This window comes from Equus asinus, chromosome 24 (genome assembly GCF_041296235.1).
Source record: "Equus asinus isolate D_3611 breed Donkey chromosome 24, EquAss-T2T_v2, whole genome shotgun sequence".
NCBI lineage: Eukaryota > Metazoa > Chordata > Mammalia > Perissodactyla > Equidae > Equus > Equus asinus.
The window spans coordinates 36,867,976-36,940,064 of record NC_091813.1 but is presented as its reverse complement, the minus strand read 5'-3'; the positions used below and the strand labels follow the sequence as shown (position 1 = coordinate 36,940,064).

The 72,089-nt window shown below is 38.6% G+C and overlaps 1 protein-coding gene across 1 annotated transcript; it reads left to right on the top strand.

Annotated features, from left to right (window-relative positions):
- The first annotated feature begins 36,588 nt into the window (after positions 1–36,588).
- Positions 36,589–55,358, top strand: MCHR2 (melanin concentrating hormone receptor 2). The gene is made up of 5 exons (XM_014841103.3): positions 36,589–36,790; positions 45,119–45,328; positions 49,569–49,763; positions 51,942–52,061; positions 54,396–55,358. Exons 1-5 carry the CDS (start codon positions 36,609–36,611, stop codon positions 54,709–54,711), a joined length of 1,023 nt encoding a protein of 340 aa, XP_014696589.3. The 5' UTR covers positions 36,589–36,608; the 3' UTR covers positions 54,712–55,358.
- Positions 55,359–72,089: the final 16,731 nt, after the last annotated feature.

Genomic DNA, 72,089 nt, shown 5'->3' with positions numbered 1-72,089 from the left:
TTCTCTTTGAGAATAATTTTAGATTTACAGAAAATTGCAAAGGTAGTACAGAAGGTTCCTATATACCTTTCATTCAGTTTCCTCTGTTGTTAACATCAGGCATAGCCACGGTATATTTGTCACAACTAAGAAGCTGACATTGGTACATTACTGTCTTAGTCACTTTGGGCTATTATAACAAATGACCATAGACTGGGTAACTTAAACATCAAAACCATTTACTTTTCACAGTTCTGGAGGCTGGAAGTCCAAGATCAGAGTGTCAGCATGGTTGAGTGCTGGTGAGATCCCTCTTCTGGGTTGCAAAGGGCCGACTTCTTATATCCTCACATGACAGAAAGAGAGCTAGCTAGCTCTCTGTCCTCTTCTAATAAGAGCACTAATCCCAGTCATGAGGGCTCTACTCTCATGACCTAATTACCTCCCAAAGCCTCCAATTCCAAATACCATATCATTGGCATTAGGGTTTCAACATACTAATTTGGAGGGGACACAAACATTTAGTCCATAACAATTGCTATAAACTCTATCCTTTATTCAGATTTCATTGGTTTTTTCCCTAATGTCCTTTTTCTGTTCCAGGGTCTCATCTAGATTAGCACATTGCATTTTGTTATCGGGTCTCCTTAGTTGTCTCCAGTCTATGAGTTTCTCAGTCTGTCATTGTTTTTGATGACCTTGACAGTTTTGAGGAGTACTAGTAAGATGTCTTATAAAATGTCCCTCAATTTGGGTTCTCCTGATGTTTCTCTTATGATTACACTGGGGTTATGGGTTTCAGGGAAGAATATCACAGATGTGAAGTGCCTTTCTCATCACATAGTACAGAGAGCATGTGATAGTAACACAACATCACTAGTGATGTTAATACTGATCACTTGCTTAAGGTAGTGTTTGCCAGATTGCTGTACTGGTTACTAGTTTTTTTTCCTTTCCATACTTTATTCTTTGGAAGAGAGTCACTAAGTCCAGCCCACACTCAAGGAGGAGGGAATTAAGCTCCAATTCCTATGGAAGGGGCCTGGTATTTACGCACATGATTTGGAATTCCTCTGTAAGGAAGATTTTGTCTCTTCTCCTCCATTTGTTTATTTTCAACATATATATTGATAAATTGACACAATTTATATATCTGTGTGTCTTTGTGTATAAAATCAGCTGTAAACCTACCATCAAACTATTTTTTAATGTAGTGCCAAAAAAGTCAGCTTTGGAAGCACTTATTGAGTTGCAATTATTCAAAAGAAAGCCTTCACCCAGCTCCCAGATTTGGCTTTCTAAATAATATTCTCCAAAAAATCAGTATATATAGAAAATATACACAGCCAGTGTAGACAAGACTTTTCAGGAGTGTGGCTATGAAAGGAAGAAGATAGGGCATTGATTTGATGGGACCAAAGCAAAGTTTTGTTTTCGGATAGGAGATGGGAAATAGGTATACTTAAATTTTTATTGGAAAGAGTCAACATGGAGGGAGTATTTGATGGTGCAGGAAAGCCAGAGGAAAACTGATGGAGTCAAGTCCCCATGGGGGTAGAAGAGAAGAGGCCCAGGATACGTAGAAGGATGAGGTTAGGGAAGGGAAGAGAGGCAACTCCATTAGGATAAGAGGTTAAAATGTTAGGACAGCAGCAAGGAATTACATTGATTGGGGCAGGAAGTTGAAGGAGTTACTTCCTGATCTTTCCTATTTTCTTTGTAAAATAGGAGATGGTTTTAGGAAAGAGTTGAGAAATCTACCAGCGAGAATAGGAGAGTCAACTAAGGATGTGAGAAAAGGCCACCAGGCAGTGTGAGGGCCCACCTGGATGGGAAAGCCAGTGTTTGTATGTAACGGAAAGAATCAGTGTATGCTGCTTCTCTCAGGAAGCGCTCAAACTGTAAATATGGAGGAGAAGGTAGAGAGCTGGGTTGGTCTAGGCATGGGGTTTCTCCAGGTGAGCCCTGTATGGTTAGGGTAAAATCTAAGCAGCTGTGACAAAAAGACCCCAACTCACAGTGGCTTCCATAAACTAGAAGTTTATTTCTCTCTCATATACAAGATAAAAAGTCCAGGTTGGCCAGGAGATGTGGACTCATGAGTTTAGTCAGAGACCTAGGTTCCTTCCATCCTGTCCTCATTTGTGCAAAGTTGGTTAGCTGGTTCATCTGTGTTCTAGCCAATGGGGAAGAGAGAAGAGGAAGTCTAGAGCAAGGAATTTTCTTTTAAAAAAGAAAAGTAGAATTTGAAGACATCCCTTCCACTCATATTTGTTGGTAAGAACTTAGTCCTAGAGCCACCTCTAGCTCAGGGATGCTAGGAAACATAGAAGAGGATCTTACAGGTGCATCTAAGAAGGACAAAGAGGTTAACAGAGGCAGGGGTTACAGGATGGAGTCTGGACTGAATCAAAGCGTAAAGAGAACTCAACAGACGGGTCTTTGAGAGAACACAACCTTTGCAGTTACAGTGAAATTGGGACAGTAGGTGTTTACAGTCAGAGAGCAGAGTTGCAGATTTCAGAGATGGAGAAGTTCAAGGTGATAACTAGCTCTGGGATATAGTCCAGAAAGTGTGTGACTGATGTGGAACGGAGTTAAAGATTATTAAAAGACATTGCAGAAATTTTCATTATTCACCTTGCCAGGTGTCAGCTAACTATGGGCCTGTCCTAATGTCATAAACTAGAGTAAGAAATTTACTAAAAACTTTACTATAGCCTCTTTTTTAACTAGAAAAGTTGATCCTAACCCCTGGGATTGACCAAACACCTCTTGTAGGTCCTAAAATTTGAATGGATAAGGAGAAATTAGGGATCACACATCTGTGTGGACCCTGACCTCTTGAGTTGGGACTTAGTTGGTAATGCCACCAAGTGGCCAGTGCTGAGAACTGCATTTGGTGCTAGACTCAAATTTTCAATGAGCCACTTGCCTTTCTTTTCAAGACCCAACTTTCAAGCTGTGCAGGTCTACCAACTCTTTAGCATAATATTTGTGTGACAGCTTCCCAGTGAAATGTGCAATATGTCAATCCATTAAGTGAGAAATTACATGAAAGGTGTAGCCTGATAGGTGATCTACTCTAATACACTCATAATTTTCTCTTTGGCAACTTGGGAAAAGGTTGTTTTCAGAAGAACTGTACACTCATGAAAAAGAGAAACTCCAAAACATTGAAAAACAGAAAAAGGAAGAATTTTTGGTGATGCCATCTTTATAGTCAGACTCGAGTCTTCAGATCCTCACAAACTTCTCGACGTGGATGGACATTGCAACATAGTGGATGGTATGGATATACACAAGGGCAGTGTCATGAACATAGCCTGCTCATATACCTTTCACATTTTTCCTGTATAAAGGAAACATTTTTACTCAATACATAAGGACACAGTGTACCTTTAGAAGTATGCATTTGGAAGACAAAGAGATGAAACTGGTTAGAATTGAGAAGCATGTAGTAACCCAGTGGGGCCTCTCTAGTCTTTCCTTGACATTATTGTGACTTTTCCACTAAAATTAGGGGGAAAGTAAAGATTGGAAGCTGAATAGCCACCTTCATTTATTCAAAAACTTCAGCAATTATTTATCGAGCACTTACTAGGGGCCAAGTAAATGCTTACCATGTTCTGAGTGATGGAGATACAGTAACGAACAAGAGGCCAAAATCCATGTCCTCAGAGAGCTCACATTCCAGTGGACTGAGGCAGGTATTATTACCCCTGTGTGATAGATAAAGACGCTGAAGTTCAGAAATACAGAAAATAATTGACACAATGAGATTTTAGGCACAGGTCTTACAACAAAACCTGTGCTTGTTGTTTGTATACTACAAGCAGGGAAGTATTTATTTGTATATGTCATTTGTATATTTTACAAATGTATATTTGTACATATAGATTTACAAATGTAACCTCTGTCCCATTTGTAAATCCTGAAAATTCTGCCATAATCATCTTTGTGACACACACAATATCCTTAGCACCTAAAATATCCCTTAAAACTTACCTGATGAGAGTCAGACTTAGCTAAGTGCCTCCACATTCCTCTATGACTGTTTCTTTTTTATTATGCTATTTACTGCATTATATTGAAACTAATCTATGTATGTGTCTGTCCACTTTAGTGGATTGTGAGCTCCTCAGGGAAGGAACTGTCTTACTTATCTTTATGCCCAACAAGATGCTCAGGTATGGCAAGTGCAGGGGCCAGTGGTGTAGAATCTACAAAGACTGCTATCTTTGAAGTGCCCATTGACTAGCACCCTCTGCCCCCTTATCCCGACTGCGATATCCTGACAGATTCTCCATATGTTCTTGTTCACCTGAACTTGTTTGACTTTAGTCTGCAAAGAGAGACTGGAGTCAGCAAAAGAAAGAGACAGAAAAAGAAACCCAGCGTTGCAGGTGGATATATGTTATTTCTTCCGTGAGTATACCTCAAAACAGGCTGAAGGTCCAAGCCCCCTACCACCACTTGATAACATACGTTCCTGTATTTAATCACACTCGTTTACCTTGTAAAGTGAGCAGGGCAACTTTCACTTCCTCATTTTGTCCATGATGAAGTTGAGACTCAGAAACATTAACTGACTTTCCACAAAGCATGCAACTTATAAAAGGGGTCCTTGGACTTGATTCTAATTCGTACCTAGACTCATACCTAGATCTATCTTCTTAACATGCTGCTCCCCTAAATTTTTTAAAGACTATATCTATTAAGACTGATTTTAGATGAGCCTCTAAATTTTAATCTCAGTTCTGCTATAAACATGTTTTGAAATTTGGAATATGTCAAATACCGTATGCCTTTTTTACTGTATAGTAATTTTTGCTCAATACACAAGGGACATGTGCACCTTTAAAATAAAAAGAGATGAAATTCACCAGGATTGAGAGGCAAATAGCAAAGCAGTGAGATCTCTTCAATCTCCCTCTTGGCTTTATGGTGACTCTTTACTAAAACTTGGATAAATTAAATCATTTTCTGAGTATCTGTGTCAATAAAATGAATGGCTTTTAAAAATTACTAAAACAATACTATGAAAATATAAATGCTGTAAATATAAAAACGTGAGCTTTTAACCATTTCATAATTTCTCTTAAAAATGAGTCATATAGGTCACTACAATTGATAATTGGACCTTTCTAAGAGTAGAATCGTGAAAAACCTAAGACTGGAGAGGTATTACTCAATGGAGCACATTCATTCTCCTGTTGTCTACCCAAAGCCTGGACAGAGTGAGGTTGGTCTTGCTGATGACGGACTTACGGGGGTGGATCCCTTTGCAGAAGATCCTTTTGGGGATCCACGCTGCTAACTTTACCATCAGATGCATATCGGCTAGCATTTCCACATAACCAGCTATAAGTTCGCATGTTTATGATTCATAAGCAGTAACATATATGCGAAGACCTGTGTGCTAAGGAGATAAACCAAATGGTCGCCTTGCATACATTCATACCATGGGATGACATGTTTTTTTCTACCCTCTTCTCTGCTTATCCTCCAAAACCCAGCTCAAACCACCACTGTGAAGTCTTATCAGCACCCTCCCACACAGTCATGCCTTCTATGCTCTCAGAAAATGTGCATGTGTGTGTATGTTCATGAAGCTCATTTAATGTGGAAATGAAATGGTAAGACCTTAGAATTCTGAGCTAGTAGCCACAAAGAAGATTTAATGGTATCCCACAGGAAGTATCATGGTACCTACATTTCTGCTCTGTTTCCAGGTCATACCTAATCTTGAAGGCAAAAAGAGTAGACTAACACTCCTATCCCTTCCCCATCGGGTGAGTAGGACACATAGGTGGCAGCTCCAGGGGCTCACGTCACTGGCATTAGGCATTATTAATAATCATACTGGGACAAAAGCATGAACTGGAATTGTCCCAGGCAAACTGAGATATATGGTAACCTGAGTAGTAAGTAGCATGCTCTGCTCAGGGCACTTTGGAAGACAATTATCCATACAAACTCTGAACTCATTGTGAAACTTGTGCAAGTGTATTAGCTGAGGCTGAAAACAAGGTCCTGGCATTTCTATCTTAGCCCAGGAAGCAATGGAGACACAGCAGAGGGTTACTGAACCTGATGCAACAGGAGAAATAGCAACTGGATTAAACAAGAATTAGTTCACTTGAATTTACTTGGTCAAAGTTTTTCAAAAACCTTGATGATGGATTTGGATATTAAATTCTATCTTCTCTTTCCAAATTACATATGGTTTATTATGTGCAATTACGCTTAGGGTAACTGGTTAGGACACAGTGTGTAATTCTCATTCCAAAGATTAAAGGCAGTAGTTCACAGTGAGTTTTTGTGGTTGTCTTTCTTAAAACTCAAATTAAAGCACCTCTCTTGTATTTTCAAAGAATGAAAGCTAGGCTGAGTGTTCTCCATCTCACTAACCAGTCAAAATTCTGGTCCCTAAAATGAACAAACCCATTAAAGTAGACCTCCGTCAAGAATACTGAATTAACGTGTTTCATTTCTATCTGGAAATGCATATTATACCTCTGTTTCATGCTTTACTGTAATTATTTACGTGTTTATTTTTCCCCACAAGATTGCAAACATCCCTTCTCATTGGCAGGGATGATACCTTGTTGATCTTTATACCCCGCAGTGCTTAGAATAATTACTAGTGTGCAGTAGATGGGTTGGCTCCTTGGTTGGCTGGCTGATTGGCTAATCGGTTTGTTTTCTAGTTAGTTGGTTGGCTGGTTGTTTGATTGGTTTCCAATTAGTCGGCTGATTACTTGGTTGGCTGATTGGCTGATTAGTTGGTTAGTTGATTGCTTGGTTGGCTGACTGATTGGTGGGTAGGTTGGTTGGCTGAGTGGCTAAATGGTAGGTTGATTGATGTCTACCTGGCTGACTGGTTGTTTGATCAAATGAATGAGTGAATTTGTTCTGACAGTTAAACAAAGTCTTCAAGGTAAATTGAAAGCATTCAATCCATTAGTCTCTGGATGAATTATTCTAGGGAATGATTTTTATGTTATGGACAGAATTTCAAATTAAAACAAAAATCTTCTTTAATAAGATTTGTTAAATTCATAAATAGTTGAAACTAACTTTTGCAAATGCCCATTCTAAAAATTTCTAAAACTTTATATTGGCACAACTTTATTATACCACAAAATCGCAAGCAAATTAGACTTAAGTAGCTATTTCTAACCCGTTAAGCAGGAAATTATAACACCTTTAAGGTGTGAAATCCCAACTTTAGCACAGGCCTATCCCCAAGAGTATTTGCCAGGGCTTGCCAACTGCACACAAGATATGATTGAGAGATTATTGAGCAGAATATTGTCAATATTGTCAAGTTCATCACTTGTCTTTCTACCCTTATAGACTACTTTCTTCAAGTCTCTGAGCATTTTCTCATTGGAAATGGATGTCTTTAAGTGTGCCCTTAAAAAGTACCACTTAATTACCACTTACAAAGAATAATGAAGCTTTACTAACTCTTCAGTTAACACGTAACACTTTCCCGTAGACCAACCAGCTATGGGCAAATAGATGTAAAGAAAGAAGTTTGCCTAAGAAAAGAAAAAGGCATAAAAAGGTCGACTAATTTTTCACTTGATTTTAAGACATTTTAGGTTTTATAGATTTATGGTTGCTAAGACAGCATACATGAGAATTTATGAGAATTCTTCAAAAAGCTAGGAAAAAAGTATAAATTGTTGCACAGACTTCATTGCCAATGGTGAATTTTGAACATAAGCATATGTGAGTTTCTGAAACGAATGAAATGCTGAGGCCCCTTAAAGAATATATAAACAGATATCAACAATGACTCATAGTTACCCAAAATAAATAAAAAGGGACTTATTTCCTGAAACCCCTGTGTTTTCTTTGGTGCTTGGCATTGCAACTAAGCTTGAAAAAGGAGTTCTCCTATATGTGCTCCATATTTCTCAAAAATGAGGAGAAAATGGATTAACCAGTATTTCAGCCTATTCATTCTCATTTTTGACACCAACGTGGTTTCCGAATAACTTTAATAGTAAATATTAGATATGTGATTTTTGGAAAAAACCAATGAAAGTAATTAAAATTGATCAATTTAATTCATTGGTCATTTATTTAAAATAAATGTTCTTATACTGATTACAAAATCACTCTGAAATATGGCTGGCATCAGCAGTGGAAAATAAACTTTAGTCATTTAGAAATTAGGTGCCATACAAGTCATTGATGTGAAATTCAGCAGCCATGAGAAGATAAATGGGGACTGACTAATAAGCAGGTTTTAGGGAGTCTGACTGGCAAGGCTTGAAAATCATTGTCCATTGTTCTAAGAGTTCATCTCAGGTTTCTTAATGTATATACATGTGTGGAGCACAATGAAACTCATTTGCATCAGCATGTGTGGTCAGTTCTCTCATTCATTCCTTTTGCTACATTTATAAGGCCAAATCAATCAACCCCACTAAAAATTCTTGAACCAGATGAAAGTTTATCAGATAAGCACAGTCAGAAGCCTGTGTCCAGAGTGGGACAAAACCAGGTCAGCAGCAGCTTCCCCCACACACCCCGCCACTAACACTGAAGGGGTTTGTCTCAATCCCCCAGCACAGTGTCTAGACAAGAAAAAAAGGCACCGATATTTCAAAGGAGGGTTTTAACTCTGAATTCTGGCTCCCCTAGCACTCTCTGAAGCAGGTGACATCGTCAAAAGAACTCACGGTTCAGGGTAAGAACTGGATGGGATCCTCTTCCTGGTTCATCCTCTCCTTCACTGCCTATCGTTCACTTTAACTTTTACCTGTTTCTCTATTAGTAAAATGAGATAACACCCATCCTGTGTACTTTCCAAAGTTGTTATAAAAATAAATAATATATGAAATGACACTTTTTAAAGTATATGTGCCACCACAATAAAAGATAAGGTCACATATCCTCCATCAACATCTATGAAAATTGTCAAACATAAGCAAGGATGCAATTAAATTTCATGTGATGATATTTTCCTGAATAGTGGCCCCTAGCACAGGCCTTTTATCTATCGGTACCTAGTAACACACAATGCAACATACTGGGCGAGAAAAAAACCGGTTTCTTCACTTTTCCAATATGACAACAACAACAAAGAGAGATTTATTTATCCCTTACTCAGTGTAAATAATTAGATAGAATTTGATTGTCATCATCATTATCAGTCACTGAAACAAAGGATTGAAGTGGCAAAAAATTATTATCGCAGAGACACTGCCTTTTTAAGATAGATGCCTCCCGGGGGAATGCAAGACAAGCCACCCTTGAATTTACTTGGGAAAGACTCAAAATCTAGTCAGGGACAAAAAATTTGAGCAGGGAAATAAACTTCAAGAATTTAACTTGGAGAAAATGTAAGGTGTAGGAACTCACAGTGGACTGCGCTTCTATATTATCAGAGAAATAGAAAATGCTTTTCAACAAGGGTATTGCAGTGGAAGTTTCAATAACAGGTAAGAATCAGCCTAAGAGATGGATCCGGTGGTTGTTTTTTCTTTCCTCAAAGGCACTGTGATGCAATTTACTTGTCCAACTTACCAACAATCCCCACATCTTTCTAGGATCTTGGCCACTAAGTCTCCCACTTTGAATTCTCTTTAAATTCAATTTTCTATACTCATTCCCTTGGTTTTTCTTTAGAGATTGTAGAGCACATACTCATTTAGAGGCAATATCTTTTTGCATAAAACACTAACTCTAAAGTAACTTTCAGTTCTAAAATGTATGATCAATGGCACTACACTTGCTTTTGAAAATTCTGATCTGTTGAATTTTGGAGGCAGTTTCTTCAACCTTGCAAGTTCTTCTGGTTTTTCTAATGTAATGTGTAAACACATGACATTTCACCATGCCACTCTGACGACTCAGATTATAGAAGGAGGAAGGATTCTGAGAGATGCTATAATCACCATTAACTATCAAAAGGACCATTTACTGAGCCCTTTCTACGCGCCAGGCCTGGTTTAAGTTCTTTTGCATATGTCATCCCAGTGAAACTTCCCAGCATCCCTAGGAGGGAAATATCACACTCCTCATTTTACAGAAGGAACAACGGAGAATCAGAGACATTAAAGAATCCGCCTAAGGTCATATGCCTGATAGTAAATGACGACACTGAGATGGAACCAGGAACCCTATGTGTCTCCCTTGGGGAAGAAGAAACGATCCAGCTCCAGCTTTACAAATGCCACCTTATTTGCTAAGCAGCAACTGAGGCCAGCAGGTTTGATCAAGGGGAAAACATGAAGCTCAAAGTCATTATCAAGAAATTTTGCTGGGTTAATAGTTTGGGGGATACCTAAGAGATTTAATCAGGGTAAGCCAAAGTGCCTAAAAACAAACTAGTTCCTTGGTGGTAGTATAAGTTTCTTCCTCCCTCCCTCCCTCCCTTTGGAACATCAATAAACAATTGTTGAAATAAAAAGAAGGTCGGATGTGGAACCTATGTGACTATCAGAGTCATTTTAAAAAAAGCACTGTTGCCAGAGCAGAGATGTTTTAACATGTTATTCACTACCGCCTCCCAAGCTCCTAGAAGAGCGCCAGGCACACAGCAGGCGCTCAATAAAGATGTGCTGATTGGATGCAGAGCGCTTCAAGTGGAAAAAGGGTAAGCTCGCTGTTTGGGGCTGCGGCCATTTCTTTCTGCTGCCCCTCCCTTTGGAAATGGAGATAGGGTTAGCTCCGGACCTGTCTTAGATCGCGGTCCCAGCCCAGACCTCCCACCCCTCCCCACCTTCCCGCAGCTGGAATCAGCTGCGCGAGGTTTTGCAAGGAGGGCTCGGTTGCTAGGTCTGCAGTCCCAAGAGAAGAAGGGCGTTCGGGCCGCTTGCCGCCGTGTCACTCTACGGGGGGAGGACAGTGAGCACTCAGGTGACGTTTCCGCGGGCCTGGGGGCACCAAGAGTGGGCGCGCCCGGGGGGTGGCGGAGCTCCGTGGCGGACCGCCTGGCGCGGGCTCCATCCGCCGCTCCTCCCAAGGGGCGGGCTCACCTGCAGGTGTGGGATCTCTGGGAGCATCTTCTCCCCAGCCCGGCCAGGTAGAGAGTGTGCTTCTGTAGAGGCTCGGAGTGGGGCGGGGGGCCGGCTGCTTTCATGTTCAGTAGAGAAAATGGAAACACAGATGGGAGGAGAAAGGCAGAATGGCTTTCAGGAAAGCAGCAGCCTCGGCTCAGACAGCTGGAGCGCACCGAGCTCGTGCATCCCACGTCTCTCCGGGAGTAAGCAGACTGAAGTAAGTGGCAAATGCAAGGCATTGATCACTGCCTTGTGTTTTCCTAACCAAGAGTTCAGGATGCCTTCTCTGAACTAGAAAAGCCACATACAGTTCTTCTCCCCAGTAAATCCCTGTGTCCCATGTTCGCTCCTTTGGGCGGCCTTCTGTGAAGCCCCCTCCCCACTTGGTTAACTTCACATTACTCCTATGCCACATGAAGCTTGCAAGGTCATCTGAACTCCTCCGGTGCCCTTAGGCGGTCAGCGGCTGTCAGGGGACTGGAGGGAGTGGGAAGGAGGAAGTGTGGGCTTTAGCACATCAGTCTCGGGCTTCTAGCCTTTGAGAAATTTCTAAAAGTTCTTTCTTTAGCAACAAGACAGAAATGTACTTTCTTATGCTTCTTAATCAGGTTTTGCCCCAAAGTCTGATCTCTTTACTTGTAGTGGAATCTTATTAAAATGCCCCTGAAGCCACTACTAAATAAATAGGCATAAATGTGAAATTGTGTCCATTTGAGGCTGCACAGAAATTTCGCTGAACTTAGCTCAGTGCAAATTTGGGGGTTTTCAGTGAATGTTTGATAACTTTTTAATATTGCATTTTCAACTTAAATCACCTGTTAGTATAACTTAGTGGGTAGAGATGTGGAGAGAGGGTGCTGATTGGTTGGATATGCATGGGTTGGGTTGGGTTGTTAGCTCATTCTTTGTATTTCCTTTGGATCATGACATCTGTTTACTGTCACAATTGAATTGGCCTTTTGCAGAGCAGCCATGCCCTCATCTATTGTCTCGTGGCTATGACAAGATAATTACGAGGACAATACTGTTTGACTCTTAGCCTAGCACAGGTTGTTAAACTGCACAAAGCAATCCAATTCCCAGAAAAGAGCTTTTCTAGCCTGGGGAATAAAATACTGTCAATGCACAGGCCACCTCAGTTTCTGAAATATTAATGTAGATGGTTAAAGAGAGATTGAGCAGGGAAGGAAAACCACTGGGCACTTTAAAGAGGAGCCAGGAATAGTCCTGTAGGTCCAAGTTGAGACCACCAATTTCATTTGTTCATACTCTGTAAGAGAACCAATTTCATTTTTAGTATCAGCCTGGCTTTCCTTAAACACAGAAATGGATTTGGGGGGAGGTGTACTGCAGCATAGTGATACGTCCAAGATCTATTTTGAGAAGTGAGCCTGTAGCACTTAACACAGTGATGGGCTAAAGGGATAAGGTGCAGCAATTGTCCTATCAGATGCCCCAAAGTCCCCAGGTTGCTAGGTTAGTCCCAGAGTGGGGTGTGGGGCTTTAGCTCCAGAGGACATTTAGAAGCCCATTAGACCTGATGGCTGAGGCAGTGTCTGGTCAGAGGCCCTAGGTGCCCTGGGAGCGACAGTCACAGCTCCCACTCCACAGAGGACAAAGGATGGGAAATGCTCCTGTGCCCTGAAGACACTGGGATGCCTCTGCCTTTAACCGTGACATTCCCTCCTGCAAACCACCTGGAAGGAATCAAAAGCTGTCACTTAACCTTCTGTCTCAAACTTACTTACCCCCAATCCCTTGTGCATTTATTTTTAACATTCTGACCCTCAGAAGTGCAATGAAATAAGTATAGGTGGGGGATAGAGGGAAGCTGGAGATGGGGAAAGCAAAGGGAAAGCCCTCTTCGTGCCTCAAGGATGAAGGAAAGAAAGAATTTTCTCAGGAGTCTACTCTGTTTTAAGCAATGTTTGGGTGCTCCATTTCATTAAATTTATATCCTCACAAGAACTATGTAAGGTGGAGAGTATCATTCCCACTTCACCAATGGGGAAACCATCAGTGGGAAACATGAGGCTTGGAGAGGTTGGGGACTACTTGAAGTCACACAGCTCAAAGGACAGGGCTAAAATTAGGCCTGTCCTGACTGAATCTGATTCCTCCAGGAAGGTGAGCAGGCTGTGCCTTGTGAGGGCTGGCGAGACAAGCCTGAGTGGCTCGTTCTCCCTCTCTGTCTATCTCCTAGCTTTCCTGAGGAGGAGGAGCTTGGGCTAACACTGCCAAGAGCTATGCCCCAGGGGTGTATATAGACACCCAGGATCTCTAACAGAAGTGTCTACCCCCACAGGATGCTCTGCTCCACTCCTTTCCCCACCGTTTACCTCCAGACCTGCACACTCTCATCCCTCTGACCCCAAACGGTTAAATGCTAGGGTTCCAGATCCACTGGCACGTGTCCTTTCTCTCCCTGGGGTACCAGGCTTTTACCTCATGCCTGGTTTCTTCTTTCTATCCCATACCAATAATTGGGGATGTTATAATGACCCCTCCCAATAAAGCAGGAGACATACATCCAAGGGCCCAAAGTAGGCATGGCTTCAAGGTCTGCAGAATCCAGGGCCTGGTGCTCCCAAGCAGCTGGATCTCCTGTTGAGAGTGGGAAGGGGGAGAGGATGTATGAGTGGAAATGCTTGGCAGAACTGAAGATCCCTCTTTCTCAGGAAATGGCAGGAGGGAAAGGAAAAGGAGGAGAGAGAGAGAGAGAAGACAGAATGGTTCTTATCCAGGTAAAACTTTGTGATTCTACAAAAGCTTTTAAAAGTTAGATTTGACTGTGTAAAATTAATGCTGACAAAATTATAGTCTTTTGTAAATTTCTTATGGCACAGCTAATTACCATGCAGCACAGTAACAATTTGTGTATTTCATTAAACACAAGTCAGAATAACTTTGTGGTACATTTTAGTTAATTAAAATAATAAAATTCTTAATTTTTTCTATATACTCAAGCCTAGTAGAGTTGTTCATGGATCCCAGTGCTTGGCATCATTAGCAGATCACCCATTGCAATAAACACACACACACACACACACGTAAATGGTGTGTTTATCCTGTGACCATAATATTCTGAAAGACCCAGATGGAAACCATGCTTCATGAGAAGGAGTTTTATATTAAGTATGTAAAACATTAGCAAAGCTTTTGCCACACTGAACTCAAGTCTCATACACTTAGCAGTTCATTACCCCGATTTTTCAGAAGTAAGCTAAGTACCACTGGATTGTTGAGCATTGAATATGTTGAGGTCTCATCAGCTGGGTCCCACAATGCCCTAAACATACCTGACATCTCAAAATTTCTAAACGACTGGGCTACTCATTTAACATTGCTAAGATCAAATTCATTAAGACGGAACTTACCTTTTGTTTTGAAACCCTATGAACTTGCAAATATAGGTACATGAAAGATGCCTTTTAATCTTGAAAATGGGAAAAAATCATGTATTGCCACTCTTTTTAATAGTCTAGGTGAATTCTTCCTCTGACTAAAATTCTTCAGAAATTTGAAAGAGAAGTTGCTCTCTTTGGGAGAGATTCACAGAATACATGTAAAAACATCTTTTCAAATAGAATTGGTATAAACTTGTATACCATTAAACATTTCATTGCATAAATTCTACCTGAAATTATATTTTATATTTTCAAAATGTAGATGGGGAATTTATACAATTTGTTCTTTATGTAGAGCTTCTATATCTGAGATGTGGTTTTCTCAAAATATTTCTTGACTCTTTTCACACAGCAATGATAATCTATTAATACAACATCCAAGCAGCTTTTAGGAGCAGTTTGGACCCCTAAAGTGAGAGGAAACATTTAGGGAGGGACTATGTGTGATTGTTTCCACTATCTTTTCAGGGTAGAGGTCAAAGATCAATCACACAGCCTTGGAGGAAGGAAGAACTGGATTCAATTTTTGGCGCTACCACTCACTAACAGGGTGACCTGAGCAATGTCCTTGTCCTCTTAGCTTCAGTATCCCCATTTGCAAAATGAAGATAATAGTAACTCTGCCTGTGAACGTCACTGTGAGAATTAAATGAGATAATGTACACAAGTAGCTGAGAACACAATCTGGCTCATTACAAGCATTCTATAAATTCGCTTATTATTCTAATCGACACTTGTCTGTGTTTATGTCCTCCCTTTCTTCCTGAAAATCTGGTCAGTAATTTTAAATTCGAGGCGTATTTCTGTACGTATGATCTCAGACTCTCTTTGACCATTGGAAATACTTGTTTTTAACGTGTGCTTTATATTTATTTTCCTCAGTAGAATCAAAGGTGTGTTTGTGAGTGTGATTGTGTATGCGTAAATATCCACCTAGCTCGTGGAGACATTAAGCCTGGTCTCTTCATTGATTCATAAATACTTTAAGAATTTAACATTAGTCATGGGTAAATATTCCATTATGGCCATTCTTGAAGAGAAATCTGGTGTGTCATTCATTATATAAAAAAAGTTATATACCTAATGGTAGCAACCTGTGCCCAATAACAATCAGCTGTTACAAGATATACACAAAAAAGATGGAGTTGTGTGTCTTACCCAGCCCACCCTGACCCTCACTAGTGTGTGAGTCAGAAGAAAGAGGCAGACTGGTCGAGTGTAAAGGGTGAAGTCTTTCTGTTCTGTCTCCATCTATGACAAATGCTGTGGGTTGATTATTCCCTCCTCTTTGATTTGGGTTTGGATGGCTGTGTGCTTTAGGCAAGTCTGTGTCCATCCCTAGCCCTGGGGTAGACGGGAGAGAATCTAGATTATGTTAGACCAGTCACTGTAATTGCACTCCTTCTACTGTTAATTAGTTTAGAAGTGTGCCTGTGGCACAATTCCAGTCATTGATGCTTTGGGGAAATCTGCAGGAGCGGCTGCTTGGAGAGGATTGCACATTCTTTAAAGTGTCTACAAAGAAGGGATCATTTCTTTTCTGGCCTTTATTGTGGTTATGTGAGGATGTGTTATTTGGACCTGCTGCACCCATCTTGTATCTCTGAGGGGACCAGCCTTGGAAAAAAGCTAACCTGATGAGGGTGGCTGCAGTAGAGAAAAATGGAAAGGACCTGGAACTTGATGTCCATATTAGGCCACTGAAATAAGCAACCTTGGATCTACCACTCTATCTCTGGACTTTCTTGTTATGTTTAAGCTACTTAGGGTTGGATCTTCTGAAACTGACAGTTGAAGTCGTCTCAAATGATTTACATACCAGCCAAAGAAAACCAAACCAGAAATCTCTTGCAAGAAATCTATCCCTTGGGACATCAAATGGGTTAAATATTCTGCTAGAGTCTATAGCTGCTTGTGTTCAAGGAATGCAGATTATCTCTAATGATTTTTAATCTAACCTGCAGTCTATTTTAATGCCTTTTTGGGAAAAAAAGACTAATGCTCTATAGGCTTGTTAATGTCTTGCCTTTATTTTACTTTATTATTGGCTTGCAAATGTCTTATCAAGAAATATGCAATCTTATGCACCCACAGAAAATTTTTTAAATCATACTTATTTTTGAATGTTTTATGCTGAAGTGACTTTGTCTCTTTCATACATTTATCCATTTATTTCTATTTTATTGTTTCCTTTCTACCTCCTTTTTTATTTTGTTTACTTTTTCCGTATACTTTGATCTCTTTTGTTTTCAGTATAGTTTAACTTTTAAATGTGTGTATATGTGTATTTCTACTTTTAAAAGAGGCACGATGTAGTGGAAAACACATGAAGTTTTGTGTGAAACTTTAAATACTAGCTCTGCCACCTACTTTCTGTGTAGCTTTTGGCAAATTACTTAACCTAAGCAAAAGGAATGGGTAGTGAGCATGGGGTATATTTAACTGTAGAAACAATCCTGAAGCAAGTATAGGGATTAAATGGCATTCCATATGCCCTGAAATTTTTTAATTACATACCTATGAAAAACTGGAAGAGGAAGTGGGAAAGAAGGTGGGAGGTAGAGTAAATTCACTTATGGTCTCAAGTGTAATAAATGTGAGTCAAAGGATATATTATTCAAGCTGACAGAACTAGTGTTTAAATATAAGAACATTAAAATGTACAAAGCTAAAAACTAAAAGTGTAATATGTTGACCAAAATTGAGTGGGGAGGGCCAGAAGGAAAGGAGCAAAGAAGAGGAAATATGCTAATGTTATCATTGCCCATATTAAAGAACTGAGATAATGTCTAAAGAATTAAAATCTAAAAGTGGTGTATAAAATTAAACAAAGGCAACATATAGAACAAAAATACACATCTTCCTAAATGCAGGGAAAAAACCAAAACAAATAAGAAGATAAAAAAGTAAAAAACTTAGATAAGTAGATGTTTCATGTAGATATATATATACACACACATACACACGTGCATGTGCATTTCTAACAGAAAACAAAATATGAAAGACTTCTAGACTTTTTTGTTATGTAAGATAATAAATCCCCTTCATATTTAAGCCATTCTTTTTTTTTTTTTTTGAGGAAGATTAGCCCTGAGCTAACTACTGCCAATCCTCCTCTTTTTGCTGAGGAAGACTGGCCCTGAGCTAACATCCATGCCCATCTTCCTCTACTTTATATGTGGGATGCCTACCACAGCATGGCTTTTGCCAAATGGTGCCATGTCCACACCCGGCATCCAAACCAGCGAACCCCGGGCCGCCAAGAAGCAGAACATGCAAACTTAACCGCTGTGCCAAGGGGCCAGCCCCTAAGCCGTTCTAATGGATCTTTTGAAACTAGCTGTCAAAGGCATCCCAACTGATTCATCTGCCAACTAAAGGATACCTAACTAAAGCCCCTTGCAAGAAACCCAAATCTTTATCCCAGAGCAAAAACCCAACATATCTGCCACATCGATAAATGTAAAAGAATTAAACTCCACATCTATTACAAGAGAAGCATTTCAGAGTGGCTTATAAAACAATATCAAATTCTATGCTGTAGACAAGAGACATATCTTGAAGTAGTTCAAGAAAGTGGTTCATAAAGGTTGGAAAATAAAAGTATGGACAGAAGTATATCAGATAAATGTAAACAAGAATAAAACACTATAAATAGAGATCTTAGGTGAAATTCAGGCCAAAATTGTTAAACAAAAAATACTTTATAATGCTAAAAAGTGTAATATATAATAGAGTTATAACAGTTATGAATATCTATGCACCAAATAATGTAGCATCAACACTAAAAATAAAAATTTCAGGAGAGTCAGGGAGAAATAGAAACATACATATCATTGAAGACTAACTTATCTCTTTCATTTCATAGTATATCAAGGGGACAAAACATAAAATGGAGTACAGAAGACCTCAATAACATAATTATGAAGTAGATATAGTTGATATCTATGTAACTCTGAACTTAAATATAGTAAATATATCTTCTTTGCATGAAATATTTTTTAAATAATAAAGAAAATGACTATAAATGGGCCATAAAGAAAACTTCAGTAAATTCCAAGAAATAGAAATAACACAGACAACATGCAACAAAACTAGAAATAAGTGACAAAATTAGAAAATAAAAAGGGGCCAGCCCCATGGCCAAATGGTTAAGTTAGCGCGCTCTGCTTCAGCGTCCTGGGGTTTCACTGGTTCAGATCTCAGGCACCGGCATGGAACCACTCGACAGGCCATGTTGAGGTGACGTCCCACATAGCACAACCAGAGGCACTCACAACTAGAATGTACAACTATGTACTGGGGGTCTTTGGGGACAAGAAAAAGGAAAAAAAAGAAGATTGGCAACAGTTGTTAGCTCAGGTGCCAATCTTTAAGAAAAAAAAATCACAATAAAAAAGAAAATAAAAAGACCTGCCACCTAGAAATTTTTTTAATAAAGGGAAAAAAACTTACACAACTCTTGATTCATAAACAAGCTATAAAATGACCTTTCACTGCACACTTTTTAAATAATTGATTGTTGAATCATTCAAAAATAAATTTTTTAAATAAAAAGAATGAGGAATATCTACTCACTCATTTTCTTAATTTGTTATATTGTATATTTATATACAATTATACAATTATAAATTATAATTTGTTATATTGATATATATTAATATATCATTTTCTTAATGTTATATATTTGTAAGATATGCATTCCTATAGTGAATTCAACAAATATTAACTGAGTACTTTCTAGGTGCCAGCCAATGGGCTGCTTGGTGAGAATACAAGAAAGGACAAACAGACATATCATTTAGACCAGCAGTTCTCAACGAGGGGTGGTTTTGCCCCCATCTCCCACTCTAGGTCCTATGGCAATGTCTGAAGGTGTTTTGGGTTGTCACCACTGGAGAGGTGTTACTGGTGTCTACTGGGTAGAAGACAGGGATACTGCTGAAGATCCTACAATGCACAGGACATGCCCCCAAATGAAGAAGTATCTGGCTCGAAATGTTGGTAGTGTCAAGACCGAGAAGCCCTGATTTAGACACAAAACAGGAGGTGCAATATGGAAGGATAAATGTTGTGATGGGCAGTTCAGGGTGCCATCGGGTGCACAGTAGAACCATCTAATCTCAGGGAATCAGGGAAGGCTTGTAGAATGAAATGATAGCTAAACTGAGATCAGAGTTATTCAGTTAAAGAAGAGAGGCCAGTAAAGGCAAAGAGAACAGCAAATGTGAAGATTCAAAGCAGAAGAAGTTTGTGGCAAGTTCCAGAAACTGAAAGAAAACTAGAGCTCTGGGGCATAGTGTATGAGGAGCACCTATGCAAGTTGAGACAGAAGGGAGAAGCAGAAGTCTGGTCATCTAGCCACACTGAGGGAGTTAGGCTTTAGCCTAGGGACAATAGGGAGGCATTAATGGGTGTTTAAGCAGAGAAATGATGTCGTCTGTTTAGTATTGACTGCAGAGGGGAGGAAGACACGAAGACACGAAGCAGGGAACCCGGTTATGTAGTTATTACAGTAACAGAGACTGAAGGGTACTTACAGTGTCCAAAATCAGGGCAGTAGCAGTGAGGTTAGAGAAAGTGGTTGGATCTGGCAGAAAGGAGACAATGGACAGGATCTAGTACCTAATTAAATAAAGAATGAGAATGAAGGCAAAGACAATGCCAAGTGTGCAGTTTGTCCCACTGGGTGGGAGTTGTGCCATCCTTGAGATAGGGAACACAGCAGAAAGGGCAGTATATGGAGAGGGTAAGTTTAGTTCTTAATATATTATTTGAGGTGGCTGTGGGAAATCCAAGGGTAACATTCGGGAATGAGGATAGAATTGTAATTTGAAAGAGGCAGTGCAGGGTCAGATCCAGGGCTAGACTGGTGATGTCCTTGCTCTGCACTTATCTATAAAATAGGATTAATAATAGTTCTACCTTATAGGCTTACTGTGAAGATTAAATGAGTCAACACAAATGACATTCTTAAAGCTCTTGGCATATAATAAGAGTTCAGTGCGTATCATCTTCATCAACATCATGATTATCATTTTATCAGCAATACATACTCACATGCACACTCGCTGAAATCAGGCATGGATGAGACCTTGCAGAGGATGGGGAGTGGGTAAGAAATAGTGGCTTAGGACCAAACATTAAGGAGTGTCAACACTTTAAGGACCGGCAAGGGAAGAGAGAGCAGCAAAGGAGTCTGAGCAGACATCCAGATATTAAGAAGAAAATTAGGAGAAAATGGTGAGGAAGTCAAGCGAAAAGAGTGTTTTAAGGAGAAAATACACATTGATGTTAGATGTTGCCAGGAAACCAACTAAAATAAGGACAGAGAAGAATTCACTAGGTTTAGCCAACCAGAAGATTGTGTAAGCTTGACAAGAAAGGTTTCATTGAAGTGGTGAGGCAAAAGCTAGACTGTGATGCTCTCAAGTTCTTTTTTTGGAACAATTAGGAGAAGGCCTGCTTCTTAAAGTTCAGAGTAGGGGACAGAGCTATAATAAAATGAGATAGGGCTCTAGACACAGGAAGGCTGGCTGCCATACATATCCTGATAGCTCAGTTGGCACTTTGAGACCTAGTTCTACTCATGACATCCTCTATGAGCAAACATCTAAGCATGAGGACTCAGGTACAAGAAAAGTCCTTTTCCAGGAGGGGTCACTAACAGCAGGGCTGGCACCAACCACATACACTTTGAGGAAGACCACTCTCACCACAAGAGTGCCCTGCCTTAAGTCCAGAAGGGGGACAATGGGGTGATGAGAGCATCAAGTACCACTTTCTTCTTGTCTCAGCATGCTGGTCTTCCTTCCCTAGCATCTACTGTTTGGGTGCTCAATTTGATCAGCCTGCATTGGGAATTTAGGGAGGAGTGTAAAAAGTCACTTCCCCATCAAGAGTTCATCCATCGATTCAGATGGTACCCATAATGGTGCCCCAATTAAGATTGTTTTTATGCCATAGGTGTCACATTTATGAACAATCATCCTGAGTGGAGTTGAGAAAGATGAGTTGAGTGAGTCATTAACTGAGGCTTAATTTAGGAGGCAGCTTTGAAATGGACTATGAAAGACTGAGGAGGAATTTTGTTGCGGTGGGAGAGGAGGCTGCCATAACTGAAGGAAGCAGTGGAGCTATGAGGAGGAAAGCCCAAAGAGGCTCATCGGGATAGAACATAAAGATGGGTGAGGAGCAAAGGGACTCTGGGGCCATGAAATCAGAGTCTAGAATACGGACTTAGATGCAAGATATATGGGGAGTTGTCAGGAGGGATAAGGATTGGAGAGAGAAGCTATTTGTTAATTCAGTCAACAAGCATGAGCTGAACTTGTGCCACGTGTTGACAGTAGCTTACAGTTTGGAGAAAGGGGAATGTGAACACAGAACTAAAAATCATGAGATAAGTACAAAACCTGAGAACACAGAGGCAGGTGGGACTCACAGTGCTGGAAAAACCAGGGGATATTTCTCCAAGAATGTGAGCCATTCCTAAAAATGAGCAGAGTTCTCCACATCAACAAGGAGGGAAAGAAACTTTCATGCAGAGAGAACATGAGCAAAGACACAGATATGAAGTTAATAGTGACAAGAGCAATAACCAACACTTATTTAATGGTTACTCTCTGCCAGGGGCTCTCCCTACACCATCTCATTTCCTTACAATGACCTTATGAGATGAGTTGTATTATTCTCATTCAATGGGTAGGACACTGAAGTTAAAGGAGGTTAAGTATTTTGCCCACACTCACTCCTGGTAGTGTAGAACCTGGATTCAGTCCCAGCATCCCCAGGCTCAACCACACACACCATTTCCTGGATCCTCAGAGAGGACATGGATTTTCCCAGAGGCTAGGCCTCAGTTTTGAGGAAAACAGCTCCAGTCACAAGCCAATGCCCAGCAGTAGAACTTTTTTCTTTATGGCTACTCTCTTCTTTGTTCTTGAAACTCTTACCCCTGCAGGGAAGTGTTCAACAGAAAAGTACCAACCAATTTTATCTCAACTCTGTTAAAGAAAACAGCCATCAAACCTCTTAGAGGTGGTCACCTTTCTGTTCCACAGCAATCTTGTAGATACACAAGAGAAGAAGGAATTGTGGCACACTGTGGTGGGGCAAGGCAAGTGCCCCTTCCATCTGCGAACACTTCTTTAATTGACTACTTTCTTCTGACCCTCTGAAATCTTAAAGCAACACAGGGTACTTGTGTAAGGGCAAGTCTGACTGAGTGGGCGAGGAGGCAGAGATGGTGCCAACAAGTGGGTATTGGAAAAGGAAGGTAGAACCATGAAGTCTGGGGGAAAGAGCTAGGCCCTTGCAACAACAGATATTCTCGTATTATTGGAAACTCAATAGGCTCAGAGAATGTTAAGGAAATGTATTGAAGAAACTAATAGTTGTCCATTTCATTTGCTCCACAAATACTTTTAAGACTTTGGGCATAGAACTGTGAGGCACTGTAGGAGAATTAAGTAAGAGCTAATATTCATGAGCACTTACTCTATGTCTGGCATGGTGCTTACAGGTATTATTTCATTCAATCTTCAAGACAACCCTTATGAGGTGGGTACTGTTATTATAGCCCATTTTACAGATGAAGATTCTAAGGCATAGAAGAGTGAGGTGACCTGTCTGAGGTCACAGCTACTGTGAGGCTCAGGTGCCTGTGACTTTTTATTAAAGAAAATCTTTGTTTTTTGTCTTCAATATAGAATGGTAAGGGATAGATATATGAATTGCTAAATTTTTTATTTGGACCATAGCTTAGAACAATCTGTACTTTTAAAATTAAAAATAATAATGGGGGGGTGGCCCAGTGGAGTAGTGATTAAGTTCGAGAGTGGTCTGCTTCGGCGGCCTGGGGTTTGCAGTTTCCAATCCCGGGTGCAGACTGCTCATCATGCCATACTGTGGTAGCATCTCACATACAAAATAGAGGAAGATTGGCACAGATGTTAGCTCAGGGATAATCTTACTCATAAAAAAATTAATAATAATAATGATGATGATAATAATAAACAAGTAAATCTATTATTACATTTAATGACCAACTTAAAGATTAGCAGCTAGGAAGGCCCTTGTTTTTACTGTAGTAGATTTCTGATTGTCAAACTAAAATGTCCCTTATTTTACAACATTTGACTTATTTGAAAGAAGTGCAAATTATCTAAGGGTTTCCTTTGTTAAATTCACAACCCCATCTTGACATCCACTCAAATACGTAATAACTTTTTATCATAAAACCTGCAGCAGAAATGAATACTAAATATTTCATGCATTCCTTCTGGGCCTGTACCATCTGAGGAATATACGTTTTCTTTGGTGTTTTGGAAATTAGTTTTATGGAATCAATACCTGTCTATGGGACACTGAATATTGACAGAATAAAGAATCCTTCCACATTCTCATTGCTATTGTATTCCTCACTCCCAATTTTTAAAACAGCTAGAGTTTGATTCAACAGTGAAAATCCCAAAATAGATGGTATTTTATTGGCAGTAGTGTCTAGCCTTTGGAAAGGTTATGTTAGAAAATTCTCTTTCTCTCTCTGCCTCTCTCTCACACACACACACACACAGACACACACTTCCATACGAAAGCAGCTTCGGTCTCAGCCTGCCTTGACATAACCTGGCAACCAGATGCTCCCAGGGAGGTGAGCCCCACTGAGCGTGAGAACAGTCCAGATTCAGGGGAGGACACTGACTTTCCTTTGGTCCATCTCACTCATCCCCATAGGAGAGTCTGTGATGCTGAGGAAAGTCATATACTTGGAAATTAGTACTTAACAAAGGTCTATATTTGGTTGAGTAAAGCCTGCTAGTGTGCTCTTAGAATGCTTACTTTCTCATTAATTTATAGATAAACTACGAAACAGAATAGTCAGCATATAAATTGAAACGATCAGATTCAACAAAAATCTGTACCAAGCATGAGTAGCTATGTTCATATGAGACTACTTAAATAACGCTAGCAGATTTTCAGCAACAAACAACTCTCTTCTCCAAATAAAAGCATACGGATCTGCTGGGCAAAGTACCAAGCCAATAAAAAAATATATTTTTTCTTTTTAACTTAACTGTCTTTGCCAAGAAGGAACATAAATTTTTCAGAAATTTTCTTCTCCCTTATTTGTGATTATATCTCATGTAATTCTTAAAAAGGATATGAAGTGAATCAGAATTATATTAATTAAAGGGTATTAAGTTAGCAATGTCAATAGTTATTATATAAATTGTTATCAAGGATATTTTCTCTAATCAGCCTTCTAAGGCAGCTCTAACAGAAATATGAGCTACCAATCCAAGCCGCATATTAATTTTAAGTATTCTAGTAGCCACATTTAAAAAGTAAGAAGGAACATGTGAAATTAATTTTTTCTTTTACTGAGGAAGATTCACCCTGAGCTAGCATCTGTGCCAATCCTCTATTTTGTATGTGGGTCATGGCTGACAAGTGGTGTATGTAGGTCCATACCTGAAATCCAAACCCGTGAACTGGGCTGCCAAAGTGGAGCTCACCAAACTTAACCACTATGCCATGGGGCCAGCCCCTGAAATTAACTTTAATAATACATTTTAATCCATTATATAAAAAATTATCATTTCTATATATAATCAATATAAGCCAGTTATTAAGGAGCTATTTTATACTTAGTCTTCAAAATCTGATACGTATTTTATACCTACAGCATCTCAATTCAGACAAGCCATATTTCAAGTGCTCAGTAGCCACATTGGCTAGTGACTACCATGGTTCTGGGGAAAGTTCAATTTCACATGCATGCTGTGCCACTACATTAGGAGACAGCAAAAGATGATGACTAAAACATGGTTCCTGCCCTCGATGAGGGCAAAGTGCAGGAATTCTTTTGATCTGGAGACAGGACTACTAGCCTAAATGTACATTTTTGCAAACTAGAGACTCTCTTCCCCAAATCACTTGACTCCCATCTGTCAGAAAATGGACATAATATACCAGTTATATTAAAGCAAGACACCCTACTACCATCAGCCAGAAAAGTTTTAATAAGTATATAAACCTATGATATCTACAAAGTAAATGATCCACCCTCCCTTAGATGTGGCAACTTTGAGCAGTACACAACCTGCACAACTGTATCAAATGCCCTGCTGGTTCCCTTGGCCTGATCCCGGCCATGGCACCTTCTCCTCTCCCCAGTTCCCTCCCTGCCCACACCCCAACCAACATCAGAACAAGACTCTCTAATACAGTTTCAGAAATTCCACTGCCCCCTCACCCTGAATTATAGCACAAAGTGTGAAGAGGGGTATATTTTCAGTATCCCAGCCTCCTTTATCTGTATCCTGCCTCACCCAATATGCTATCTTCCTCCTTCAAGGAAGGTCAATGGATAACCTATACTTCTAAAGAACTGTCTTGACCTCCCATAGCCTCTTCAAGACTCTAAAAGCTAGGAAAAACCAGAACCTGCCCCCTTAACACAACCTGCGTTCAGAGGTTCAGAGGTTCAGATGGCAGTCCTTAATTCCGCATCATGCATTTAGTACAATACTTCATTTTCTCAGGGGTTTTTACATCGTAAGCACCATTGCACTATGAGGATGAAAGTACCTTCTCAGTTAAATTAATTTCAAGCATCATCGAGCAAGTAAGAGGAGGGGCATCTTCCTGGAGCTGCTGAAATGTTGCTAATTAAGTGGAATCCTACTTTGCCTTTGGTTGTGGCTCTGCCCAGACAGGCCCATCAGTTGTACTTTGTTCCTTCACAGTCACCCGTCCCTTTGCCACATAATTTGGAATCTCTGATAAGTTGATGCTTAAAGTGTTTTTTTCCTGCCTACTCAATTTGTGGGTATAATTACTGAGTTTACCACATATTAGAAATATTTACATGCGGTTCATATTTATTTCCAGAAAAGTCATGATATGGCCCAAGACTGAATGTTCGCATTATAAATTATTCTTACCCAGTAAACTGAACTGTGGTTGGATGAGCTGCTAATAGCCTTGTTGTTAAGTCACAGCTGAGGGAATACTATGATATTTTGGGTTTCTAATTCAATACTTTGCTGTATTTTTTTTTTAATGTAAGGATAAGTGAAATGACTTATTTGATAGGCACAAAAGCCACAGTGCCCAGGGCCCACGATACTTTTAGGGGCCAACGAAAACGTTTTAATTTCTTTTAAATTCAAAGGGAAAAAATAAATAGAATCTAACCTAGATTATATTTGTCTTCATATCAATGCAATTATAAAATATAAGTCTTAGTATTTTTTTATGGAGGAAGGGGCTCGTTACAGCTAAAGTATCGTCTAGGGCCCATGAAAGTAATAACAGCCCTGTCTGACTGAGACCAAAACTCCCATCAACAGTCTCGTAGACACTCTGTTCTTCCTAAGCAAAGAGTCTATTTCCTCCAAAATGTATTTCCAACTATTGTAAAAAAACAAAAAGACAAAAACTCTCTAGCAAAATGATAAGCTTCAGTTTTCCTAAGAATCTGAAGAGTTGAAAGAAATGAGGCCTAGAATGTGCGAGTCTGGATCCTCTAACCTATTTTCAAACCTTCAAAGAACATTCCCTTCCAGCTAATACAGTTCAAGGTCAGACGAGATCTTGAACATGCTAACAAAAATGTTAGATATTGCTTGAGCAGAAGAAAACTAATATTTATTCACACGTTTTGAGAGTGATTCATGAGTGAGTGGGATAACATACCAGACTCTATCCCAGATCTGAATCACTTATCCAAAGTTAAGCGTTTACTTACCTCAAACCAAATTCACACAATATAAGTTTATAAGAAAAGTGAACTTAAAAGAAAATCAGTAAGTCAGGTAAGTATTAGCATTACAGCCTCTCTAAGCCTAAGATGGCTTTTGATGTTGTGGAATGTGTGAGTTGCTGACAAAGAAAGCATGTGGCAAGGGGCCAGCAAGTGTGAGAGGCGAGAGCAAAAGATGAAAATCCCTTAAATTAAAGGCAAAACGAATTGCAGCAGCAGGCCCTGGGTCCTAGCCAGCACCCCTTACCTTAGCAAGGCTTGAGCAGTCTGTGTACAGAGAGTGGAAACTGCTGGTACAAATGAAGCTGCCAGAACGTGAGCTGAAGTAGGACACAGGGGCTTGAAGACACCTGGAGGTCAGGTGGGTGGATCCGCAAACCTGAGGTAGCTGGGGTGCGCTGTCAAAAAGCCACAGGTGATGCTTCAGGAAAGTTGAAAGACTTGACTAGCTTGCAGCAGCCACACCTGGGGTAGGCGCTGGTTTGAAAAATGGAGCTGCAGAGCAGCTGTGGCTGCACAAGCAGAGCCTACAGCAGCCCTGCTCCTCCATACCATCAATCACCATCAAGTGGCTTCTTCTCTGAGGGAGCTAAGACCAGCCTGGGATGCCCCAAATCTGCACAAAGTTGTCCGGCAGATTATAACTGGTTTCTATACAGGCTGAAAAATCTCGGTCATAAAAAGTTTGAGACTTGTACAAAATCACACAGTTTCCTAAGGCTGTAGATTCTGAACAATGAGACAGATGATATTTTATAATCATTGTCATTTGACGAGATAAAGATTATGCAACCAAAACATATACGAGAAAAGTATTATAGAGGTTTGTTAGGCAATTTGTAAAAATATTATGGTATTTTCTATAAATGTTTGGGATAAAAAGTGAAATGCCTTTATCAATTAAGTGTGAGCATAAAGTGCAGCTGTTTGGGCTACCTTGATTTCAGGGTTTAGCTACTACTTGTCCTAAGGAGACAGATGTGAGGCAGAATGAATTGGTGAGTATGTTTAAAACACACTTCCAGCCAATTTGACCATGTTTTTACATCATCATCACCTATTCATGGTGTATTCATCATTAGGATAAATTCCATTAGTTTCTTCTCTCCAGCTTCTCCTTGTCACTTAGAGATATATTGGAAACAAGTGAGAGGTGGTGTGGCCCCTAGAAGGTTTTCTTCTAACTGTGACAGGTGACCAAGCCTGGTTTTCCCAGGTCTGGATCAGGTCATTGCAGCTGCTGTCTAGACGATCAGAAGGTAGAGACAAGGCCATGGGATTGATCCTTTCCTCTGTCTGAAGTGTTTTGGGCTAAAAACTGATAATATGTTTTGTTAAAGTAATTAAACAAGGAGGCCATTAGACTGAGGTGGCCCTAATGCCCTGGTAGCTGATGTAAGCAAACCAAAACCTAAGCCAGAATGTAGGTACTTGATTCTGAGAAAATAACACTTAGGAACAACCAATCACAAATAGCCAATGAGGCTTTCCCTAAATAAGGCAACCTTAAGCTATAGCCAATCAAATCATTTCCTCACTTTGCTTCTGCATCTTCTCTGTAAAAACCTTTACCTGAGGTTCCCGTCAGTGGCGTGCTCCTAACCACTTTCAGTTTGGTGCTGCCTAATTCAAATCGATTTTTGCTCAAATAAACTCTGGAAAATTTTCATGTGCCTCAGTTTGTCTGTCTTTTGACCATCTCTAAATCGATTCACTATAGATTAAAGATTAAAAAGTGGCAGCCTTAACCTCAGCCGTGTTTTAGTTCACAACTCTTATTCCTAGAACTCTTCCATTCCGTCCCCATCCCCAGGTTCTATACCCTACCCAGTGAGCAAACTCTGTGGCATAGTGGTGGTGATGAGGAGGAGGATAATGACTGATATTAACTGAACACTTACTAGAATACATGCTCAGCACTTTTTCATATTACCACACTAATTATCACAATCATACTTTGAGATAGGTACTGTTATTATTACTGTTTTATGATGGGGAAACTAAGATTACTTAAGCAAAATTACAGAGTGCAAGTGGCAGAACACAGTACATTTATATAAACCATAAACCCTTATAACAACATATACAGCCATAAACCCTTATATATTAGAATGTGTTGCCAGGAGGTGGAAATCTTGTTGACTTTGTTCTTTGCTCTAGACATTGTAATGTTTGTTGAATGAATGAGTGACATAAAATAGAGCATACCTGGAGAAAATTAAAATAGAGATTCCCCAAAGAGAGTTTCAATGGAATGGAAGAAGACAGCTGGATCAGGTGAAAAATACTGAGTCCCCAGTTAGTTGGACCACAACTTGGAGAACAAATCTATACAACATGGACCCGTGCATGTGTGTGGGGGCAGGAGTGTAGCAGGTAAATGTAATTGTTATAGTATGTGTTTTGTGGCTATCAAAACGTCCTTGTCGATTTTGCTAGTTATTAGCAGCAGGCTTTTTTCCCATATGATTTTTCTTCTGATATTTAACTTGAAAATAGCAACAACACAAGCAGCCATAAAGCTGGCTCATTAGATTCAGTTAATTGCATCATCATGACTATGTTTCCTAAAAAATAGTTGAGGATTATTATTATAGGATTTATTTTAAAAAGAATCAAAATTGTGTGAAATTATCACCGCAGTGTAAGTAAACTCATCATCTGTTAGTTCTTTTGATTTATTTTCTGCATCATGCTCTTCTTTGTCATATACGTTTTCTTATCACTTTTCAGACTTCTTAACACTTTCTTTTTTCTTTAAAAAAAAATCTAACTTCCTCTGAATTCATTCCTCCTTTTGCTTGTCCTGGTCGTTGTGAATAAATTGTCTATGTATGCAGATGTCAGTGTATATAGATAAATGACGTGAGTCAGAATACATTAGACTGACGCTGTCAGTTTTCTAGCAACACCAACCTAACAAGCATAAATTGCCTCTTTTTTTTAAGGAAAAATCTTCCTACAAAAAAGGAACCTTCAACTATTTAAGACCAGTTTTCTGGGTTATATTCCAAATAAGTGTCAAAATTTGCAATTTAATAAATGAGAAGGAGTTTTATACTTGGAAAAGTTTCAAAAGGAAAGTGCTTTACTTTCCTATCTGGGTGGATGGGTTCACCCCAGAGATACCACATGGAGACAGAATTCAGGGAATTTTCTGCAAAGGAGTATTTATTAAGTTAATCTTATTTAAGTATTGGCTTTCATTATAAAATTAGAAGGAGCTGTCCTGGATGAAAATGACCCTTGGATATAATGAAATCACACCTAAGAATTGAAAGATTCTTTGTATAAAAGATTATAAAAAGTAACCTTCTGAGTAAATATTAACAATATTTAAAATATGAACATAATTTAAATAATAATGCTTAAAACTTTTTCAACAGCTAATATTTAACAACCACCAGTGAATTAATATTTTGTTTCTGTATATTTAACTAATGATCAGTGCCTGTTAAGGACAGAAACATAATATGGTACCTGCTGAGCCTTATGAAGCACCAAATATTATTGGACACCACCTTTTCCTGTTTAGCAGTCACAGACCTGGAGGGAAAGCAGGTTCCTACCTGCCATGGCTAACAAGACAAGATGAAGGACAAGGAAGTTATTTTCCTTGACACGGACTTATTATTTGATTGATGAATTTCTCAAATTTGAAATTAAGTGAATTGGTAAACCAAGAAATTTCTTATAAATATGACAGAAGGATTCCCAAAATTTTAATTACATAGAATTTTCACAGATACACCAATTTGCCCTTACTTCAAATTCCAGCATTTACAGGAGATGCTAAACCTGAGGTTTTAACTGACACCCAGCAAAAATAGTAAGTGTCAAGGTAACAGGGCTCTTAATCAGATTTTTAGTGACATGAGTAAAGGTTTTAGATTAGAGGTTACAGTTTACTTTCAGAGTTCTTTCCACGTATTGTATTATTTTACAGATAACTTCCTTTCCCACACTCTGAAGTTCCCATCTTCCTCAAAGAACTTGAGAGCTGGAGACACGTACAGCAGTAGGTGCAGAGAGGTGGAAGGGTAAGGCTGAAGATATTGGGGTTGAGATTTCAATAGCTAGAAGTTGTCAATAACAGGTGAGCCCTCTGACTTTGCAAAATGTTTTTGTTAAACATTAAAAAAAATTTAACACATCACCATATAGATTATCCTCCCACATCTTAGATGTGAGGCCATTAGTCTTAAAAACACACTTATTAGCATGACTGTTGGCTAAAACCGGTGGAGTCATATTCCTGTAGATTATATTTGGAGAAAAGATATTGAAATACATAAATGATTTGGGAGATAATGGGTATTGCTATACATAATTCATTGGAAAAAGTTTGCCTATGTCTTAAACTTAAACCATCATTTCCAAAAATATGTGTGTTCCTCAAACCTATTAATTTGAATGTATAATCCATATTTTCTTCTTAAACTTGTGAAATGCTTAAAAAACAGTTGTCATAACAGTTAATTTTTACCTCTTACCTTTAACACTAGATTTTTGGGTATCCCCCAAAATCTCTCCTAAATATTTTTTAATTATCTAAATAACAGAATGAAAATTGAAATAAATTAATCATCTTGACTTTTTCAAATAGCCACCTTTGTTGTTTTTAAAACATGAGGTGACAGACTGTGAACATGTTTCTCCATATGAAATTCTTCAGTGAGTTCAGCCCGTCAGTCATATATAGCTGTTTTGCCTGAAAATGGCCCTCATGATAAATTTTTGCATACTTTTGGCATCAAATTTCAGCATTACAGAAACACAATCAAAGCTAACACTTATATTAGCCCGTTTTTAGAGTTTGAAATAACTGAACAGCAAAGTTAAAAAGAACAGAGAAGGAAGATTAAGAGTAAGATAAGTCGTAATAAAGAAGAAAGAATAAGATTTAGATTATTGCCTTGAAATCATATGGTCAGATGTTAGACTGCTTCTTAAAAACTATTTTAATATAACCTGCAAAGCCACACAGAAAACCCTGTTTAGACGTGACCATCAATCTGAACTTTCTAGTTATCACTTCTTTGCTTTTTTTTTTGTATTTTTACCATTATTATATATATCCCTAATGATATAGATTAGTTTTGCTTATGTTTTTAAGTTCTGTATACATGGAATCATGCTGTGTGAATTTTTGCTTTTTGCTCAACATTAGGTTACTAGATTCATCCATGTTATTGTGTGTACTATCGTCTGTTCCCTTCTAGTGCTGTGCAGTATTTCATTTTGTGAATATATCACAGTTTATTCAACCCATTGTTAATGGGCATTTTGACTATTTTCAGTTTAAAATATTTAAAATAAATATTTCTGTGAACATTCTGGAGCACTCATCCTGGTACATTAAACATATGTATCTTTAGGTATATGCCACCTAGGCGGGAAGTTTCTGGGTCATAGGATAATATGTATTTATTCAACTTTAACAAAGAATGCCTCCCTGTTTTCCACAGTGATATATCAATTTATACTCCCACCAGTGGTGGGAGTTTCTATGGCTCCATATCCTCACCAACACTTGGAACTCTCAGACTTGAAATTTTTCCCCAATCTGATATGCATGTATAGGTATCACATATCCCATGATGGTTTTAATTTGCCTTTTTCTTATCACCAGTGATATTGAATACCTTATGAAATGTTGATTGACTATTGGATATCTGTTTTTTAAATGCCAAGTGAAGTCTCTGGCCATTTTTCTGTTGAGTTGTCTATATTTTTCCCATTGGTTTGTAAACATATTTTATATATCCTGAACAAGAGCCTTTTCTTGGTTACATGTCTTAGGAATATCCTGTAGGGCTTGCCTTTTCTCTATCTTAATGATAACTTTTTTTCAATTTCCATGTTACTTTTTGTTTTTTGTGAACATATTTTTCCAATAGGCTACTGACTGGAATGTTCCATCTAGAACATAAAACATTCACTCTGCCCCATTTCTCAAGCATTCATTTTGTCCTCACGTACATTATTTTATTCTAGTAAAAATACACATAACACGAGATCAGTCCTCTTAACAAATTTTTAAGTGAACAGTAAATGTTGGATGTTGAATAAGCATAATGTTGTACAGCCGATCTCTAGAACTTTTTCATCTTACGTGACTAAAACTTTCTATCCGTTGAACAGCAATCCCCATTTCCCTTTACCTTTGACAACCACCATTCTACTCTCAATGAGTTTGACTACATAGGATACCTTATATAAGTGTAATCACGCGGTATTTATCTTGTGTGACTGGATTATTTCACTTAGCATGATGTCCTGGAGGTTCATCCACATCCAGCTTTATTGAGATATTATTGACATATATGTAAGTTTAAGGCGTACAATGTGATGATTTGATACACGTATATATAGTGTACATGTTAGTTAATACCTTCGGGTTAGTTAATAATAAGGTTAGTTAACACCTTCATCTATTTACATAATTCTCTTTTCTTATGGTGACAACGTTTAAGATCTACTCTCTTAACAAATCTCAAGTATACAATACAATACTGTTAACTATAGTCACCACGCTGTGCATGAGATCCCCAAAACTTATTCATCTTATAGCTGGAAGTTTATATCCTTAGATCAACATCTCCCCATTTCTCCGCCCACACCCTAGCCTCTGGCAACTACCATTCTACTCTCTATTTCTATGAGTTCAGCTTTTTCAGATTACGTGTGTAAGAGAGAACATACAGTATTTGTCTTGCGCTGTCTGACTTATTTCACTTGACATAATGCCCTCAAGGTCCATCCTTGTTGTTGCAAAAAGCAGGATTTCTTTATTATTTTGTGGCTGAACAGTATTCCATCATGTATATGTGTGTGTGTGTATGTGTGTGTGTGTGTCGCACATTTTCTTTATCCTTTCATCCATCGATGAACACTTAGGTTGTTTCCATGTATTGGCAATTGTCAATAATGCTACAATGAGCAAGAGTACATAGATCTCTTCAAGATACTGATTTAATTTCCTTCAGATATATACCCAGGAGTGGGATTGCTGGATCATACGGCATTTAAATTTTTCGAGGACCCTCCATGCTGTTTTCCTTAGCAGCTGTACTAATTTACATTCCCATCAACAGTACAAAAGTGTTTCCTTTTCTCCACATCCTCACCAACACTTGTTATTTTCTGCTTTTTTGATGATGGCTGTTCTAACACGTGTGAGGTGATAGCTCATTGTGGTTTGATTTGCATTTCCCTGATGATTAGGGATGTTGAGCATCTTTTCATGTATCTGTTGGCCATTTGTATTTCTTCTTTGGAAAAATGTCTGTTCAAGTCCTTTGCTCATTTTTTAATCAGACTATTTGTATTTTTCTATTGATTTGTATGAGTTCCTTATATATTTTGGATATATATCACTTCTCAGATGGATGGTTTGCAAATATTTTCTCCCATTCTGTAGGTTGCCTTTTTGTTTGGCTGATTGTGTCTTTTGCTGTGCAGAAGCTTGCTAGTTTCATGTAGTCTCACTTGCTTATTTTAGCTTTTGTTCCTGAGCTTTTGGTGTCATATCCAAAAAATTGTTATCAAGACCAATGTCAAGGAGCTTTTTCCCAATGTTTTCTTCTAAGAAACATGTGTTTCCCTACGTTTTACAGTTCAGGGTCTTGCATTTAAATCTTTAATCCATTTTGAGCAGTATATAAGCAATGCTTGTATCTTTGACTGCTTCAACAGTACCTCATTACCCTCAAAAAGTATTTTAAGGATTCCCTGAGGCCTTAGGATAGCTGTTTTTCCCTTCAAAAAGGATTTGCATTTGTATTTGCATTTGCCTGGTACCTAGGGTGCTTCATAGTTCCGGACCACCTCAGACTAAGTTCAAGCCTTGAAAGTCCCTGGCCTAACTAGGCTTTGCCTGCTCAGGGCACAAATCTGAGAGGATTCTTCTGGACCCTCCCAGGGAAGGGACTCTGGGAGCCAGAACCTCCCAGAGAAGTCTGCATTTTTTCCTCTCATTTTCTTCTCCATTCCAAAGGTACCAAGGCAACTCACTCAGCAGTTCCCAATGGTTGGGGAGGTAGGAGAGGAAAATCTGAATCTTGTTCATCCATACCTGAGGTTGCAGCCCCTGGGCCTCCAGCTCAGAGGAAGAGTTCTCCTGCCAAATTTCCCACCCTCGGCAGGCTGTGGGCCTTGACTTCCCTTAAGACATGATACAGACATGGGAGCAGAGCTCAAATGGCTGTGGCATCAGTAAATGCCTTCTAGATAAAGATAGCCTTTGTACTTCTATGTCGTGCTTACCTCCCAGTTACAGGATCTTATCCAAAAACTGGCCATGGAGGGCTCACTAACTTTTCAGATCTTGAATATTTTTAAATTGCTATATACACACACACACACACATATTCATACATATACATATATATTTTGCCCAGCATATTTTATTGTTTTCACTGTGAGGGTTAATCCGACTTCCCCAGTTTACCATACCAGAAACAAGACTTAGCATTTTTAAAATGTCTTTTATCAAGATTGTTAGTGAAGCAAATAATTTTCCAGTTCAATTAGGTTTTGTTTGTTTACGAGTTTATTTGTAGGTTGATTGGTAGGCATTTTTTCCTGTGCCATGATTCTTCTTTGTTTGCGGTACCCCTACTGGTACAACACTTCTTCCTTCCCACACTGTCCTTTACTAAGCTAACTCTTCCTCATCTTTCAAGATGGTCCAGGAGTCCTCTCGGGAAGTCTTATCCCATTCCATTCCTAAATAATCAGTTTGCGTCCTCATGCACTTTATAACAGTGAAGATACATGAACAACATGAGTATTGCAGGGGTACTAGTCAATATGACTAGACACACAGGCCAGTAAGAACAGGCGCCAGCTGTAAACAACCAGTCCCTGTGTGTACTGAGTCAATATCAGCTATGCTCAAAGCATGTACCACAAGAGGATGTGATAAAATGTGCACACTTTCATAGTACACTGTTCTGTAATTTGCTATTTACATATTTCCTCTGGTAATCTGTGAGATCATTATGGACATGGAGTAATCATACACACCCTGGAATCTTATGTTGCATGGATTCTTGGTGCAAAGAAGACCCCAATAAATATTTTTTTTTTAAAGATTTTATTTTTTCCTTTTTCTCCCCAAAGCCCCCCGGTACATAGTTGAATATTCTTCGTTGTGGGTCCTTCTAGTTGTGGCATGTGGGACGCTGCCCCAGTGTGGCCCGACGAGCAGCGCCATGTCCGCGCCCAGGATTCGAACCAATGAAACACTGGGCCGCCTGCAGCTGAGCACGCGAACTTAACCACTCGGCCACAGGGCCAGCCCCCCAATAAATATTTTTTAAAGTTAAAGAAAATCTATTGAGGGAACTGCCTCAAAAATTTATTAAATAAGTCACTTCCTATTCCTTCACAGCTTTAACCACTGGAAGTTCATGAACAATGAATTCACTCCACTCATCCTGTTGGAACACCTCTGCTGAACTTTTGAACAAGTCCTGGCATAAAGAGTTTGCTTATCAAGCCCTCAGCGTTGTGGATACAGTCATCCTCCCTTCCATGATTGGGATTATCTGTTCCACGGGGCTGGTTGGCAACATCCTCATTGTATTCACTATAATAAGGTAAGGGCTTCTTATTCTTTTCCATAATTTAGGGACACCCTATGTTCCCTAAGTGAATCCTTTCCCTCCGGTAGGATTTTTATTGATTAAATCAGGTTTTGGAAATATTTGCTTAAGATAATTAAAGGAAATTCTACAATATTTTCATCATTTACAGGTCTCAAAATGAAAAGACCTCGACCAATGCTTACTGCTGGGTTAGTGAATTTTTAGAACAGTGATTCTCAACCTTGGGCATATATTAGAATCACTTGGGGAGCTTTTAAAACTCCTAGTACACGGTTTCACCCCAGACCAATCAACTCAGAATCTCTGGAGGCAGAGCCCAGGCAGGATTGAAACTATAATACAACCATCTTATTTTCCGGCAATAAGAGATATCCTAAGAAGTTGACCTGGTTTGGCTGGTGAAAGAGACTTTTTTTTACTCACTTGGGCAAGAGAGAGAGATTACTTGATCACCCAAAGATTCAGGGTGTCGTAAATGATGGGCTGTTCCCTTCGATACAAACCACCCCCATGTAGGCCAAACCGAGGGACAGCTGCTCCCTAGTACCTCCTGCCTTTGCTTCACCTCTGTCACCTCATTCAGGTAATTTTCTCCTTCTTCTCCAACCTAGAGCATAAGCTTTAACCTGGAGAATAAGAACGGACTGCTTGTTTTCTATGGGGTTGACAAAATGGATATAGAGTTAGGGCACATGTGCCCCATCATTACTTTGTGTCTTTGCTATCCTAATTTATTTTTACATTTAAGTTTTACTTGTTTTAATCAATGAAAGAAGTTAAACTTTTCTGTCCTGGTCCCTGAGCATACTTATAACCACCATTTAAAAGAATTTTTGTTCATATTTATATATTATAAATCACATTCTAGAGTACAACCTAATAGGTGTTTTCAATCTTATATTAACATATAGCTACTACAAACTTTTGTGTAGCGTATTACACTTAAAAGCACTGTTGTAAACTCACTTAATCCTCAAAACAACAATACTATCATTATCATACCCATTTGAGGAAAGAGGCTCAGGAGAGAAAATAACTTGCCCAGCATCCCACAGCTAGTAAGTGACAGTCCTGGCACTTGACTCAGATCCCATGATTCCAAATTTCAGGCTACTTCTTCCACATTAATGAGAACAAAGAAATCATCAAAACTAGAAAGATGGTTGGATTTGCCATGTGGATGGAAGAATCCTCCTAGGATCAATTAAGAGCAAGAGCAGCCCTTAGGATGGAGATGGGAATGACACTCACCATCCCTGAGAAAGCTCATAACTGGTCGCTTTCTCTAGGTGGTTTCTCATCAGCCAGCCCATTTTCAAATTTTTATTATCATTATCTCTGAAGTTAATGGTAGCATATCAATGGTGTTTTTTTACACCGTCCATAATTGAAGACTTATTTGATACATTGGAATTCTACTCTTAATGAATTCAGGCATTTTTTATTGAGTCCCATAAAGCCATTTGTGAATATCAAGCATTTTAAATTAATTTTTTTTAAGTGCTGGAAGTAGTTCAACTCAATATATATTACTAAATACCTATTCCATGCCCAGCAGTGTCCTAAGAGTTATGTAAAAGCCAAAGAAATATGGTAGCATCTGACTCTAAAAAGTTCGTAGTCTAGTGGAGAAGATAAGATTTAAACACATGAAATAATATGAAAAATAATACATTAAAAGCTGTCAAGTGAAAAAAGAAGAAAGATGGTTCAAATAATAAGTTCCAGGAAGGGAAATGGAAGTAATTAAATATCCTCAGGGAGCCTCAAGGAGGCAATACTGCCAAGTCAAAAGTTAATAAAAGCATAGGAATGTTTCTAGCTCACTCTTGTTTGCTGATTGCAACTGACCACTTCTTCCATCTTGCCTCATGCCCCTCAGTATTTTGCTGTCCTCTCCTGAAGATATGTATAGTGTATCTCACACACACAGAGCCTTGGTTCCACTGTTGAGAAATAGAGTCCTTATAAAGTGCTAGCCCTTCAGAAATGGTTGCATTTTTACAGACAACTTTTAAATGCAAAGACTCTTCAGTGTTGGATTTCAGGCCCTGTGACAAGCTGTTTAAGAGATATTTGGGGCCAGAGAAACTTCTTCATTCCCCTCAAATTACACCAATAAACCATGTCCTGATCCCATCTACTTATATAGAGACAAAGCTGGAAAAAAGAAGAAATGTGGAATATGAACTCTTCCAAAAGTCAATACTGAGCTATAATTTGTGGAAACAGATTCTGAACATAAAGCAAATAATCATTTAACTGGAAAAAAAGAAAAGCTGAGCCATCATGTTGACCAATTTATGTGCAATAACTGTGAAAAATCTGTCATTTCTTTATATCATAACCATTTTATAGATAACATGTGAGCAGATATATGTTAATGGAGCTTTTAAGATGAATCTTTTCGTCTTTCAAAAAACATTTGGAAGCAACTTAATTTTAATTTTTATTGCTAGGACTTTAATATTTTTCTCTGTAAATTGCTCTCTAAAAATTTATTAATCTTTCAAAAGTTATTTGAAAGCAAAATTAATTTTAATTCTTTTGGCTTGGAATTTATCTAACACTTTTTTTTAAATTGCCCTCCAAAAATTTTAATGCAATTTATGTTAATATATTCATCATGACTTGTCATGATCTTTTGTTTGTTACCTTCTTAACAGACAGGTGGCTCAATTAAAATATTAAGACTACACTAAAAATAAGAAGAAATGGATGCATTTAAAGAAGATTTAGTAACTTTCCCATTTGTGATAAATATTTGTATCAGAAGAGAATGAATAGAACTAAAAGTCAGTAGGATCATTAATGATGCCGGGAAGCTAGCAAAGAACTAAATTCTAACTTTGCCAAAAGAAGCCTAGAAACATGTATGAAAAAATGGATTTAAGGAAGATAGAGCTTCCAGAATAAGATATTCTATGTGGCTTTTTTAGAAAGTGAGAAGCAATTTGTGCATTAAGAGGGTGACTATAAAGTGGTAAGGCCAGATCATTACTAGTCTGTCATGCTTTAAATTTATAGCAGGTCAAAAGGAAGCCAGATTAGAAAATGTGGGAGGAAAATTGGGCAAATTATAACATCACATTTTCCCCCTCTCCTCTTTGGAGTGAGACTAATGAACTCAACCCCGTTACTCAACTATTCTCCACAGCCACAGTGGGCCCTGGGAAACTACTTCAATAAAGGAGACAACATTTTTCCCCATCAGCCCCCTCCTCTTCCTCCTGGACACATCTTTCTCCTGTCTACTGACAGACAGCTTTGAGTGGGCAGGGACTCTCTTAAGGGATGCCCTGTCTCCCAATAAATAAAAAGTTCATTTCTGTCATTCCCTGCCCTCAACTCCCTGTCATGTCAACTAAGTCACACTAAGTCATAAATTACTGAAACATCTTACTTTTTAACTCTCCCAATGGTGTCTACATTTTTATAGAGATGGCAAGAGGGACAGTGTGTTAACCTAAAGGAACACTAATGATCTAAGGGTGGAATACCAGCTGCTAAGACAGACAGGGAGGAAAAATGCTTATAACAAAGACTCCTCCTTTTTCCCACCCAGCTTAAATCATAACTAGTGGCTCCCTCTGACGTAGCCCTTTATCATTCCCAGAGTGTCAGTCACATGTAAGCTTTTGCTGAGGTTGACCCATATCCTTTCTGCACACATACCCTACATTTTAGAAGCTGCTGAACCTTGCAGCCACATCTATTCAAATGAACTGGAAAGTTGGTGAGAGACACTCATTGCTATGGTCCAATGCACCAAGACAACTCTGGAATCTAAAGGGGTTGAATATCTAGCCCAAGGACACATGACGGCATAGAAATAAAATAGAATTCCCAGTTAGGTTCTCTTTCCCCTTTATAACACTATGTATCTAAAGCAGCATTGGCAAATATGTCACTCTACTCTAACTCTCCTATCCTTGGCAGTCATCTCTAATCACACAGGTCTGTCCTTTTGTAGTACCTGTGTAAGGACTCAGAATTCTTCTCAATACACTGCTTCATGAAATCACTATTAATCCATTAGGGTTGGCTGGCAATAGGAATTTAATTCAACTAGAGTTAAATGCCAAACAGAAACTGGTGATACAACCCAGAAAGAAACAAAAGCAGGAAGCTACTACAGCATCCTACCACCATGCCCCACCCCAACACCACCACCCTTGTCCTGGCCCTGAGCTGGATGGAGAAAAGGAGGTGGTTTTACAACCCCAAGAGATTGGGCTGCCTGCTGGAAGCTGTAGCCACAGAGGGATCGGGGAACATGAAATGCTCCCCTTCCTGCAAGAGGAAGGTAGAGCCATGGAAGGGATATGGCCACTGCCAATAGCAGAGATGGGAAGGAAATACCCTGGCCTCTCCTCTCCTCCTTTCCTCCAATTTCCCTCTAATAGTGCTTCCTATGGACCAAAACTAAGCAAAAGCCAGTTGGCAAGGAGACCTAGGAACAAAGCTGGTGAAGGGTGTGAAATGGATTTGAGAGTGAGCTGATCAGCAAAGCAGACTCCTGAATGTGTGGTGTTATATGTTTTGTTAGTTTATTTAATCTATAGCATATATTGTTATTTCCAATTGCATAAAGTAAACATGTTTTTAACAGAATTTTTTTAAACATAAAAAATAAAGAATAAAGCAAAAATCAGTCATACCACTATTACCAAATAGGTAATCTTTGTGATCACTTAACATATTATTCCAGCATTTTTTTTAATTTATTTTTTTATTGCAGTTCCAGCATATTTTTAAACAAACCTTTAAATAAAGTTGAGGTCATGCCACATACATCGTTGGGACTTTTTTACTTAAGAATTTTTCCCATTTTATTAAATATTCTTGCAAACTGTGATTTGTAACAACTATATCATTTATTGTATGGTATTGTAGAATACCATATTTATTTTATCATTCTTCAAATTAGTGAGCATTTGATTTGGCTATGTTAACCATATAGAAAACATGTTAGCTGAAATGACCACTAATCTACATTTTTTATTTTAGTTGTTTGAGTTATGAGAGACAGAAATTTAATGAAGTCTAGCAACAGGAAATCTGGAGATAAATTAGACCTAATAAAAGAATGGAGGTTGTATAGTTAGCAATTTTACAATTTCTGTTTAATTATTTTTAATTTCTATGCTGTCACTTTCAGTAAAGAAAACAATAATAAAAATTGTGTTATTTTTATTGCCCGAGTACCTTATGCCCAGATAAATACATCATTGGCTTCAGAATCTCTTTTGCTATACCGAATATCATCTGGAAACTTCTATTTAATTATTTTTAATTGCCAGTTAATGGCCTGCACTGTCCTCAACAATGGAATTACCATAATTCATTATCGGTAAATGATGGGTGCCTGTCAGGGCCATGAATCTAATGGCTTCAATTAGGACCTAAGCAACCACTTATGGTTTATATTCCAATTCAAATGGAAATAACATCTATTTATAGGCTAAGATTTATGGGGGTTTTTTGTTGTGTTTTTGCTTTTGTTTTTGTTTTTTTAGTGTGGAACTCCTTCTATCTGATCTCTAGTGGCTGTTCTTCAACCTTGTCCCCTCTCCATCTCCCACTCTCAATGGCCTGGAGAGAACAGAGGATGAGAGACCAAGGAGTCACTTGGTGGCTCTTTTGGTTGACATGATCTTTTCCTCAATTATCTTCTCCTCTTGGTCTTTTCTGAGATGAGTCACCAACCTTCTGGGGACAAGGAACCAACTTGCTTTATCAGTGGCATCAACAATGCCCACAGTGTGGTGGCTGAGTAAGGATTAGTGGGGGATCAGAATTGGCCACCTCAAAATATATCTCTTTGGCTCAATTATTTTTAAGAACGAAAGACTTAAAGAAACTTTGACCTTCCCCCTAACTTTCTAAAAGAATTTAAGGTAAAAGGCCCATCCCCAGGACAGGCCATCACCATAGATAACTCTGGGTGTTGGTAAACTGTGAGGGTCCTTGCTAAGCCCATCCTTATCAAAGTTCTGTCTACTAAACCTTTGCTTTTCCATTTCCATGTGAATTGACTTCCTCCCCTTTGAAGCCCCAAACCACTACCCTCAACATCCTCCTTTGTCTTTAGCTGAAGATGGTATTTAAGATGAGAGCCTCTGCCATTTTGGTGAGTCACTCAGTTTTCCTGACTGTCTCTCATGTTTACATGTTATAAAGTTTCGTTTGATTTTCTCCTATTATTCTGTGTCATGTCAATTTAATTTGTAGCCCAGCCAGATGGACCTAGCGTGGGTAGAGGAAATTGTCTTCCTCCCCTACAGATTCAATGGCAGTAACTTCCCCACAGGGTGTGTGTTGCCAGGGCCTAGCTAAAATATCCTTGCCCAGACTGATGTCTCACACAAGAATTTGATAGCTTAGATATAAAGTTCACAGGCTGTAGAATTTGAAGCCCATGTGTTATAAAGACACACACTAGCTTCCAAACCACTGAGCAATAGCCCTGGATGGAGAGTGAACTAGCAATTGTGGCATAATCTTATGGCTAATTCTTGTGTGCTCTTTAAATTCTATTCGTCCTCAGTTCAGATGCCACTTCTGCCAAGAAATCTGCCTTGACGGTCCCCATGGGAGAGGGTAGAGGCCCCTTTTATGTGTTCCTTGTGCTTGCTTTAGTTTTCTCTCATCACGTTATAATGTGCTTGTTTATTTATACATGTCTCCTTGATGTTAGGGTTTTGGGGTTGTTTAGTACTGTGGCACCAGAACACAATATTATGCCTGACGTGTAATTGGTGCTCAATAAAATGTTTGTTGAATTAATGAATACCGTCTCCCAGTAAAGATGATTCCTGTTTATTATTGAATGTCCCAACTCCTTGAAGATAGGGCACCAACTGAATTTTAAATTTAAGTTTCTGCTCTCAGAAAATTCTTTTGCCTACAAAGGAGAGTGCCACATCTAGATAGTATCTAATTCACTTCCCCTGGCAGGACACAAGAGATCCTTCCCAATGCCCTCTCCCAGTTTACTCATCTCAGATTTCTTCTTCACACTGTCTGGGGTTCAGGATCTTAATTAATAGTCTTTGCTGTTGGGTTAGATTTTATTGGAATATTTCAAAGTAATGGTTGAAATTTTTTAAACAATGGCCTCAGTTAGGATTTGAACTTACAGCTTTGGTAGGGAAAAATGCATTGCACAATGAAAACCATTTATTTTCCCTGTTCAGCTGTTTTTTATGCTAGGGATAAGTAAAGACTAAGCCTTTTGCCTGAGTGAGCTTAGAGTTGGTGTAATTTGTTGCTATGTAGAAATTACCCCAAAACTTAGGGGCTTAAAACAACAATCATTTATTACCTTACATAGTTTTGAGGGTCAAGAATCCAGGAGCAGCTTAGCTGGTTGGTTCTGGCTCAGGGTATCTCACAAAGTTTCAGTCAAGCTATCTGCCTTTAGATGACTATCTAAAGGTTTGGCTGGGGCTGGAGCATCTACTGAAAGGTAGCTCACTCACATACCTGGCATGTTGTTGTGTTCCTCTCCAGATGGCTCTCTCCATAGTGTTGCTTGAGCATCCTCACAAGATGGCAGCTGGCTCCCCCCAGACAAAGTGATCTGAGAGAGAGGAGAAAACGCCACCATGCCATTACATCTGAATTTCGAATATCACACTGTCAACTCCACCACATCTCTTCATTAAAACTGGGTTGCTAAGTTCGACCCACACTCAAAGGGAGGGAATTAGGCTCCACTTTTTAAAAGCAATATCAAAGAACTGTGGACATATTTCTAAAACACCACAGTTAGTTATCAGATAAATCGTTCAAAATGTTTAATTATACACAAGACTAGGCATTTGAATGTGCATTTGTGTAGGTTTTCCTTTAACTTGCAAAATTAATTGTGGCGATTAAAAATGTGTAGCACAGGGGCTGGCCCCGTGGCCGAGTGGTTAAGTTCGCGCGCTCCGCTGCAGGTGGCCCAGTGTTTCGTTGGTTTGAATCCTGGGTGCGGACATGGCACTGCTCATCAGACCACGCTGAGGCAGCGTCCCACGTGCCACAACTAGAAGAACCCACAACGAAGAATATACAACTATGTACCAGGGGGCTTTGGGGAGAAAAAGGAAAAAATAAAATCTAAAAAAAAAAAAAAAAAAAAAAATGTGTAACACAAAGGGTGAAGTGGTGCACCTACAACAGGAGTGACAAACATTAACGTACAAGTGAAATTTCACAAGATTGTAACCTATCATTAACTCAATAAAAAAAAATGTGTAACAGATGGCATAAATTGAAGAAGGTGCGTCCTTTCAATGTCAATCCTCGGTTTCCCTCCATTCCTTTCAGGTCCAGGAAAAAAACAATTCCTGACATTTATATTTGCAACCTGGCTGTGGCTGATCTGGTCCACATCATTGGAATGCCTTTTCTTATTCACCAGTGGGCCCGAGGAGGAGAATGGGTGTTTGGGGGGCCTCTCTGCACAATCATCACATCACTGGACACCTGCAACCAGTTTGCCTGCAGTGCCATCATGACTGTAATGAGTGTGGACAGGTAAGTGAAGAGACGATGAAATATCCTAACATAATTCAGAGGTTACCCAAGGTCACCCCAATTTAAGCAACATCAGTATTGGTTTGTAATAGCAAATTTCTTCTTCCTTTGCTTGTTTCATTGTAGGACTGATTACTTAATATTTTTCCAACCTTCACAGAGGTCTATTTTATTTAATGGAAAACTTAAAACACTAAATTCTCCTTTTTTCTAATCATTCTTTTTGACTTCAGTTGTATTTGCATGAAAAAAAGATCATAAAATCTTGAGATATTGGGACGAGAATGAATGCCCTCTGTCATTCTTGCAATAAGGAAGCTGAAACCCCGAGAGGTGAGAGAATTTGCTGAAGTCACATAGAGAGCCAGTGGCAGAGCTGAGAAGTGAAGTAGGTCTCCTCACACCCTGTCCAGGGCTGCTTCTCGTATGTTCACTGTCTCACACACTCTTATTATTACCCAGCAGCTCTAGGAATCAATGGAGTAGATATGGGCTCCTCTACAGGTAGGAAGAGATGTCCCAGTACTAGGAAGACCATCTTTTACACACATCGTTGTGATTGGTTAGTGCAAATGCTGCCATTTTACATCATTAGAAATTTATTAGACTCTGTCCTGGAATGTGCCATAGCCATATTCACCAACCATGTAAGCCAATGTTATTCGAGGAGGTGAGGGTGAGGATGAGTACTTATGAACCAGTGAGTGGTGGACCCCAGTTCAGACCTAGGCTGTCCAACTCTAGAGATGGCAGGTAGCTGGCAACTACCTCACTGTCTGGCCTCTTTAAGAAGCATGCAAGCCGGTATGTGCCCTGCATCAGCCAGACACCAGGACCTCCACACCAGTTGTGGCAGCATTCCCCAAACAGAAACAAGCCCTAAAGACAGTAGTAATATGCACAACAGTAATATGCTGTCTCAGAGAACAACTCACTTCAAATCTCCACTCACCTCCCTCGTCCCACCCCAACGCGGCACACTTGGTCTCCCTTGCTCTAATCTTTTTCTTTCTCCCTTGCTTCATATATATTACATAGTTTAATTAACTTTGTGTGTGGATGTGTGTGTTGTTTATTTTCTAGGTTCCTCTATCCTTCAAACGTAAATTACACAAAGCCAGGGTCTTTGATCACCAATACATCCCAAGTGTCTGTGTAACAGCGCCTGGCACAAGGGTGCTCAAAAAATATTGATGAATGAATGAATGAATGTTAGTCTCGAGGGCTGTGTTAAATTTCCCCAGGTCCACCCCGGACTTCTTCCTGAGCTCTGCCTCTTTTACTCTTCCTAGTGGCCTTTGGGGTGGGGAAGTGATGAGTGATTCTTCAGATGAATAAACAAAGGAATAGCAAGGTTCATATAAATCACTCACTGGACTATTACTATTAAGACATGAATAATGATGCATATGTTTAATGCATTTTTTATATCCTGCTGCTTTCCTGCAAAAGAATTCTCGAAACATAGAGTGTGCTTTTCAGTTTATAATTAACATCACATTTTTTAACCATTGCACTGTGCAGGTCTGGTTAGTTCCGCTGATGCCAGCCAACGCAGACCGTGTCTTGAGTAAAGGCTGGTGAGCTTGCCAGGGTTCCAACACTGGGGGAGGGCCCTGCACAGTGCAGGTCCACTGCAGAAAAGCAACCCAAAGTACAGGCTTTACCAAAAATCACAATCCCATTCTCAGACATAATAAAAGCTTCTCCATATCCTGTACCCTGAAAGCAGGAGAGTATTGGCTTTTTTTTAAAGAGGGGAAATTGTACCTCTTCTGTAAACTTCTCACTGTAAATAAGGGGATGGACATTGTCTGCCTTGGAACAGACCAACTGTATATATTTTCTGACGATCACAGGTTTTTTCTGAGTGTATGTGTGAGTGTGTGTGTGTCTTGTACATCTGAATAGCGTCTGTTTGTTTTAATCTGATGGACGCAGTAGGCTAAGCTTTTACTTAGGACACTCAGGACCTTTGCTTCTCCCTGTCCTCACTCTAGAGGATCACGTGGCCAGAAACAAATGAAGATTCTATAAAAGTGAAACTTTTCCTCCCTGGCAATTCGTAAAAATTCAACCAAATCTGCCATTTTGTAAAACAGAAATGGAGTTTTCTGTGTAAGTCCATAACCAAATGTTAGTGCCATAAGTATGCCTTATTGTTTCTACATTTAAGTCATTTTAATTGTCAATTTAATGGATCATAAATTTCAAGTGTTTCCCATAACTCTTTCATTTTCCTTTCTCGGATTAATAAATAACTGCAAGTGTGTAGAATATTGTGAGTTCTGACCTCCAAAACAATACAAAAGTAATTTGTAAAATTCCAAAATATTAAAAATTTTTGCCTCCAGATGAAAGCTACCTAAGACTTTTATTAGTGGTTACTTTTGTAAATAAATTCTCTACAACATCAAAAGTCAGAAAGTAGGATCCAAAACTCCCTATTCATTCATTCATTCAATTCATTCATTCAACAAATATTTATTGAGCATGGACCATAGGCCAGGGACTGTGCCAGACACAGGAGATACAGTAGCATTAAACTCATAAGAAAGGCTCCTGCCCTCATGAGGCTTCCATTCCAGAGGCGTAGACAGACATTTAGTGAAGAGTCACATGGGTAAATGTGCATTTCCACACAGTGATACATACTAAGAAGGAAAAGTAGAGTTCCCCAATGACCCACATTTAGGCATGGGCCCTTGTATAGAGCAAGTGGTCAGGGGAGGCTTCACAGAGAGGGAGACAGTTAAATGGGGACTTGAAGGAAGAGCAGGAAGAAGCAGAGACAGATCCTGCCAGGCAGGTAGAATAGCATGTGCCTGGCCCTGAAAGGGGAAAGAACTTGAAGGAAGGCCAGAGAGACTGGCACATGCTTCGGCCCAAGTTGCCGGCAGGGCCAGGTGGAGAAAGACCTTGTGGGTCATGATAAAAGTTTAAGTTTTACCTGAAAGATGTTGGAAAGCCATTGAAGGGATTTTAGCTGGGGAGAATATGATCAGAGAAAATTCCCTAATGGATCAATGCTATTACTCATCATCCTTTATTCCCAGACAGATGATGCCTGGCCTGCTGTACAATCACTACCTCATCCCCTTCACCAGCAGGGAGGGCAGGGGGCCTTCTCTCCTTAGAGCAGGTAATGCAGGTGCATGTGCAGAAGGAGGGGCGCTGAGGCACCCTGGGCCACCATCTCTCCCTACAAGCTGAGGGGTCCCTTAGCTGATGGCAAAACATCCTGCCTCTTGAGCAAAACTGAAAGAGGACAGGGAGTTTTTCATTTTTGTAAATCTTCATTAAGTAGCTCTACAAAGGCTTGGAGAAAATGAAATGACCATCAAAGCCATATTTTACATTTATTTAATTTCTACAAATACCACCTTCCACCACCCCCACCCCTGGCAAAAATGTTTTCTCAAATACCCTTCCCTCTAAATTTGAGCTCTCTTTTTCATGCTTTAGCTTTCAGTTGGCCCTGAAAAATTCTTCTTGGATTTGCCAGAGGACAAAATATATTTGGTATGTCCGGATTTCAAGTTTGATTAATGATTATCCTTTTTTTTTTTCGGGATCTAAAATGGAAAAAAAGACGTGAAAAAAGAAAAACTCTTCCCCATGAAATTAGCCCATTTCCCCCCTCCGGCCTCCAGCCTAAGTTCCCCAAGGACTTTGCATTGTCTGTAAGAATCATGTTTGTCTATCTTTACTGTGATTCTGAGAACTGAAACTCCAAGAGCCCGGGGACCCTCCAGCAAAGGCATCTGAGCGAAATGTCTGTCCCATGGGCCTCCACCTCATCCTTCTGGGGGATTCTCCTACCAGCCAGTGCACTTTCCTCCTTCCTGCCTCCACGTCAGTAAATCCTACTGGGACTTACGGAGGGCCTCTTCCTCCTGGAGGAAATCCCTGTTCAGAGACCAGGTTTTCCAGAGCCTCATCTACAAGGGAAGTGCCTTTGTAAAGAATGAGTCTGCCTACCAGAATTGTGCCATTATCAGTGTGTTCATGGAGTGACAGCTATTTCAGTGAGTGGTTTATTCAGACCTGCAAGGTCAAGAGTTGTTTTCTCTACAGGTACCAGCTAGCTCTTAAAAAATAGAACTTTCTTTTACCCTGATAGAGGTGTGCTTCAGGGAGGATAATAATACTAATAATTTACTCTTGTCATGAACCTTTCATCCTTGGAGCTCAGTGCTTTTATTGATTGTTCCCAAATCCTTCTTAACTGGCTTTGCAGGTACTTGGCTCTCGTCCAACCATTTCGACTGACAAGTTGGAGAACGAGGTGCAAGACCATCCGCATCAATTTGGGCCTTTGGGCAGCTTCCTTTATTCTGGCGTTGCCTGTCTGGGTCTACTCGAAGGTCATCAAATTTAAAGATGGCGTCGAGAGTTGTGCTTTTGATTTAACATCCCCTGACGATGTACTCTGGTAGGTTCTTAAAACTTAAGAAAAATAGAGTTGAATTAAGTTGTGAAGTGCTTCATCCTCCTTGTCAACACATGAGCAGCTGCGCAGAGTGTCCTCGGGGATCCTCTTCGGGCCAGGCTCCCTGCTTAGTTTTCTGCTTTCCACAATCAAGTTGATAGTTTGATTTTAAGGAGAGGGTCACCTTTAGAGAAGGATTTTGAGTTTAATCATGTAACCCCAGTGGACACAAATATATTTAAATATGTATTTTAAAGATCCGTGGCAGCCAGACACAGGAGGGGCAGAATTTCCAAAAGGGTCTAGGAGTTCCCCAGACTCCAACCTTATCCATATGCAACTGGAGTTTGGTTGAATTGTGTCCCCTAGAAGATATGTTAACCTAACACTTGGTACCTGTGAATGTGACCTTATGGAGAAATAGGGTCTTTGCAGATATAATCAAATTATGTTGAGGTCATACTAGATTAGGGTAGGCCCTAAATCCAATGATTGGCTCCTAATGAGGAGAAGGAGATTTGAAGAGACAAAGAGAGGAGAAGGCATGTGAAGACAGAGATTGGAGTGATGTGTCCACAAACCAAGGAACACCAAGGATTGCTAGAAATCACCAGTGGCTAGGAGAGAGGTGTGGAGCACATTCTCCCTCAAAACTCCCAAAAGGAACCAACTCTGCCAACACCTTGATTTCAGCTTCTGGCTTCCAGAACCGTGAGACAATACATTTCTGTTGTTTGAAGCCCCCCAGTTTGTGGTAATTGGTTACAGCAGCCCTAGAAACTAATACAGCAACCAACACAGGCACTCCTTACATTTTAACTTGAAAAATTAAGTCAAAAATTTTCTGAGATTTTTAACATAGCATTGGAGTCTATGACTAAAATTTTTTGATCACCTACTAAGGGCCAGGTACTGTGCTAGGTGATTTTTGCTTACGTTACGGCAAGTCGATCTGGCACATTCCTTTTTCCTGTCTACCACTTGTCAATTAGATGAGTCATTTCTGCATTATATAGACACAACCCAAGAGGGATGGAGGCAAAGGCCCTGCAAGGCCACGAATCGAGTAACAAAACTCTCCAGAGGAGTGCAACATCGATAGGATTGATTGTTTATTTCTTACTCCTCCCACCAGCACTGGCTGCACTTACAGACAAAAGCCATCAGCCAATTTAAAGGTGAAATGGTACTTAATCACTGGAGGCTGGGAGACTGATAGGGCCCCAACCTGTCTAAAAGAACACAACCTGAGGCTCACTATAGGACTGTATGACTTTGGCCTGGGTCAAAGAAACAAAGATTAAGTATTTTGCACTGACAGCTGCTTCTGCTGGTTTTGGTTGCTTATCATAAGCGATATTCTGAGGTTTTGGCCTCTGCTGTTCTTCCTAGAATTAAGTCCTTACTGTAAACTGGGACTGGATCTACTGTGCTGCGTTCAGGGTCGCTCTCGTCCCAGATGCTCTCTCTCTGCCGCTCTGTCCATACCCACGAAGTCTGGGCTGACTTCTTTCACTGATGCCGGGGTTCTGCCAGGAAGGAGGACACCTGGCATCTGTGCAGAAATGGAGTTGGCTTACCTGAGAAATCCCCCCGGAGGAGCACTGAGGAAAAGACTGGCTGATTTTACAACAGGCCCTTTGACAGGCTGTCTGGAGTCTTGGTTACAAGTATGGGCTGTGCAGCTCGACTGTCTGTCTGAGTTCAAATCTCATCTCTGCCACTTACTAGCTGGACAACCTTGGGGAAGCCACTTAACCCCTCTGTGCCTTAGTTTCTTCTTCTGTAACGTGAGGAAGCTAATGGCATTGTACTCATGAGACTGCTGAGATTCAATGGATTAAAATATGTAAAGCACTGAGAACGGTGCCTGCTAGATAATAAATGTTACCTGCTGTTGCCTGTTGTTGTTAATAACACTAAAGATAGTGATAATAATAAGTATCCTCACCTGTTGAATACTCAGCAGTGTTGGGCTTGGCTAGAGAAGGGACAAGCATCCTCGTCAGTGAACCCACGAAGAGCAGGACTTCCCCAGTGACAGCACCCAAAGATCCTTAACTTTTTCCAAGTACTTTTATCCTGGGCTCTGAAAAATCAGAAAAGCATCACTCATTAACTGTAAAAGCCAGTTTCTAGCAATGTGAACGCAACAGTCATGTCTTCTCTCTCCATTTACAGGTATACACTTTATTTGACGATAACAACTTTTTTTTTCCCTTTGCCCTTGATTTTGGTGTGCTACATTTTAATTTTATGCTATACTTGGGAGATGTATCAGCAGAATAAGGATGCCAGATGGTAAGTGTTTTCTTTTGCTTTGTTTGTTAAAAGAACAATTCAGAGATCCTAAGACATCTACAATAGAAAATGAAGCAATGATAACTTGAAACATCCCACACTTAGATATATGGGCAGTAATGTCTGTATAAGGCGGTTTCTGAAAATAAGACATGTTCTGAAGCAGCTATTTGAGGATCTTCAGAGATACATGTTGAAGTCAGTGATATAATCGTTTCATCATCATTAAATCATCATTAAAAATATAAACAGAACTCAAGATTCTATTTGCAGAAGAATTTTATATTTGTCATCAACAATGACAATCTTATTTAAATATTTTATTTATACATTTTGCACAGCTATGCACATTTGTAAATATCCCAGGTGTTGTGTATGACCTTTTAATTTTTGTGTTTTAATTTTTTTAATTTAGAGGAGCAGGATCTCATTAATATTTGAATACTTTAGGACAAGTTAATTAGAACTAATTAAAACAAAGACTTACCTAAAGACAGTAAACTTAGGAAAGACCCTTAAACTTGTCTCTAAAACTGAATAAATAAATCTAAATTATTTTTTACTTGAAGTTGTATTACGAAGTTGTTCAAATAAGTCAGTGATAATATAACATGTTGGGTTAAAAAATGTTTATTAAAATTTGTCTTTACAATAGATTATTGTATTTCTTTTGGAAAGACATAATTGCTGGGTTTCCCCACACACCATACATAACACTGTGAAGATTTTTAAAAAAAGAATGTGTGAACAATTTAACCATCATTAGTCAAAGTTTGTGGCTACCCTGGTACCAAAGGTTTAGGTGGTCTCTCGGCCCATGACATTTTTTCTCACTTAGCTTCTTGAAATTCTTTGGAAATATTACATTCTTAAAGGGTGGTCTATTTTGAATGGGAAAGGGAAGCAGCCACAGTTCTAGAAAAAAATACGCTTCTAAATGTATCACAGGGAGCTGAGTTGGTGAGAAAGTTGAAATGGAATTATATGGAATATCAAGACACCGACAGCTGGAGAGGGTGCTTGAGCCCTTTTAAAACAGTTCTCCAAATCAGATCACTTTGCTCCCAACACTTCCCTCAGAAATACTAAGAGCATATGAAACAAAACTCGTACTGTCCAGCTGTCCCTCAAAATACAAGAAGTTAGAGGAATTATGGTGCCTACTCTGATAAACTGTGGAGGAATCATTATCTTAGAATGATTTTCAGCTGCTGTACTTTTTTTCCTATCATTCCCCAGGCTCGCTCATCTGCTTCAACCATGTCCCGGGGAAATTTCTGTTAAATGTCTAGATATGACATAACATGCTAAAATTGGGGGATTTTAAAATATTTTTTATTTTATAATAATTTTAAATTTGCAGAAAAGTTGCATAAATAGTACAGAGAGCCTCCATATACTCCTTACCCAGTTTCCCCATTAACATCTTACCTTACTATGATGTATTTACCAAAACAAAGAAAGGGGCATTGGTACATTATTATGAAGTAAACTCTACCCTTTTATTAGATTTCAGTTGTTCCATTAAAATACTCCGTCTGTCCCAGAATTCAATCCAGAGCACCACATTGCATTTAGCTGTCATGTCTCCCCAGTCTCCTCTGGTCTGTGACAGTTTCTCAGTCTTTCCCTGTTTTTCATGTCCTTGATAGTCTTGAGGAGTCCTGGTCAGATATCCTGTAGAATGTCGCCCCGATCTGGGTTTGTCTGATCTGGGTTTGGTATCAGAATTAGACTGCGGTTATGTGTTTTTGGAAAAAATCAGCTCTTCTCATCACAACATATCAGGAGGCACATGATAACTACATGACATCTCTGCTGATGTTAACCATGATCACTTGGTTACGGTAGTCTTTGGCAGGTTTCTCCACTGTAAAGTTACTGTTTATCCCTTTCTCTACACTATTCTTTGGAAGCAAGTCCCTAAGCATAGCCCACCTTCAAGGGGGCAAGGGGCGGGTGGGAATTAAGATTCGTCTCCTAGAAAAGGGAGTATCTACATATTTTATTTGGAATTCTTCTGTAAAGAAGGTATGTCTCTTCTCTCCCCTTTATGCATCATTTATCTATAAGAGCATAGACTCATGTATATTTCTTTGATATTTTGGATTTTAATTCAATACTATATCACTTATTTTGTTTCTCAGAGTGTTCCAGCTTTGGGAAGTTTTTAACAGGAATGAAAAAGAATCTTTTCACAATGCCCTGAATAAGTAGGAATAAAAATGAGCTTTATAGTCCAAAGCATAGTCATTATGAAAAGGTTATAGGAGATAATGGCCCCATAATTTCTATGGTTGTTTACTTTCTGTCGCCCTCTTGTTTCCTTTGTAGTTACAATCCCAGTGTTCCAAGGCAGAGAGTGATGAAGCTGACAAAGATGGTGCTGGTGCTGGTAGCAGTCTTTATCTTGAGTGCTGCCCCCTATCACGTGATCCAGCTGGTGAACTTGCAGATGGAGCAGCCCACACTGGCTTTCTATGTGGGCTATTACCTCTCCATCTGTCTCAGCTATGCCAGCAGCAGCATTAACCCTTTTCTCTACATCCTTCTGAGTGGAAATTTCCAGAAACGCCTGCCTCAAGTGCAGAAAAGAGTGACTGAGAAGGAAATCAACAACATGGAGAACACCTTGAAATCAAGCTTCTAGGAGAGTACATGGATCATCAAAAGTCTAGACAGGCTTGCCTATGTTATTGGCATTACTAGAAAGGACAGGTGAAGTGATGTACTTGTGCCCATTCTTTGTACTTGTGATCCTTAGTAGCATGGAACAGAAGTATAACCATTGACATGCAACGAGTTTAATATGTTAACTTTAGTAAAATGCAAAATACTTATCTATACTGAGATGGAGTGGGATAGTCTAAGACACTCAAACTCCGTGCTTGTGGATGTCATTTCAGCATATTATAGACTAGTCACTGATAAAAATGGCCATCCATGATCATCAACTGAAAAGTCACCAAGGAATCTGATTTTGCAGTCTCCACTGAGGCCTCATGCCCTTGAGGTTCCCAAGAGGGGACCACTTCACAACGAGATCTGAAATTTGGCCGTTTTTTATCTTCAAAAATGTCAATTTCACAGGGTCCAATCTAATGCCTTCAATAATCAGCTCCCCCTATTAGCATAATAGTTACCATGTATTGAACACGTGCAACATGGAAGATTACATGTAACAAGCTGCGAGGTAACTATTACCTCGGTTTACTAAGGCTCAGAAAGGTTAAGCGCTGGCCTAATACTGCACAGCTACATAAGAGCTGGGTTGAAATCCAGGTCTGTCTGTTTCTGTTATTTTACTGCAATGCCTTGGCAACCTGTACCTATCATACTGGAGAGAGCCAATAATTTGGAGATTTTTTTTTTTTGGTTTCTCCTACAGCCCCACAAGGAAAGAACTAAAGTCTGGAAGAATTGAGTTGATGGTTTAAGCATATTCTTTTATATTTAGCTTTGTTCTCATGCCTATGAATTGTGGAAACCAGCATCCACATTTTAACGATAGTATTCTACAGGATGTTAAACACACACTTAGACACATTCTGTTTAGGTTACAGTATATGTTTGTTCAAAGGTACAAAAAGGAATTTGCCCTAAAATTCATAGTTGTTCATTATATCTATCTTCTCCTCTTTTGACTTGTATAAATCACGCACTTCAATATAGTAAAGAGAGAAAAAAATTTTAAAGCCTGTATTCTCAAAAAAGGTAAATATTCTTATTTTGTTTGTGAGTAAAATCTGTAAACCCACCTCCTTTATCGAAATACATAACACTACTTGCTCCATGGACGTCTGAAACTGATTTTTAATCATCCCTTTATATAAAAGAGTCATGGAGACCAACTTTTTTAACAACTTGATCTCCGTTTTTATATCTCAATTGTCAAGACACGTGACTTTTCACCTGATGTATTTGGTTCTAGATCTTTAAAGAGACCATTTTGGAAGAAGCTGATATCTAATGCAGATCTGGATGAGAGGTCATGTAAACAATGTGAGAACTACAAACTGAGACAGGTCACATCTGAGATATTTTAGTTCTGTAACTGAGCTCTGGACAGCTACACACAGAGACTGGATGCTTCTTTATCATTTTGATCAAAAGCTGGGTCGTGGCTACAGTTTCCCAGGTCTTCATTCTCATTTCTCCAAGGTGCAACAGTCAGGGTTCAATGAGGAACCCTGACGTCTGAGGACCCGACACAATGGGTCATAAACAGATGTTATCATTTGATAATTTAAGAGCAATGGAAGAATTTACCTCCATTGTCTTTTTTAATAGAGAAAATATTATGATTTTAAAGATTTAAATGGTTTTAAGCCAACAGACGTTTTTCTAATAGCATTTCCAATAGGCCTCAAACATTTCCAATATATAAATTGGTCAGTGAATTATTTTAATTTATATTTATTAAGAGTTGTAAAGACCTTTAGCATCTAATCAAAATACAAAATAAAAAGGGTGACTATTAAATTCATTTTTTGTGCCTTTGTATAGCTTTTCTATGCATAAGCATATATATATGCAGATTCGCAGAGGTGGTTTGACGGAGATTCTCCTTGTGTTTTGTCTTTTTGCCCATGATCTGATACACGTTTACTTGCAAGAGAAGTTAATGATCAGTTTCACATATCTAATTGATACTTGAGTATTAGTGATTATGTAAAATCATAAATTCATCATAATCCTAACTGTCTCTCTCCTCTATGCTTATTCAATTTTAGGTACCTCATTTAAATTTTGATTGATTGATATAAATCAATGAATAAAAATTGGTTGTATATTCATTTACTTCTGGCCTGTAGCTTCTATTCTTTTTGTGTGTGTGTGAGGAAGATTGGCCCTGAGCTAACATCCACTGCAAATCTTCCTCTTTTTGCTTAGGGAAGATTGTCCCTGAGCTAATATCTGTGCCAATCTTCCTCTAGTTTGTATGTGGGATGCCACCACAGCAAGCCTTGATGAGCGGTGTGTAGGTCTGCACCCGGGATCCAAACTGGTGAACCCTGGGCCACCAAAGTGGAGCACATGAACTTAACCACTAAGCCACTGGGCTGACCCTGGTAGCTTCTATTCTTAAGGTTTTATTATGTAAAATATTTCATATTTCCTTAATATAGTTTCTCCTGAAGAATAAAGATTTAAGAATTAGTAAAATGTGTCCTAAATATGGCTAATAGTCTGAAGATACTCCTCACATCAGATTCCTAGGCACTTGTATTACGCCTGAAATCCCAGAAATTACTGCTTTCCGTGGATTATGATATCACAGGGATCATGGAATCTTGGACCTGAAAGATACTTTAGAAATTATCAAATGCTACAGATGAGAAAAATGAACCTCAGATCAAATTATTTTTAACACAGTCCAGTGTGTGTCCAGAGATCCACGCCTAATGGGCAGTTGGAAAACAGGCCTGAGTTCTTTCCATTGAACTTCCCTCAGTTGTGGGGCAGTGGAAAACAACTAGTAAGAAAATTAAATTTGACACTTAATGGCTATAGCACATTCTTGAGAGTTTAGTGAGTAAATCAAGATTGTATAATTATGTTTTTAAAGTTATAGAATTAAAAAAACTGATTCTTCATAATTTGCTTGGACTCGTCAGCATGGCAGAGATTAATTTTCCATTCACTTCACAGAGTTCTGTGGAATGAGCCCAAAGCAAAATATAGAAATTAGTAATATTTTCTTTTACTATCCCTATTTTTTTGTTGATATCTCTCTATACCAAGATGTTATTTCACTGTACAGGTAGCCTCCTCCCTCACCTAAGGTTAGAAACAGCTTTGACTACAGCCATGACTCCTTCGTGCCTTCACCCCACAGGGATAGCATCAAATTGTTTCATTTGTTCTTTTAGCCATTGGCTCAGATACAGCTATAGTCCATTCAAAAGACTGTGCTAAACTGGTATCTTGATTTCCGGTGTTTGTAAATTTATCATTTAACACATGGCTCGACTGAATTTTTTTTCAAATGCCCAAGGCATTACCCAATCTCAAGAACTGAAAATCCAATGTCTCCTGTGTTTCCTGTACATCAACTCTATCTACGAGTGAACCAGAGAACAATCTCCAGTGATTTCTCAATTCTAAAACACAACTCATCGTAAAACGCACCATTGATTCAATAATTGCCTTTGGGAAAGAAAAATATAACATTAAACATTCGCATTAATAGTAAAATGTACCCTAATTTCAGAAACACTAACGTGGGAAAATGCACATCATGAAACTGAGGGGAAAAAAAACAATATTGACAATTCCTTGATGCATTTTCTTCTAAGATCAAATATACTCATCTCTGTCACTCAGTGAAAGAATTCTCCACCCAGTGATTCCCTCACTACCAGCAAATGCCCAAATCCAAACACATCCGTGAATCACATAAAAGGATCAAAATTGATTAAACATCTCACAAAATGTTTTACTTTTTTTCAGGCACAGGATTGATAAAAAATGTGAATAATTTTCAAATAAATTGTATTTCTATAGCAACAAAGCCACAAGTACTTGCTGCCTTAACAACTGGAAAACTTAACATTGCATCCAGAAAGTAAAGTTTTGAGGTTCTTGAGCATTAAAAGCTATCTTGGGCTTCATCACACCATTATTGGGAACATAATTCTGGGGTACTGTTTCAAAGGTATTCTCTTCTATCAGAAATTTATTTAAAAGTATAAAGTCACCCCCTAATCAAAAGCAAAAAACATTTCTAAAATATTACATCATTTTACTGAGAATACAGCTGTTTCTGTAGCACATTTAGCAAAATGTGTTGCTCTTCTTAACTTACAGAACTGAATACATTTGATATTTCTCTAAAAACATTCAAGGTGAATATCCTTCTTTTGCTAATAGATTTAAGTAATAATAGGCACTTCTTAATAATAGCTATCTAAAACATTATCTATAGATTTGTTTCCAAACAATTGACAAAATTATTTCCAGGAATAAGAAATAAGGAATGAGTTTCCTGTCCGTTTTCAACATTGCATAGAAAGCTTTGGAATTCCTGGTGTGTCATTAGACTTGGTTTAAGTTCCAGCCTCATCAATTACTAAGTGTAAAAGACCTGGGTAAACTATTAACCAAACTGCTTAATCATATGGGTGAGGAAAGTGGAGCCCAAAGAGGGTAAACAAAGTGAACTAGCTTTTTATTGTCAAAACCAGGGCAAAATTTGAAGCTCCTGACTCGGGCCTTCCCTGTTTCCCCCATATCATTCTCTGTCAAATAGGCTGCACTCAGAGTAGGAGGCTGTGGATTTCATGCCAAGAAGCTTGGTTTATAAACGCAGTGAGATACTTATAAATGCAATGAGATGCCTTGAAGTTTTTTTTGAGGAGAGCCATGTCACGATCAGATCTTTGCTACTGGAAATAACTGGCAGTGGAGTATATAACGGGATAAATGGGAAGAGCCTAGGACTGGAGAAGCAGGCAGGAGTTTATCACAATGGTCCAGATGAGAGGAAAGAATGCTTCCAACTAGGCAATGACAATAAAGCTATATATGTTTAGCTACCATTTGTTGAGTGCATACAATGTGCCTGACATTGAGCATAATCTCATATAATCCTTACACCAACCTCCAGAACTACATACTACTATTGTCACCGTTTTATAGCCGAGGAGTTGAGAACTTGGAGTTAAGTAACCTGCCTAAGCTTACAGAGCTAGCAAGGGGGCGACCTGGGATTCAAACCCCTGTCTGATGATCTTAGGCACGATGCCAATGATTCTCAAACTTTACAGTGCATGCATATCATTTGGGGATATTGTTAAAATACAGATTCTCTTTGGTTTATGTTTTGAAAGAGAAGGATTTTTTTCAGCTATGTTGAAGTATAATTTATAAATAGGATTGAATATAGTTAAGGTGTAACAACTTGATGTTTTGATATATGTAGACATTGTGAAATGATCATCACAGGCAAGTTAATTAACTCATCCATCACCTTACATAGTTACCACTAATTTATTTATTGTGGTGAGAATGTTACTGCACAAATATGGGGTTCTCCTACCTGATGCACATTTAAAAAAAAAAAAGCCAATTATTATGGCATCAACTTTTGAGAAGAGAAAACAGCTTTATTTGGAGATCAATCTACAAGAAGCCAGGAAGCATATGCTCTCAAATCTATCTCCTCAATCCAGGGCTTGGGGCAAAATTTATGGGATGAAGGGCAGGGTGGTCTGATGTTTGGAGACAGATGATTGGAGGTAAGGAGAAGGGAGGTAATTGATCATCTTCGTAAGCATAGTCAAGCTTCATGGCTTTTCATTGGACTCATGTTCACAAAGCGTCAGTGTTACCATGATCTGAGGGTGGAGTTTTTAGCTCCTTGACATCAGTCACCTACCGGTGATTCACACAGGCCCAGTTGATGAGTCAGTGGTCTTAACCAGCCTGAACTGGACAAGGAGTTGTCTCTCAGTTCCCGAAAAACCACTGTTAATTACTCTGTTGATAAGATGGAGTTAGTTAAATTAGTCCTGGAGGGCCTGTGGTTACCAGCACTCTTAAGATTTACCCTCTTAGCCAACTTCAAATATACAATGTTGTTAACTATAATCACAATGCTGTACATTAGGTCTCCAGAACCTACTCACCTTGCAACCTGAAACTTTGTATTCTTTGACCAACGTCTTCCCATTTGCCCCTTCTCCTATCCCCTGCCAACCACCATTCTACTCATTGTTTCTATGCGTTTGACTACTTTAGAGTCCATAAAAGTGAGATCATGCAGTATTTTTCCTTCTGTGTCTGGCTTATTTCACTTGGCATAATGTGCTTCAGGTTCATCCAAGTTGTCACAAATGGCAGGATTTCCCTGTTTTTAAAGGCTGAATAATATTCCACTGTGGGGTGTGTATTGATACGTATACATATATGTGTATATGTCACATTGTCTTTATCCATTCAACCATTGATGGACATTTAGGTTGTTTCCATATCTTGGCTATTGTGAATAATGCTGCAATGAACATGGAAGTGCAGATATCTCTTCGACATAGTGATTTCATTTCTTTTGGATATATACTCAGAGGTGGGATTGCTGGATCAAACGTCAGTTCTATTTTTACTCTTTTGAGGAACCATACTCTTTTCCATAACAGCTGTGCCAATTTACCTTCCCACCAACAGTGTACAAGGGTTCCCTTTTCTCTACTCTTCACCAACACTTACCTTTTGTCTTTTTCATAATAGCTATTCTAACAAGTGTGAGGTGATATCTCATTGTGATTTTGATTTTCTTTTCCTTGATGACTGGTGATGTTGAGCAGCTTTTCCTCTACCTGTTGGCCACTTGTATATCTTTTTTGGCAAAGTGTCTATTTAGATCCTTTGGCCATTTTTTTAATTGGGTTATTTGTTTTCTTCCTATTGAGTTGTTTGAGTTCTTTATATATTTTGGATGTTAACCCCTTCTCGGATACATGATTTGAAAATATTTTATCCCAATCTATAGGCTGTTTCTTCAACCTGTTGATTGTTTTATTTGCTGTGCAGAAGCATTCGAGTTTGATGCAATTCAACTTGTCTATTTTTGCTTTGGTTGCATGTGTTTTTGGTGTCATATCTGTGGGGGAACAGAATTTGCTATTCCAAAATGTGTCTCTTAGGCTTAATTATTTTTAAGAAAAAAAGACTCAGGAAGAAACACTGATCTGCCTCCCAATTGCCTAAACAAATTTAAGGTAGAAGGCCTGTTTCAGGAAGGAGCTAATACCATAGATAACTATGGTATAATATGAACTAGTTGTGGTTCACAGGGAGGAACCTAGCAAGGCCCATTTGATCAAAGTCCTCTCCATGTTTCATTGTCTTTGCAAGGCATTGCAAACATTTGTTTACCAAATATTTGCTTTTCCACCTCCATGTGAATTTCCTTCCTCCTCTTTGTGGTCCTAAACCACTACCCCCAACATCCTCCTTTGTCTTTAGCTGAAGATGGTATTTAAGATTGTGGCTTCAGCCATTTTGGTGAGTTACCCAGTTTTCCTGGGTTTCTCCTATGTATACACCCTATTAAATTTGTTTTATTTTCTCCTTTATTCTGTCTCATGTCACTTTAATTCTAAGACCAGCCAGAAGAACCTAGAAGGGTAAAGGGATATTTCAGCCTACATATTATTTCTCCCCTACAGATCTATGAAATCAGTGTCAAGACTAATATCAAGAAGATTTTTCCCTATGTTTTCTTCTTGTAGTTTTACAGTTTCAGGTCTTACATTTAAGTTTTCAATCCATTTTGAGTTGATTTTTGTATATGATGTGAGAAAAGAGTCCAATTTCATTCTTCCACATGTGGCTATCTAGTTTTTCCAACACTATTTATTGAAGAGATTCTCCTTTCTCCATTGTGTGTCCTTGGCACCCTGGTCAAAAATCAGTTGACTATAATAATGCATGGATTTGTTTTGGGGATCTTCAGACTCATTTCATTAGTCTATATGTCTGCCTGTATGCAAGTACAGTACTGTTTTGGTTACTTTAGCTTTTTAATATATTTTGAAATCAGAAAGTATAATGCCTCTAGCTTTGTTCTTCTTGCTCAAGATTGCCTTGGCTATTTGGGGTCCTTTGTATTTACATATGAATTTTAGGATTGTTTTTCTATTTCTGTAAAGAATGACATTGGGATTTTGATAGGGTTTGCATTGAATGTATAGATCACTTTGGGTAGTACAGACATTTTAACCATATTAATATTTTCAACCCATATACACAGAAAGTGTTTCTACTTATCTGTGTTTTCTTTAATATCCTTCATCAATGTTTTATAATTTTCAGTGTACAAGCATTTCACCTCTTTGGTTAAGTTTATTCATATTTAATTCTTTTACTTGGTATTGTAAATGGTATTGTTTTCTTAATTTTCTTTTCAGATAGTTTGTTGTTACTATATAGAAACACCACTAATTTTTGTATTTGATTATGTATCCTACAACTTTACCAAATTCATTTATTAGTTCTAACAGTTTTTGTTGAGTCTTTAGGGTTTTCTACATATATGATCTTGTCATTTGCAAACAGGAATAATTTTACTTCTTCCTTTCCAATTTGGTTGTCTTTTATTTATTTTTCTTGCCTAATTGCTCTGGCTAGGACTTTCAGTACTGTGTTGAGTAGAAGTGGCGAGAGTGGGCATCCTTGCCTTGTACTGAATCTTAGAGGAAAAGCTTTCAGTTTTTCACCATTGAGTATGATGTTAGCTGTGGGCTTTTCATATATGGCCTTTACTGTGTTGAGGTAAGTTCCTTCTATACCTATTTTGTTGACAGTTTTTATTTTGAATGGATGCTGAATTTTGTCAAATGCTTTTTCCGCATCTATTGTGATGATCAGGTGGTTTTTATCTTTCATTCTGTTATTGTAGTATATCACATTAATCTATTTCTTGTATGTTGAACCATCCTTTCATCTCAAGGATAAATTCCACTTGATCATGGTATACGATCCTTTTAATGTGCTGTTAGACTAGTTTGTTAACATTTTATTGAGGATTTTTGCATCTAAGTTCATTAGAAATATTGGCCTATAGTTTTATTTTCTTGTGATATCTTTTTTTGGTATCTGGGTGATGCTGGTTTCATAAAGCGAGTTTGGAAGTGTTCCTTTCTCTTCTATTTTTTGGAAGAGTTTAAAGAGGATTGATACTAATTCTTTGAATGTTTGGTAGAATTCACCATGAAGCCATCTGGTTTTGGGCTTTTCTTTGTTGGGGTTTTTTAATTACTGATTCAATCTCCTTACTTGTCATTGGTCTGTTCAGGCTTTCTATTTCTTTTTGAATCTGTCTTGGTAGGTTGTATGCTTCTAGGAATTTATCCATTTCTTCTAGGTTATCCCACTTTTTGACATATAATTGTTCATAGCAATGTCTTATAATCCTTTGTTCTTCTGTGGTATCAGTTGTAATGTTTCCTCTTTCATTTATGATTTTATTTCTTTGTCTTCCCTCTTTTTTAAAATGCAAATTCTGATTTAATAAGTCTAGCTGCAGTCTTAGATTCTGAATTTCTAACAAGCTCCCAGTTGATGACAATGCTGTTTGTCCATAGACCACACTTTGAGCTATAAGGAGTTATGTCCAATGGAAATGCAAAGGAGGAGAGAGACAGGATAAATCTCCCAAAAATAAAGTTGGTTATGCAGATTAGGAAATAGAGAGCAAGAGGAAATGATTTTGAGATTTCTAGCCTATTGGAAAATTGCCAGTTGACATGGGAACCAAAGAGGAGGACCAGCTGCAATCCGTATTCATTAAATGGTGTTTCTGTCTGTCTCTTCTTAAATCAATTTTAAAAAGAAAAAGAGCCAAACCCACTCTCTTAGCAATTACCAAAATCAGGCTACCAGCAGTAAACTGTACGTACATGTCTACTTACTTATTGAACTCTATTGTTTATTAGCAGCCCAGCCACAACAATAATCTCTGGTTTCATAAAATCACCAACCCATTATAGTTTTATATAATTACTTAAATCAGGATTGATGTTGAGATAGAAAAGCATAATACAGACAGCAGGGATTAATTACTGCATAACGAGTTCAGAGAAGGCGGAGGAGTACTACAGGCTATTATGTTAGTCAACCTGTGTTGGCATCCCTAAATTGCTACTTACTGGCTTCAAGACTTTGAGCAACTTCTTTAACTGTTCTAACCCTCAGTTCCACATCTATAAACTGACATGATGATATTACCCACTTCATACACTTTTTTTGAGATGTAAACTCTTCAAGCACTTAGAACACTGCTTAGACAGTGTAAATACTTAGTACCTTTAGTATTACCACTATCCTCATCATCTTCATTATCATCATCACTTAAAAATACTTGATAGATTGAAAAACATAGGTATAATATTTTCCAATCCCTCCTATTGAGAAGTAGAGTCTATTTCCCCAAACCTTTAAAGTAGGCTGACTTTTTGACTTCTTTTGACCAATAGATTGTGGCAGAAGTGATATTATGTGAATTTCAAAGTCTAACCTTCAAGAAGCTTTACAGCTTCCACCTTTGCCCTCTTGAAATCCTGCACTGCATCACCATGTAAAAAAGCCAGTCTAGCCTACTGGAGGACGAAAGGTCACATGGAGAAGAATAGAGGAACCCCAGCTGGTAACCAACACCACCTGCCAGACATGTGAGTGAGACCATCTTGGACCTTACAGCCCAGCTGACTGTCCAGTATTTACAGTCGTGTGAGTGACCCAGGTGAAAGCAACAGAGGAACCATCCAACCAATCCACAGGGTAAAAAATAACAAATTGTTGTTTTAAGCCATAAGCTTTGGGACGATTGTTTCACAGCAATAGGTAACTGAAACAGCATCCACGAAAGTAACAATTAATGAAATGGTTCCTGGTGATTAAAAAAAAAGTTGTGAGCATCTAAACTATTACAGTTATTATGAATCTTGAGTCCTTCCTCTCTTCCTTCATTCTACAAATATTTATGGAGCCCCTACCATAGTCCAAATAAAATATTAAATTTCAGATATAGGTTGATGGACAAAACATTTTCCTGCCCTTACAGAGTTTATAGTCTGATTAGCATTAAAAATGCTAACACATAAACAAGTATACAATTGTAAATTGTGATAGGTGCCTAGAGGAGAGAATAACAGACATACCCTAGCTGTATTGGACAGTTTTTCATCAGCACTTAGACACAGAGCAACTGTGAAATAAATTCTCTCCCTCTGATTTTATTCTAAAAGAAATGGCTATTGCATTGAACTCAAAATGTTCAAAGAATGAAGAAACTGTTGTTCTATCTATCTCTTTTTTATTCAAAAGAGTAGATATAAATAAACTGTCTACAGTGATGGAGAAAACAGATGGATTTGAAAATGCAAGCTCACACTGAATATAATTAACTTGGAAGGGGAGAGAAGCAAATGATGCCTGAGATCATAAGGTGCCCAGGAGACGGGCAAAGGGCTAACTTATTTTTAACACCACAGTAGTTTCAACAGTAAGGAAAATTCAAACTCAATGAAAGTCTCTGAAGAAGCGAAAGAGCAAATGAAGAAAGAAAAAAAATGTGGCTATTGGAGAGTAATTAACATTTTAACTCTGTAGCCAGCCTGAGTAGGTGTTCACTGCTTATTAACAGAGCTTGGGTTTCCAGGATCATTGCAAATGAGAAGTCTTGTGAAAGCACTCTGGGTGTTGTTTCCTCTTCGATTCTGAAGGAGCTCCACCTGAAGAGACAAATGGCTTAGGCAAAGCACTTCTTCAACAGGAATGGAGAGTTGTCTTCTGCACAGAAGGCGTCTTGTTTGCATACCCAAATATTGGTCACTTGGATGTTGGTTATTGGTTAATTGGATTGGATAGAAAACAAGATGACGCTTGAGCTTGATATGGTTGTGGGCTTGATAATGGTCATGTCCTAGGCCACTGTGATTGAGACTCAGCTATAGCCTGGTGTATACAGCACTTCACCACTAAACCCCAGCCGCCAATCCCCTCTGTTCACCCTACAATTTGGTCAGTCCTATGCATGGGGCATACTTTCACAAATCCATGCTTTTTCTTGTGCCCTTCCTGCTACCTAGAATACCCTTATCTCTTCCACCTAACAAACTCCTACTCATTAGACCCAATTTAAATATTATTTTCTTCCACTCCCACTGCCCAAGCAAGCCAAATTAATCACCCCTTGTTAATACTTCCATACTACTGTGCGGCTCCCTCTATTATAGGGTAACAGTAATAGCATTTTATGCTTGTCTTACTCACTACGTTGTAAGCTCCTCAAACCCAGAACGTACCTGACTCATCTTGGTATCAATTGTGCCTAAATATCTATCACATAATGGGTGTTCAAAAAGGAAACATTCAATTAATGAAATAAATTAATTAATTAATGAGAAAGGAAAGGAGACAAAGAATACTCCAAGGGATGTTGGGGGGTGCATGTATTATGTATATATATTCATATTTATATCCACAGTTGTAATTATACATGGATTTGGAAAGATATATATCTAGATGATAACAACTAGGAAGATTTCTCATATACTTAAACTACAAAAACCTTTTTGTGATCAAGATGCTGTACAAATCTCTTCGAACATTTTCATCTCTTTATTCTGAGTGTAGTAATAAGGCACTGGCGTATCACCTGTGTATTAAAATACTTGAAGGCATTGCCTTTATTTAGGTTTCAGGTAGGATTTTCTAAAAGGTGACTGATGTGCATCCCTCAAGATTTAAAGTGAAAAAGTGTAAATAAATGAGATAAAAATACTTGAAGAAGTTTGAAATGCCTTGCTGCAAATCTATGGGAAAGATATTTAAGAAATGATGCAAGTGCTTGACCGAAAGCTTACACCTTGGTAAACCAACTTCTAAACTTCCAAAATGCCTAGTACATGTTGAGAACACTTGAAAAGTCAAAGAATAACCTTTTTGAAATTATATAAGTACATTAAGTATCAAGCGGAAAAGACTCGGTGCTGTCTTCTTTTTCAGTGAATCATAATCCCATAAATGTTATCAAGCAAATAACCACAGGTTCTAAACACAGATGGTTTTACAGATGTCTTCTCTATATGCATAAGTTCTATCTTGCTTCCATAGAATTATTAAAATTTTATAGGCATTTGAAAAAATGATTTAAATATATTCCCGCAGTCAAGTTTTTTTAATAATTCTTACTTTTTTTCTCTGAACTTATAAAAGATGTAAAAATTTTCACTATAGAGAATTTTGAGAACAAACAAGTCATTTTCTTTAGAAGAAAATAAAGTCATCCCTGATTCAGCAGCCCGACATAATTATTGCTAATACCTTTTATAACAACTTTTCATTAGAAAAGTAATATAACTAGAAAATTTAGAAATACAAAAGCAAAAAATAAAATGAAAATTTCAATGTTTTCTATATCAGTTTTTTCTAAGTGTATGTGTTATTTTAATACAATTTAGACGACAGTATATATTTTTAAATAGAATTTAAGTTACTCTCAGTTTTTCGAGGTTATAGCTAATACTCCAGTGAATTTTGTATGTAAGTATTTGTCTGAGTTTTAACTACCCTTTGGAACAGATTCATAGAAGAGAAATAAATAGATCAAACAGTACTCACTTCTTAAAACTCAATACAAATATATGTTGCCAAGATACTTTGCAAAATGTTGACGCTATGGAATCTCCTACCTGCAATAAATAAGAATATCTGTTTCCCATCTCCTCTATAGTATTTAGTATTTTTATTTTTCATCTCTACTAATATGATGGGTCAAAACTTTTTCTCAAATTTTGTGCATTTCTTTTATTATGAAGGGAAGTTAGGCATTTTTCATATGCTAATTGGCCATTTGTATTCCATTTACTGTGAGTTAAGCTCCCTGAGGACAGAAGTGTTGTCTGTCCCCAGACGCTCCATGTCTGCCGTATTGTGATCACTCAATAACTGCTCTAAAAAGAATAGTATTTCATATATTTCAGCCATTTTTCACATGGGTTTATAATGTTTTTATTGTTGGTTTCTAAAAACCATTTATATACTACATGTTTATTGCAATTATTTTCCCCCAACTTCTCGTTTTCCTTTTAATCTTGTTTATGGTGTTCTTTGATGAACAGTCTTTCTTTTTTAGGTAGTCAGATCCATTGCCCTTTTTACTATGTGATTCCTTCTATTGCCTTTGTGCTTTACGAACTCCTTTTCAATTCTGAGATGATTTTCAGTGTAAACATAATTCACAGTTATTATTGGGTGGGGCAGGGCATTTATTACTTCTGTTAATGTGTAAAATTTGCACAAAGAGATTTAGTACCTCATAAGAATAACTCGAGGACTAACTGGTGTGTTCTGGCAGCCTGTATGAAGTGTAAATGTGAGAATTTGGAGAGGATACATTTTTCCTTAACAAGGATTCTTAAACTGGGGTGAATCCTCCGAGCCTATGAAATTCAATGTGTGCTTTTCTCGGTAGGGTCTCAAAGGATTTGTGATTCCAAAATGATTAAGAACTGTTAGAAGTTCTTCAAATATTTTTCATGTCTGACACCATCTGGATTCTCCAATCTTTAAACTTTAACAACTATTCTGCAAATCCCGAGTTTGACATCCCATGAAAAGGAAGAATAAGGCTGAAGAATAGTGACTGAAGTTTTTAAGCTGAAGACAGAATTGAGCACAAGCCTCTCTGAAGTTGCTGTCATGCTGAACCTAAACATTGAGTGCCAGCCTTATGTGGGTACCAGCCCATGGTGATGTCATTGAAAATTCAAGAGATCCTAAGACTAATACGTCAATCTTTTCACATAATCTAGACTCATGGAATCTCCCAATTGCATAAGACCTTACAAGCCTATAAGCCTTACAATCCTACACTACCATCCTCTCCAAAATGCCTCCAACAACCAGTCACCAAGTCTATGATTAAACATTTCTAGGGATGGGGAACTCTTTGCTTCTTAAGACAATTCATTGCAGAATTTCTCCCTCCACTCTTATTTCATGAAGATCTAAGGTTTCCATTTATCTTACTGAAACAATGGAGCTCAGGTAATCAGAGACACCTGCAGGAAATCTGCTGAAACAACTTTTCAGCCTTCTTAAATGGATGAGCTGAGACCTAATCAAAACAGCACGTCACCACTCTGTTCAGACTCTTGCTGAAAGGTTTACGAAACAGCATGAGATTGTGAATACAGAGTGCGTCTTAAAAATGAAGGTAGAATTTGAGTTATGGAAAGCATGGAGTAAAGTATGAGCTATCCTGGTGTTTAGACCTCCTAACTTAGGGAAAGAGGGATAGTAGTTAATTTCTGTTTAGGTGATCATTAAGGTGTAAGGTCAGGCTATTTCCACAAAACTGGCCTGTCATTTTGACAAAGCTAAGTAACTAGGCAAAGATATTTTCTATTTTGACTTGGGGAAATGTCCGACGCCAACACAGGCGAATGTCTGAACACTCTGCAGTAGCCTAACACCAGTTTGTGACTGAGAAGATGACTGTCATCTAGATTCCTATAGAACAATGGCGGGGGGTTGGGGGGCAGAACAGAGTGCACCGTAGTCTTCTAATACAAATGTGCATATGGATGCAAAAACAAATAAGAAATAACTTCAGTTCCTTTAAATACTTATTTAAAAAAAAAATCTTATTGTTTTGTAAAAAAATTGCATATATACTAGATGTAGGAATTAGTCTGATTTCTTCATCACTCACATCAACAGAGGGGAAAGTTCAACCAGAAACCCCATGGCGCAGTCAGCACTCAATTAGGGTGAACTCAGAGGCAATGTGCTCTAGGTTCACACCACTGCCTCTAGGTTCCTGCAGAAAAGAACTCTGCTCTAAACACTTTTCTGAGTCTTGTGCTCTGCTTTAAATTATTTTTATAAAGGGTTTTGACATATAGATTTGTTCATGTTTTTCTGCTTATTTAGGATACCTGCTAATACTGTTTTCCAAGCTACAGGTCACAACCAAAGAGCCATGGAACCAGTGTAATGACTCTCAAGCAGCTGTTTTTCCCCTTAATTAATATAACATAGCAGAGTTGTGTATATACATCTGTGTGTGTGGTGTGCCCACATGCATGCACTAGCCTGTGATATAAAATGTATTTCTTACTCTAGGTCGAAATCAAATACATTTGAAAGACATTCTTTTGTAGATTGGATTAAAAAGGTAGACAGATGATGATACACTCTCATTTATTTAAGAAAAGCTTATGTCCCTATCACCAAAACCCAGACATGATAATACTTTTCTTGAAAGCTTTTTTTCTACCATATGCTATAGAAAAAATTTTTTTGAATGTCTTCATTAATCTTCAGAACTCTCCCGTGTGGAAGAATTGGACTTATATTAAATGGTCCTGTCAACTTTCCCTCAAGGGAATGGATTTCACAGAGAGTAGCAGCCAATTTTTATTTGCCAAACCAAAGGTTTTTCAAGAACATAGAATAAGATTTCAGAGTTGTGACTAAGAATGAAATGTCAGTGGTAATTTATTTCTGATGATAACAATTTAGACCAGGTCAAAGCACAGACTCAGAAAGCACAAAATACCGTCTATGTAGCATGCCTTCTTAACCTTCTTCTCTCTACCACCAAGTCTCAGTTATCTAGAAATAGATTATCTGCAGTGTGAATTATTCATGTAAAACTCACAGATAAAACCAGGGAATGCACATATATTCTCCATCACCATGCTCCTCTTGCCTCTTCGGCTTGGACCTTATGTGCCAAATGCTTGCCTAAACCACGGCTGGGAATCCAAGCTCCCAGATCATCATCCTGGACTTGCCTGATTGAGCCTCTGATATTCGCCAACCCCACTTCGCACCCTACCCCAAGCCTGTCCATTCCTAGTAAATAGATTTCTGCCAAGCCTTACACCCCATTTCCTGGCTATCTTCTTTGTTTATATCACACTGTGACCCAACAATAAATCCCAATGCATCAAGGCCAAGCATTTGGTTGTGGGGTCTCATAGTAAGTTATAAACTTCATGAGACTCATCAAGTACAGTAAACTCCATCTTGTGTACTGGTCCAGATGCAGTTGGAATTTTTCCTCAGATCATGTAGACACTTTGACAATCTCTAAGAGACTTAGTGGTGAGGGGGGATGTGCTGGGATCATTTGACTGTATGGTGGTATGCTTAGGGAACATAATGGAACACACTCAGCATTTTTCTATTATTCCCTTAATTGCAATGGACCTGCAAGGCTACAACCAACCCTGCTGACTGCACAAAACAAAGAGCCTCTTAATTGGGAGTCATGAGAATGTGATAGCTCCTATTTTCTCTAGTGGTTGAACAAAAGTGCTACTCCCACACCACTAAAGTGTTGCAGAACAGATCCAGGTGTTCATAGATAGGCACTAGAGTTACCCAATAGAACTGTAGAGCAAGGCAAAAATAGAGGGAAAACACAGATATTGTGGGAGACAGATACTTGCAAAATATTGGACTTGGAAGAGTTGATAAGAGGTGACAGATAAGTGAAGGGTATGAAGAAAA

What these genes read in the sequence shown, in the direction of transcription:
- MCHR2 (XM_014841103.3), top strand. Translation starts at nt 36,609, where the DNA reads ATGAATTCACTCCACTCATCCTGTTGGAACACCTCTGCTGAACTTTTG. An exon ending in ATTGTATTCACTATAATAAG is followed by an intron (nt 36,791 to 45,118) that starts GTAAGGGCTTCT and finishes CATTCCTTTCAG; the next exon opens with GTCCAGGAAAAAAACAATTC. An exon ending in CAGAATAAGGATGCCAGATG is followed by an intron (nt 52,062 to 54,395) that starts GTAAGTGTTTTC and finishes TTTCCTTTGTAG; the next exon opens with TTACAATCCCAGTGTTCCAA.